This window comes from Mesoplodon densirostris, chromosome 18, assembly GCF_025265405.1.
Source record: "Mesoplodon densirostris isolate mMesDen1 chromosome 18, mMesDen1 primary haplotype, whole genome shotgun sequence".
NCBI lineage: Eukaryota > Metazoa > Chordata > Mammalia > Artiodactyla > Ziphiidae > Mesoplodon > Mesoplodon densirostris.
In genome coordinates, this window is record NC_082678.1 from 49,296,967 (window position 1) to 49,356,742 (window position 59,776).

At 37.3% G+C, this 59,776-nt stretch overlaps 1 protein-coding gene across 2 annotated transcripts; it reads right to left on the reverse strand.

The window, feature by feature from the left end:
• Positions 1–355: 355 nt before the first annotated feature.
• On the reverse strand, positions 356–51,761 carry GOSR1 (golgi SNAP receptor complex member 1). 2 transcript variants are annotated; one of them, XM_060082151.1, is made up of 9 exons: positions 51,709–51,761; positions 49,260–49,374; positions 43,027–43,114; positions 42,552–42,659; positions 38,768–38,859; positions 35,414–35,488; positions 15,065–15,094; positions 7,344–7,426; positions 356–4,469 (listed from the first exon to the last, which is right to left on the reverse strand). In XM_060082151.1, exons 1-9 carry the CDS (start codon positions 51,737–51,739, stop codon positions 4,345–4,347), a joined length of 747 nt encoding a protein of 248 aa, XP_059938134.1. In that variant the 5' UTR covers positions 51,740–51,761; the 3' UTR covers positions 356–4,344. The 2 variants fall into 2 exon arrangements, with proteins under 2 accessions (XP_059938134.1, XP_059938133.1); XM_060082150.1 differs by having other exon boundaries at positions 49,254–49,374.
• Positions 51,762–59,776: the final 8,015 nt, after the last annotated feature.

Below are 59,776 nucleotides of genomic sequence, written 5' to 3' on the forward strand. Positions count from 1 at the left end.
AGGGATTTTCAAACTCTTTTGGGGGGTGGGGGTCCTCAGATCTATACAATTAAATGTCATTATTTAGGGAGGGCACGAACTTGTTTTTATTGCTAAATTCTACAATTTTACATTTCCATCATACTTCCTGAAGTTTCATTTTGCTAAGAGATTCTCCTTCACTTCTTGGGCTAAATTATTAGTGGAATATTCCCTATGATGTTTTTGAATGATAGGTGATAGCTTTTCAGTGCCTGTACTGTTTCACCCTGGGTTTTAGGACACCATGAAAAATACTTATTAATACCAAAGATTTCATAATACTACCCCAAACTGCCTTGATGGCACTATTCCAATATAAACAACAGACATACCATTCATATTTCTAATTTATTATTAAATTACATAACAAAGCTTCTTCTATACAGTCAGAAAATGCACATTTAGATGAGAACAAAAAATTAAGTACAAATACAATAAACCTGGTTCCAAGAAGCCATTTTAAAAGCAAAAAATTAGAAAGTGCATTTGGAATAGATTTTTTAAAACTTGTATTGGCATTTTTCATGAGGAAACATCTTCCATCATGGTAAAGTGTGATTGGAATTGATTTCCCTCCCTAAGAGCTAATAGGATAGGAATAGATGCAAATACTTTGATACTAAAGTAATACTTCTGATACTTTGTACTAGGCACAAAGAAAATGAGAAAGATCCCTTAGGACATGGCTCAGCTGTCTCAGCTTCTTATTCAATAAACATCCTCAAGAGTCACTTGTTCCTCATTTTCTTTTGCCCTATAAAACTTACGGGTATGCAGATTTATAAAGGAATAACAAGATTAGTTTATAAAGATCATGATGAAAAGCTCTGTATCTTTTTGGAGACCAGGCTAAACAACTCCTACCCCAAAAAGAGAATAGAACACAATCATTTTAATTCCCGGTAGAATCCATTTACTCTTTACATTTGCCACAAAATTCAGTGTAACAATAGACATGGCCATTTATCCTCAATAGCTTAATATTGCAAGTTAGAAAATGCAGTCAATTTCCAAGAAATCATATCTGGCTAGTGATCAAACATGAGGTATTAGAAAACCAAAAAGGCTAGTCCAGTTCTTTAAAGTCCTTTTCCTCAGGTTCAGATCATTAACAATGAAATAGAAAATTAATGGTGGGAATGCAAGTCCAAGGTGCCTCAATTCCATAGAGGCCAAAAGTCATTGCATCAAAAAGCTCCATAAGTACATTTTTCTATTCAGATGCATTCAGTGTCCAACAGGAAAGAACTAAAATCAATATTAATTGGTTCCAGATACAAAAAGTGCCCTCATGATGACTCCTCTCACTACTCATCTCCACTCTCAGGATTGTACTCCCATGTCTGATCTGAGTACTAGGCAGTATGGAAAAAGGCATTCTCTATAAAAGTGAATTTTGGTAAGCAGGAGAAAGGAATAATGGAGAAGAAAAGCCCATATTTTTCTAATGAATTTTGGTAAGCAGGAGAAAGGAATAATGGAGAAGAAAAGCCCATATTTTTCTAACATTAGAAAAATATGGGTAAGCAATGCTGCAAATTACAGGGACTCCTTCAGCATCGTTATTAATAACAGTAAGAAGAATATAGAAATGGCCAGGAGAGATCAACTGAAGCACTTGAATATCTGGGCTTGAACTTGAGTAATAGATTCATTAAGCATTTTAAACTAAAGTTATCAGCACACAGTAAAACAAACTCTCAGAAGTATACCTTTTGGAATTTTCTGCCCTTTTTGTTGCCATGGTTTTTCATACTTTTAAGTGAAATGGAAAGTTTTGAGTGGTTATTAAAAAGATCCCAAAAGGAAAGATCCATCATATAAGACAATGGCTGAGAGAGAATAACTTCCTCTAAGAGATAACCTTTGGGACAAGGAATAGAAAATTCCTTGGACCCGGCTCTGACTGGCTCTAATAAGCAATTTACTGTTGGCCCCTGAGCCTAGTAACTGGTTTGTAAGGACAGCAAAAAAGTTAAGAAAACCAAGCTGCTTAAAAAAAAAAAAAAAAAAAAGCTAAATGGCATGAAACTGAAAGAGTTCAAATCAGCTATCATGGGATCCAAAATAAGCCTCTACTTGTAAATGGCACATTTCTATCCTTGCTCTAGGACCTCCTTCTGCAAAAGAAGGAACCATAAAGGATAGAGGAGCACAACCCTAGCACTCTACGTTTGGCCCTGGGTTACCTCACTATGGGCTACAGCACTGGGAGGTTAGTCAGACCTACCTGACACCAACATCTACACCACGCTTTTTCAACTTCCTCAGAAGAACTAGTTTCTTTATTTTCATAAAGAAAATAATCAACATAATTCTATTACTTCATTTAAGCACAACTCTAATGGAAAGGCTTCCCAGCCATCAAAAGTGTTTGTTTGCTCAGCCGCAGCAAAAGCTAGATTAGCTTGGGTCCTAGTTTTAGTCTCACACCACCACCCGTTAATGAACACACCAAACAGACCAGTAAAAAAGACTGGTAGTATAATTAAATAAATAACTTTATTTATGATACTTCAGATTTTCTAAATGCCGACTATATAGCAACCAAAGTCCCATAAATTCTAGCTGAGGCACAACCACCGATCAAGACCCTTTGAAAAATCAAAGATAATAAAGTGTCAGGGGAGAGAAGTTTTGTTCTCCCAACAGAGAATTTAATAAATGAACTTATTTCTCTGATCTGTTAAGGTTCACACTGGGAAAACTTAAACTTTCTTTTAAGGGCATCCCCAATCAACTGACTGATCAATCAACCCATATTTAGAAAAATAAACCCCATAGTTTAAAAAAATGTATCAAACACTCTTCTTACCCAGAACATAATGAAACTTTGACACCAGCACGAAAAACCTCTCGGTTTCTGCACCAGACCAGAGGTTAGTCTACCCATCAGCCTGTAATCAAATTCATCTGAATATCACCATCAACACTCTGTGATGTAGTTAAGAACTACATGCTAATATCCTTTTATTCCCCATGGCACGGTCTTAAGCCAGTATTATAAATACCATAGTAAATTCCAAAGGTGAAGAGTAGCCTTCTTTCTTGGTGAGGAATACAGCTGTTGGAAGTCTTCGGCCTATTTGTGGTAGTTCAGTTAGAGAAGTAATAGATTTACAGAAACTGAGAAATGGTTAAACTTGAAAAGCATTCTGGTGGGTGGTTTAAAATTTTGTCACTGTCCAGGGTGCTAATAGAAGACAGGTGCAGATAGAGATAGATTCTGTTATATGCACCTTCAATAATAAAGCCATTCTCTGGATGTTTGAAAAAGCTTAAGAAATTTGGAATGAATAGGTTTTCACAGAACACAGAATTCCTGGTACATCAGACAGTGGTTCTTAAACTTTTGCTCATAAATGTGGAACACTTACAAATGGAATTATCTGATGATGACCCCTCACTCTGTCTTTTTACATGTGGCCTGTTAAAGAGATCTCACTGAAAACCAAGCATTCCCCTCACTCAGTTGCCGGTGTTAATCCTGACATGATGAAGAATAGTTGCAATGACAGACATTGGCTTTTTGTCACGGTAGAACTGAGATTTCATTTTCTTACAGTAGTAAATATTAACCCAATGGAAGAGATTAACAAAAAACAGTGACTGACCAAAAAACAAGCCTGTCATTCTTGATGTTTTTCCAGGAATACAGTTAACCCCAGAGTGTGCACGATTAAAAAATAAAATAAAGAAAAAAGCTTTTTTGCAGTACTTGTCTTCTATTTCAGACAACCTCAACTGTGTTGAAGTTGGTCTGTGAGCATCTCAAAGATTCTGTGAAAAATGTAATTTTTCTTCAATACCGGAAGAGTTGGGGACAAAGAGTAGAAATTTATAGCATAGATTATCAAGAAATGACTTGTGATTTCTCATGAGTGTAAAAAGGACAAAAACTATTTTTTCACAACCCCATCTGGTGGCTGAAAGGAAAGCAGTCTTTGGATATAGAGAAACCTGGTTTTCTGAAGAATCCAGCTGTAAGACTGGGCTTGTCATCAGCCTTCAACACTTTCACAGAGGCACGGAAACTCTGTTTCTGATGGGTTTACTTACCTCTTCGGGAGACAAAAGCAACTGAAAACATTTATTATTATTTTTAAACTAAAAACAGAAGGAAACGTGTGTTAGAAAAGATAGCACAGAAAACCTGTGACTTCAGCTCAACCTGACCACGTCACAGAGTCCGTCACTATCAGTCTTGAATTAATCCTGCCGGTCAGGCTAATTATCAGGTCAGTCAACTTCTCCTTCCTACTTTTTCTTATTCCGATCAGGGTGTGAAAGTGGTGGCTGTCAAGAGTCCCTGGAGATGTCTCATCAATGGAAAGCATACAGCAGCAATAGGATGGTACAGACACCAATAACACCACCCAGGATGAGTGAGTCTCGCCGCTTCCTAAGGTTGATCCTCTGGATAAGGCTGTTCACAGCAGGAAAACGATCTTTGGGAAATCTTTATTAAGGTCATATTTGGAAGAAGCCTCTTTGGTGAAAACTCATAGGAATCACAAAAACAGAGATCAGTGGAGTCCAGAAACGATAAATGATGAGAAGAAATAAAGGGGAAGAAAGTCACACTGAGGGAGCTACAGCAAACACAAATGCCCTACTGCTCAAGGGCAAATTCAAGTCTCCTAGTAAACTGCAGTACACAAGAACCATGAAAAGAAAAAAATTAATAGTGAGAGAAGAAACAATGATGACTGCTACCATGTACTGAGGGATTGCTATCAGGGTGGGAGCCCGTGTGGTCGGGAGAGAGGAACTCTGCAGGGCACGGAGGTACAGGTGCAGCCAGCTAACACCACCACTATCCTGAGGTTCCTGTCTTTCCTTTTTTTCCTTCTCTCTCTCTCTCTCTTTCTTAAACCCCTTTTCTCAGGAGACTGGGAAGTTCTGCCAGAAAGGTTTTGAGGAATATGTGACCTTCTCCCCAAGGTAATAAGCCCCCTTGGATTCAGGTAATTAGTGGAAACAAACTCTTAAGTGTCTCTATAATCAAGCACTAGTTAATTATTAAAAATTTTTAATTTACTTTGCAGCAGTAGGCAGGATACCGTAAGAAAGTGGGTTAAACTGCTCTGGCTGTCTTATTTGGGGAACATAAAAAAAGGAAAGAAAATTTTCAATTTTAGGAGTTTTATAGCAGTCACAACTGCATTTTACTTAGTATTGTAAAATATCTTCATATTTTACTTGTTGGTATGTTGCAATCAAAGCACAAGCTTCTGCATCCTACATTGTTTTGCATTTCTAGCACTGGTTTCTGCTACACACCTGCAGGTGCATCCTCTTTGTTAATAGAGGTATTGTATCAAGGTCAAGAAAAGCAACAACAAAATCACCTAGGTTACTAGAGAGCTGGAATAATCCCTACTCCCGGTGAATCCTCACTGCATTTTCCTGTAAATAAATGACTCTCAGCAGGGACTGTATTGTGTATTTATATACTCTACATATTGTATGCAGAGGTTATGTTTTTTTCTAATCTTGAATTTTCCTGTGCCTACTGAAGAGAACTTTACACACTGTAGGCATTAATGTGTTTTTCAAATTAATCAACAAAAAAAGGGGGACAATTTGCAGAAACAACTTTTAAAATGCAGAACAGAAAGCATGAAGTAATGTGCAAAAACTTATACAGTGTAAGGTACAAATCTCATTTAAAGCAAATGTTTAATCTTTTCTTGCTTGGTAAAAGAAGGGTCAACAATCCCGTGAGAGAAAGTAAGAAAACTTTTTGACATTAGGAAACCCTGTCTAGAGTGGACATATTTCTATCTAGTTTATTACCTTTAGGGGAACCACCCCCCTCCTTCTATAATAATCCAGTTCAGTTCATGTAACAGGGTGAGGCTGACCTTGTCCTCTGAAATCAGGTGTACATACACACTCAGGATTGGCCAGAGAGAACATTCCCTCCCCTTGGCCAATGGCTGGGTTAGGAATAGCTTGAGGTATAACTCGAACTAGGCAACCTCAGTCCTCTTGGGACATGTGCCAGAGCTGTCAGAAAAGACACCCTTTTTCCATGAGAACTTTTGAAATGGTAGGAGGTGACTCTTGTAACCATCTCTATCAGCACGAGGAGGAATCTGCCTGAGAATGAGGCCAACACACAAGAAAACAGAAATAAGAGATGGAGTAGGGGAACAGAGCGAAAAGGCAGATTCTTGATAATAAAATCTGAGCCCCTGCATCCAGCCATACCTTAAGCCAAATTCTACCCCTGAATTTTACAGATATATGAACAAATGAATTCCCTCCTTTTCCTCCTTAAGTCAGTATGAATTAGGTTTCTATTACTATCTCTCTATGGAGTCCTGACTAACTCACACCCATTTTATTTGATTTTTTTAAACGTAATTTTGGGAATGATTCTAATTTATGGTACTGATAAAATGAGATAATGTATATAACAGTACTCTGTTAACAGTAGAGCCCTATATAAAATATAAATGATTTTGGAGGTGTGGTTTTATACTCAGGGTGACAAAGCAAAAACAAAATTCACCAAAAACTGGAAAATACCAACAGGCTTCACGATATTCCTTTCCTTAGGCAAATAAGGTATCAAACTAAAAGTGACCTTAAATTATCTAGAACCAGAAGATACTCAACTTTTGAAAATTAAAGGTCCTTTCCCCCTTAGTAATTGGGGGAGGAAACTTTTTTCTCTAAAAAGGCTTGACTTCTCAGAGTAGACAAAATGTTTTAGCTTAGCAGGTTTATCATTTTCCCTGCTGGGTTTCTCAGAAGTAGCAGTAATACTACTTTAAATTGGGAAACTGAAGAATTAAAAAGGTAGAGGTCACAATAAACAAGCAGCAAATCTACCCTAGAGTTTAGCTTGTGCAAAATGAAACTACGCCACCAGCAGTGACAACTCATTTACACGTATGGCTGTCTACTTCCCTCCCTTTCTAAGCATGTACCACTGACTTATTCTCCAAACTGAATAAAGAAAGAAGAAAAAGCACATAATTTATGATGTTTAGGTAAAAATCGTGTACACTGTGGAGTTCTAACATGGATTCAAAAGCTTTTAAAATGTAAAATAATTCTGTGAATTTGAAAATTCACAAAATTATTTTCTAGATCTACTAGTATTAACCCTTTGGTGTGCAATCTTTTAGATATGGCACTAAACAGTATGATCTTTCAGGAGTGCAGGGCACATCATAATACAGAATTACTGATGGCCTCTACTGTTACTGATGATGGCAACCTGTCCAGAAGAGGGGGAGAGTGGTGAAGCACATACACAGATTTTTTCCCCCCAAAACCCCCAGATTTCAAGCTTTCAAAAAGGATACTGGCCAAAGTGTTCATTTTGCTCTGAATTGACTTCAACATTCCTCTCTGTGAAGTCATATTTTCTTTTGTTGCCATAGCAATGCTGCAAGGGAGGAAAAGAGAAGCTCAATAAACTGATGTTTCAAGATGATCCTGCATGCATCCATCATACCCTTAAAAGTGAACAGAAAACTAAGGTGAGCACATCACCTTTGAAAAGCACTGGGCAGGAACATGGGAAAAAAAAATCACCTCCCAAGTCATCTTCCCATTGTCCTTTTTCTGAATGACCACTTCATCCCCAATGCTATCCTCTGATATTCTTTTGGACAAGGCAGTGGACTGTTTCCTGTGGGTTGCTTTTTTTCCCCCAAAGTAACAAATGAAGTAAGACAACTGACAAATCACACATTACAAAGCTTCTTAAAATGGTTTTAAAAGGGGCCAGGTACTAAAATATCCTTAATCAGGAAAAACCCTTGAGAGGGAAGTAGGGAATTACAATTATAAAAATAGAACCAAAGGTGCAACATATCACAAAATATTTATATACAACCAGCCCTTAACTTATGGAAAGATTATGTTCTAGGGGCTTCCCTGGTGGTGCAGTGGTTGAGAATCTGCCTGCCAATGCAGAGGACACGGGTTTGATCCCTGGTCCAGGAAGATCCCACATGCCGCGGAGCAACTAAGCCCATGAGCCACAACTACTGAGCCTGAGCTCTAGAGCCCATGAGCCACACTACTGAGCTTGCGTGCCGCAACTACTGAAGCCCGCGTGCTTAGAGCCCGCGATCCGCAAAAGAAGCCACCGCAATGAGAAGCCCACGCACTACAACGAAGAGCAGCCCCCGCTCACCGCAACTAGAGAAAGCCCACGCACAGCAACGAAGACCCAACTCAGCCAAAAAATAAATAAATAAAATAAATAAATTTATTAAAAAAAAGAAATTATGTTCCAAAACTCTATTTGAGAACCAACCAAGTAGATTATAGGACACACATGCAACATTAAGCTGGTTTCCAAGCCAGGTGACAAAGGTCACAGATTCATTAAGCAAATGAGAAAGAAGGGAAGTCACATTTTCACTCTTTGTAGAGTACAGTTGCTTTCATGTAACTACTTTGATGTGCTTTTTAAAGAAATCTCAGTTAATATCTTTTTGCTATCGCTGCCAGGATTATTAACTTTCAATAGTCTTATCTTCTTGGACATTAGTATCCTAAAGAGCAGGGTCAGTATACATTTTGATACACGTAACACACAGGGGAGCGTTTTAGATACTGACATTATAAAAAGCAGTAGGAAATAGGAAGTTCTTCAGTAATTCTGAAAATATGTGAAACATTAAAAAAACCGAAAAGCAACAGAAATGAAGATATTCTGGGAAGATGGTAGAGCACAAATTCCTGACCTTATCTCTGGCCCAATTTCCTCTATGGAAGAACACAAGACAAAGGCAGACATGCCGGGGAGGGTCCATCTGAGGTCCCAAGTTCTCCTGAGATCTCGAGGGAAGAAAGCCAGGGAGGGCTACACTCTCTCAAGCAAGGGAAGAACCAAAGAACTGATGGCAGGAAAGACTATATTTTTCTTCAAGCCTGGGGCAAAGATGTAGGTTTCACTGCATCTTGAGAAGCCCAGACAGTGGAAGGTAAGGGTCTGCATGCAAAGGGGCTGCAGTGATGAACTGAACTGCTCTCAGTCCTTACAGCTGGGAAAGGCCTGCTACACACAGCCAGAGAGACCTATAAGCAGAGAGCTGACATCTACAAGCTGGTGTGACAATGAGCCCCTAAGAGGGAAAACTGCTGGGCCATCTACTGCCACCTGTATGTACCTGCTTTAGGGTCTCTAACAGCCTGACCTACCAGAGGGCTAACTGAACACATTTTTGGACAGGCCAAGACCAGGTATGCTACTGGAGGAAAATGCTAGAGGGAGTACTTGGAGCAAATGACAAATGAATCAACTGAAATTTCAAGATCTGAGAAGGCAAAGAAGAATCAAAGTGTGTAGGGAGATATATAAAAGGATAAGCATTGCTTGGGATAGTGAAAGACAAATGAAAAAATACTCCCCACCACCACCCCCTCCCCGCAAAACCTGGTAACAACATTGGAATGGTTTAGTAGATTATGATATACCTGTACTATGAAATAATATTTGCTTATTAAAAGAATGAGTCAGAATTATTATTTGTTTATGATATACTGAATGACTTAAGTGAGTCGCAGAATGTGTATAGTATTAGTCCTTTTTTATTTTAAGAAACACTCAAAACATCTTTGTGTATGTTTGTATGACAGTGAGAAAGGTATCAGAAAGATACATAACTGTCAGTTGATATAAGTTACTTCAGGGGGTAGGAACGGCGGGGCACCACCAGGAGACAAACTTTTTCTTTATACATTTTAGAATTATTTAAATTGTTATAGTAAGAACATTGTACTTTTATAATACATAAACATCTAATAAAGAAAATCAAAAAGAAAATTAGAGGAATTCCACCTGAGTGATTAAGAAATGTTAATAACATTATTAGCACCAAATTCCCTACTGTTATTCACCTCAGTACCACTATGAGTCAAGTAATGATTTATAAAGGTTTTCCCAGATTCTAGAAAATCTAAAGAGTTGAAGGGATCAGGTATATCGGAAGACAGAATGAAAATTTGTGGAAATTTGTAAAAGGAGTTGTCAGACCCCTAAATTACCTGCTCCAAACCATGCAGGCAGGTGACTGCCCTCAGTTCAGCAGAAAATCTAACCAAGAACAGACCTACAGATACTGACATTTTAAAGCCCCCAATGAAACAGCCAGGCCCCTTCCTGATCACCCACGGTGAAGCCTCCCACTCAACAAATCCTACCACCCACGCACACAGAATGAGCATCCAATCACTAGATTTGGAGCCTCACCCTTAAATATGAACAAAGAGCCTCTAACATAAAAGGCAGAGATCCAAACAAACCAACCAACAAACAGAAGAGTGATTCTGAGGAAACAGAGGCAATAAAGGAGGCTCATGAAACTCTAAAATCAAATTATATTTAATGCCCTCCGAGAGATAAAATATCACATCCATGAAACATACAAACATAAACGTGTGAGTGTGTGTGTGTGTGTGTTTGTGTGTCTCTATCCCTTTAGAGAGCTCGTGTAAATTACAAAAAGGAGAGTGGAAATAAAAACATAACAGAAGCGTCAGAAGGAAAAATTGAGTAAACTTCCCAGAAAGTAGGAAAAAAAAAAAAAAGACAGAGAAAAGGTAAGAAAGGATCAAGAAAAGAGAGGGAAGTAAGAGGTAAAAACTATTAGGTATAAAATAAGCTACAAGGATATGCTGCCCAACACAGGGAATATAGCCAATATTTTATAATAACTAATAAATGGAGTAAAACCTTTAAAAATTGTGAATCACTATATTGTACATGCATATCTTATATAGTATTATATAGCAACTATACTTCAATAAAAAGTAAGTTAAAAAAAGGCGGGGGGACACTTCCCTGGCGGTCCAGTGGTTAAGACTCCGCGCTGCCACTGCAGAAGGTGCAGGTTCGGTCCCTTGTTAGGGAGCTAAGATCCCACATGCCACATGGTGCGGCCTTACAAAAATAAAAAGGAACTAGGAAAAATGCATGTTGTGGTTCCACCATTCAGGAGTTGGTTACAGTAGGGCAGCTCCCTAGACCATCATGGACTTCCACTGCCCAAGATTATCCTTGGTCAAGAATAGGAACCCCGGGCCTCCCTGGTGGCGCAAGTGGTTGAGAGTCCGCCTGCCGATGCAGGGGATGCGGGTTCGTGCCCCGGTCTGGGAGGATCCCATATGCCGCGGAGCGGCTGGGCCCGTGAGCCATGGCCGCTGAGCCTGCGCGTCCGGAGCCTGTGCTCCGCAACGGGGGAGGCCGCAGCAGTGAGAGGCCCGCATACCGCAAAAAAAAAAAAAAAAAAAAAAAAAAAAAGAATAGGAACCCCATTTCTAATGTCCATAACCAGTGTTCTACAAGCAACCACCCTTCCCTTTACAGGGATTAACACTTACCCATATGGGCCTCTCACAACTTACTGATTTAAGTCATGGACAAGTTAGGTGATGGCACATACTAACCTGCTATGGTTAATATCATTCCACTTTTTCTAAATGCCCAATTACACATGTGTCTGCCTATATCTATGAATATGTTCATATTTTTTTATTATTTTTATACAGATACAGAGAGGCATAGAGAAAAATATGGAAGAATACACACCAGATTATTAACCAATCTAGTGGTTGTATTTTAGGTGAATTCTTTTTTTTTTCCCGTTTTATTTAGGTATATTTGACAAATATAAAGTGTATATTAAAAAAGAAAAAGGATCAAGAAGAAGGAGGGAAGAAAATGATAAACATAAGAAAATTTCTCAGATCTGAAGATAAGTTTCCAGACTGTAAGAGCCCACCAAATGCCTAATTCAATGGACTAAAAAAGGTGCATGTCAAGCTCATATGGTGAGATTAAAAACAAACAAAAACATAAGAGAAAAGGGATGATCTTAAAAGCTTCCAGAGGAAAAAAAATGCTTAACAAATATAAAGGACCAGAAATTTTAATTGGCATTGGACTTAAAAAGCAGCACTGGAAACAATGCTTTCAAAAATTTCAAAATTATTTTCAACCTAGAATTCTATATCTTAGCTAAACAATGAATCAAGAATACGGGTAGAATAAAGACTTTTTTCCATGTGTAAAGTCCAAAAATTTTACCTCCTATTCTTTCTGAGGAAGCTACTAAAGAACATGGTCCAACATAATGAGGGAATAAATTAAGAAAGTTGAAGACTTTTTTTTTTAGAAATAAGTGATCCAATAGAGGAGGTCATTTTAGGATAATGGTGAAATGACATCCCAGGACCAGTACAGTGAATGCACCAGGTCTAGAGCAAAACCAGTCAAGATTAGAGCAGAAAGAGGCAGGCAATGTCAACTTTATAGCACACTGAATTTTAGATCCAAAAAGTAAAAAGATCACAAGAATAAGAGTCAAACTAACAAAATCCTTTGCACCATTAGTTCTTATTCATAATTTTTCAGGTTAAGTGTATATCTATGATAGAATATGATACATTTAAAATGTGGTTGTTTTATAATAAATTTACTTCGCCAGGTATTTTTAAATAGCTATTATGGCCTTGTAAAAAGTTACAATTCAAACCTGGGCTGAGATATCTGAGGCCAATCTCTGAATCATATATACCTCTGTTTTCTTAAACTGGGACTATCACCATCTCCTATACACTCTGACTCAGAAGTAGATAGGGAAAATTAAAAAATAATTTCCGCAAAGCACTTTGTGTTCCTTGGAGAACGGATATTATCATCATACATTATGTTATTATCTTGTTGAATATGCATGATTTCCAGTACCACACAAAGTATATCTAGACATATTTTTCCCATCTTATTCCATCATCTGGAGTCAAGCTGAGTGAATCTAGGCTGTTGTTATTTCAACGGTCAAATATGCAGAGGCAAAACATAAGCTCCAAATAATATATAATGCTTTTAAAATGATAAACTATTGATGTGTTTACTGGAACTTCAACTTTCTCACCCGTTCTGTGAACTAAACTCAGACACCTATTTTTTCAACAACAGACAATACTAGTTATACGTTTAAAGCTTAAGAATACATTTACAAATATTAAAAATATTAGTTCTTTTCAATAAACTGGTGTCAGCTTATATTCATTTGTGTACATATTCTAAAAATATAGCTCTAAAAGGAAAAGGTAAAATTTTACATGTAGAATATGTAAAAATAATTATTTGACACTTAAATTTTATATTATCCATAAGTAATCATAACTAGCTTTATATTCAATAAAATTTCACTTGTGATACCTATCATATTTTGAAACAAAGTGAAATAGTGAAATAAAAGGCCTTCTAATTACGTGGTTTTTTGCTTTTTAACTAGCAAAATAATAATATCAGTGACTTGATAGTTCTCAAATGTTCCTATCTTATGAGGTACTCCAAATTTTTATACTCATATCACCTGCCCTTAAAAAGGTCAGCTTGGAATCGAAAAGCTTAAGGCAGCCTGGTGCTAGAAGATGAGGTATAGAGGAAGAAATAAAAGGAAGAAAAAAAAGGAAAAGGGTTATAAGGAAACCTTAAGTAAAGAATCCTCTGCAAAATGTTACCCAACTTTATGTGCTGATGAAAGGGAAGGAGTCACAAGGGAGATATTTCAGTTGATAATTAGGCAATTTTGTGAAAACGCTGGTCAGATGGAAGACCCAGTGCATGCAATTCAAACAAAATTTCAAGATGTGATAACTGTATTATTATAAAAGATAATTTATTAAGATTATTAAATAATGATAGGATCCATTTAATAAAATAAGAATCCATGAGTCCATTTCAACATAAATATTTAGGATATGAACAACTGAAATATTTAGAGGTAAAGAGGCAACATGTCCGCAACTTATTTTCAAGTAGTTCAGAAAAAAAATTGCAAAAAAGCAAATGTGGCAAAATGATAACATTTGGGGCATCTAGGTAAAAGGTATAAGGAAATTCTTTGTACCACTGGAACTTTTCTGAAATCCGAAATGAAATCAAAATAAAAAGTAAAAAAAAAAGTATAAATAATAGAGCTGCCATTTTCAAATTACCTAGTATCAGCCAGCCATTGTATTAGGCATTTTACTCATATTATCTTTAATTTTCAAAACAATCTTCTAGGGTAGGTATTATCATCAATCCCATGTTTTTAAACACATAAGAAAATGAAGATTCCAAGAAACTTATCCAAGACACAGACCTAATTAAGTAGCACAGCCAGGTTTCAAACCAAGTAACACTCCAAAGCTTGTCCTCTTTCTATAAGGTAGTAAATATAGTAGTGGTTTAGATAGAGCTCTTATTCTACAGTTAGAGACTCAGATTTGAGGATGTGAATCCTCAATACTATTTGTTAGTCATGTGACCGTGGGCAAATTACTTACCTTAACTTCTTTTTTGTTTTGGAGATAGTATCTAGTGATCAGTGCCTATCTCATGAGTTATTGCGGAGATTAAATAACATACAGCATGTAAAACACTTGAACACAATACCAAAGCCTATGGTAAGAATACAAATGTTTGTTGTTTTTCCCATGTACTTCGTTCTACCTTTCCTGAAAAACAGTGCTGTAGACACTACTGAATTTTAAAGAACGGAGACTGTTCCTAGTTAACTTACTTTTTTACTGTCTTAAAATAGGTACTTAAAAATTCACCAAACCTAGAGAATTAAGCAGTTCAAACCAACATATTTCCCTTACCTTAAGCAAGGAACTAATGTTATTACAGATAATACTAATTACTACAGATTTTCTATAGCTGCTGTAACAGAAACCAAGTCTACATAAATGGTATACATAAGACATTTAACAAATCACATGTTCAAGACTGTTTTCATTAAAAAGTAAGAATAAAAAGACAGAGGCTGAAAATACTGAGTATGAATTAATCAGAAAAATTAACCAAGGTAAAACAGCTCAATTCTACTAATTCTGGAAACAAATGTTTTAGGCTTCAAATGTATTTTACAAGGGAAAGTCACAGTAAAAATATATTACCATGTAATGAAATTCTCATCTTTAAGGAGGATGAACTGATTTTAACTCTAGTTATAGAAATAACTTTATCTGTTCATTTATATGCAAACAAACAAAAACAAAACATTTTTCCTACCTTATTGTCTCTTCTATTAGACGATCTGAGCTGCAAATAAAAAGAAAATTCAAATTCTGGAATTATTAAACACACATTTAAAATTTGCACTTAATTTTTCTAAATTTTACAGATAGATTACTGTTCCAACCATTTATGTAAAAACAGCACCCAGACTTTTAAAAGCGTCTGGAGAAAATTCTGGACTCTGAAATTAATTAATCCACATATACAGTTTTCATCTTACTTTTATTTGTTGGCTTAAATCTATTTCTTCCACAGAGATACTTGATTATTAAAGTCAGAACAGTTTTAATGACAGCACAAATAAATAGAACTTCTTTAGTTTAGATAGCTCCAAGTTGTCTATTCACAACTTAAGAATTACAACCAACTTGCTGAGAGACAGGATAGGCAAATATAGTTCTAATGCCTATAAGTAGTAATTATTCATATCTTAAAGTTCCTGCCTTTTTTGAAAAACAAAATCATATCTCAGCTTGCCACACTTTAGAATTCAAGAATCTGAATAGGGACTCCCCTGTGGCACAGTGGTTAAGAATCCGCCTGCCAATGCAGGGGACACGGGTTTGATCCCTGGTCCGGGAAGATCTCACATGCCGCGGAGCAACTAATCCCTGAGCCACAACTACTGAGCCCGTGTGCCACAACTACTGAAGCCCGCGCGCCTAGAGCCTGTGCTCCGCAACAAGAGATGCCCCACAAAGAGAAGCCTGCGTACTGCAATGAAGAGTAGCCCCTGTGTGCCGCAACTAGAGAAAGCCCGTGCACAGCAACGACCCAATGCAGCCAAAAATAAATAAATAAATAAATGACCCCTCACTTATTAAAAAAAAAAAAAAGGAACCTGAATAAAGACACCAATGCACCTTTGATCTGTAAAATATTTGCCTTTATGCATCACACACTGGAAACAAAGAAACCCACCAAAAATCCATTTTAGGGAGGAATTTACAGGTAGCTAAATTTGGTAAAGCGGCAGCTTTATAGCAGAAAGTAGGAAAACAAACTCCCAGACATCTGTATCCATTTGGTACAGTGCATGGAACACAGCAGGGACTCAGATACTTGTATATTTGTTCCAACTACCTCTTTCCAAAAGGATTTCTAAGTTCATTCTATAAATTAATAAATTGAGGTTTTATTATAAAGTAGTGGACCAGGAAATCTAAGTTACTGTATGAATTAGGGAACAAAGATGAACTTTAAAAATGTCATAAAGGGCCTCCCTGGTGGCGCAGTGGTTGAGAGTCCGCCTGCCGATGCAGGGGACACGGGTTCGTGCCCCGGTCTGGGAGGATCCCGTGTGTCGCGGAGCGGCTGGGCCCGTGAGCCATGGCCGCTGGGCCTGCGCATCCGGAGCCTGTGCTCCGCAACGGGAGAGGCCACAACAGTGAGAGGCCCACATACCGCAAAAAGAAAAAAAAAAAAATGTCATAAATATCTTATATAAATGCTATGATTAAGAATTTCAAAAATTACAAAGACGGTGGAGGGATTAAGAGCCAGACTATGTGGCTTTCTGAATGGTGACTGTATCACCTATTAGCTGAATAAACTCCATTCATTAAAAGCATCCTGGGGCTTCCCTGGTGGCGCAGTGGTTGAGAGTCTGCCTGCTGATGCAGGGGACGTGGGTTCGTGCCCCAGTCCGGGAATATCCCACATGCCACGGAGCGGCTAGGTCCGTGAGCCATGGCCGCTGAACCTGTGCCTCCAGAGCCTGTGCTCCGCAACAGGAGAGGCCACAACCAGTGAGAGGCCCGAGTACTGCAAAACCAAAAACAACAACAACAAAAAAGTATCCTGGATAGTGTGGATACAATTCAGCAGCAAAGTGGCTCCATAAAGACAGCATAATCTAGTTAAAATTGAATTTAAAATTACTCTCCTTTGGGGTATATAATATATAATCAAGTGGAATTATCTTTCTTAAACAAGTACTTCATAATAGCCCAGAGGCATTCCAAAGAGCCATCTACAGTCTATATTAAGCAACAAGTTTCTGTTTCTTTCAAGACCAATTTAAACTAGCTGAAAACAATGAGCTAAATTTCATCACCAATTATTGTACCAAGGAATCACTAAAGCCACACTTAGATAATAATTCTGTTTAAAAAATAACTCATTTCCCTAAATACACAAACTGCAAATGACACAAATTTCAAGCACATATTTTAAAGTAGTTTTAACCAACAAAATGTAAGAACTTGGGAAAACCACTTAGGTAACAACTAATTAGAATCTTCTTTTAAAAGAGTAGGTGAATAAGTAAATAATAAACAAGAAAGTAAATAATAAACAAGTAAGCAAGAAAACAATCAAGTGCATAACAAATAAAAATTTTAAACTGATCCCTTTGTAAACTGCAAAAAAATCTGATGAGGTTGTCACCAACCAATGAGATAATTTACATCAAGCACTGTGGTGAAGCAGTCTTTCACTCACAGTTAACCAGAGACCTGTGTCTTATTTATTTCTATATAATATCTTCTAAGACATGTTAACAATACAGTTAAGCTGCAGTAGGATACAAAAAGCTGTTTAAGCGCTATCAAAGTGTTATTTTACAGATAATATTTGGAAAATACCGAAAAACAAAGATGAATGTAGAAATCATTTGTAACCACTCTTCCATTAACACGCATATTGTGACATATTTGTTTTTTGTCTGGGTAGACCAAGGAGTATCTCTACTTGCTTTTTTCATGGTTTATTTAGCAGAGAAATTTTGTTTTATAATCCCATGAAGTTACCTAGAGACAAAAAAGTTAAGCACCTGACAGACTCTGCCCATTTCAGTCAGGGAGAGAAAAAAGAGAAAGATAAAAGCTAAATTATTAGCAGTGAAATCAGAAAGCCACATTTTCTATTTTAAAAAAATCAGTAGACTTTTTAGAACAGTTTTAGGTTTGCAGAAATATTCAGCAAGAAGTACAGGGAGGGCATACACCCATTCTCCCCCACCTATTAACATCTTTAGTGTGGTACATGTGTTACAACTGATGAACCAATATTGATACATTATTAACTAAAGTTCATAGTTTATATTAGGGTTTACTCTTTGCAGTTGTACAGGTCTATGGGGTTTACAAATGCATAATGTCATATATCCACCATTACAGTATCATACAGAATAGTTTCACAGCCCTAAATATCCCCTATTCTCCACTTATTCTTCTTCCTCCTCCCACCCTGAACCCCTGACAACAGTTGATCTTTCTACTGTCTACAGTTTTGACCTTTCCTGAATGTCATGTAGCTGGAATTATACAGTATGAAGTCTTTCTAGACTGGCTTCTTTTATACATTTAAGGTTCCTCCATATCTTTTGGGGGCTTGATAGCTTGTTTCTTGTATCACTGAATAATATTCCATTGAATGGATGTATCTACAGGTTGCTTATCCATTCACTTATTGAAGGACATCTTGGTTGCTTCCAACTTCTGGCAATTATGAGTAAAGCTGCTATAAACATTCATGTGCAGGTTTTTATTTAGACCTATTTTCAATTCGTTTAGGTAAATACCTAGGACTGTGACTGCTAGATCATATGGTAAGACTATTTAGCTTTTTAAGAAAAACTGCCAAACTGGCTTCCAAAGTGGCTGTATCACGTTATAGTCCCACCAGCAATGAGAATTCCTGTTGCTCCACATCCTTCCTAGCATTTGGTGGTGTCAATGTTTTGGATTTTAGCCATTCTAATAGGTACATGGTGGTATCCAGTTGTTTTTGTTTTGTTTTGTTTTGTTTTTTTGCGGTACGCGGGCCTCTCACTGTTGTGGTCTCTCCCGTTGCGGAGCACAAGCTCCGGACGCACAGGCTCAGCGGCCATGGCTCACGGGCCCAGCCGCTCCACAGCATGTGGGATCTTCCCAGACTGGGGCACGAACCCGTGTCCCCTGCATCAGCAGGCGGACTCTCAACCACTGCGCCACCAGGGAAGCCCACACTGTTTTGATTACAAACAATATACAATAGGAAGTCAAGTTTAAATGAGGAGACAGTTTTTATTTCTCTTTTTCTCCCTCAAGTATTTTAATAAACATTTTTGTGCAAAAAAAATTTTTTTTAATGTCAGCAAACTTGTTTAACTATAGCAGAAACAAAAAGCCTACAAGAAAATGTGAGGAATCACAGTTTCCATTTGTTGTTCTTTAGATAAATGGTGTACAAGGATTGAAACCCTAAAAACCTACCTGAATTATAAAGAATATGAAATATTAAGGAAGCATTTTCTAATTTGTTTCTGAAACCTCTAAAAATTTCACTTGTATATCAATATGAACTAATCTGCTTATGTAAATAAAAATGGAAATATACTTTTCATCGTATGTGTATGTTTCTCTCTCACATATAACTCAGAAAACAGTTCTTTCATAAATATAATCATAGAAATTCAATAGTATAAGCAATCATGACATTCATGAAACTATAAAGAATAAAATGGCTAGTTGCTTTCTCTTACACCCTAGAACCTGAGTTTTATTAGTCAAGGCTCAAGCACTTGACTATATGAACTCAGCTCATGGAGTTGTCATAAGGCTCAAAAGCAATAGTGTAAACAAAAGTATTGTGTAAACTGTATAAGCCTACAGATACATGGCTCATGTAGATCAAGGCACTTTCATGCCTCATAGTCTCTCTCTTGTTCTGCATCCCCTTTCCTGATTTTCAACATAAATTGCTTTCATTTCAAAGTCCAGTTCAGAAGTCATATCCTTTGGGAAGCCTTTCCCATTCTATCTATACATCGGGCAGAACTAATACTTCTTTATACTATAATGTGTTTTCATAGCTCCTTGCTCTTCATCAATTCCTTCAAGATTATAACAAGCATTTAAGATATATCAGACATCATACTATGCACTGGAGGAAAAATATTTTAAATTTGTAAAGCTTACGAAGTTTTTCACATGTTATCTCATATATTTTAAAAAATATAATATTTTGGGGACTTCCCTGGCGGTCCAGTGGTTAAGACTTCACCTTCCAATGCAGGGGCTGTGGGTTCGAGCCCTGGTCAGGGAGCTAAGATCCCACAGGGCTCGTGGCCAAAAAACCAAAACATAAAACAGAAGCAATACTGTAACAAATTCAATAAAGACTTTAAAAATGGTCCACATCAAAAAAAATCTTTAAAGAAAAATAATAATATTTTTTAAAGTATATGAGACACTTTTAAAAATATAATATTTCACAGGATATCCTAATTATATGTTTATTATTTATCTAACTAGAATGAGTTCCCACAGGGTAGAGACAGAGTCTAATTTATCTTAAATTCCCTAGAGTCTAGTACAGTATCTAGCATACAGAAGACATTCATTAAATGCTTGATAAATGAATGAACAAGTAAGTAAATGAGACACTTGTTGGATCAATAAAATATCAATCAGAGTTAACACTGAAATCATCCTTATAAATTTCCACAGAGGACAAGGAGGATATAAATGTTATATTATACAAACACATTAGGGTAGAGAAAATTCCTCACTATTGCAGAGCACCTCCAACTTAAGTTTTACTGTTTAACAAAGCCACAGACCAACTGAAGGTGAATTTGATTTCACTACAGCTCCAAGTGAAAAGGAGTTCTATATAAAAGCTCCTAACAAGAACATTCTGCTTTGTTAAACTAGACATTTATCAAATGAATATAAAAATAAACAAAATGTTGCTCAGGGTACTGTTAATTTGCTTTGTCATCTATTTCAATATGGCACACAAGTGTACCACCTGAGACAATGGAGCTTTGATATGTAATTTAAAAATACCCGAGGAGGGCTTCCCTGGTGGCACAGTGTTTGAGAGTCCGCCTGCTGATGCAGGGGACACGGGTTCGTGCCCCGGTCCAGGAAGATCCCACATGCCGCGGAGCGGCTGGGCCCGTGAGCCATGGCTGCTGAGCCTGCGCGTCTGGAGCCTGTGCTCCGCAATGCGAGAAGCCACAATTGTGAGAGGCCCGCGTACCGGGAAAAAAAAAAAAGAAAGCTAATGGTAATCTTGAATGCCAAGAGTCTACTATATTGTTCCATTCACAGATGTTATAATCTGACCATTATTTAATTGACTTGTATGGTATTTATTAAATAATATATATAAACTATTTATACCAAAAACTTTTGGGAGAAAACCACTCCATCAAAAGGTCACTAAATTACGGTGATCATATATCTCATATTTTTCAAATATGATCATGGTCTGTTAATACATTAGAAATGCATTTCATCAAGACTATTCTGGCATCAAAAGTATTTCAAATTTTATTTAAGAAAGGTAAATTGACAGTGCATACAAAAGGTTTCCTCCTTCAGTATTTTCTTTTCTTACTCTTATAACCCCTGTTATGTTCTGCCTTATACAGAAATGCCTCACAGTTTACAAAGCCTTTTTACATGCATTAGCTCAGCAACTCTGTGAAGTAGATACCGTAAGAATCAACTTGGAGAGGTAGTGCAGTATAGCAGAAACAACACAATCAGAGGACGTAGGTTTAAATCTCAGCTTTTACTAGGCATGTGACCTCAGGGAAATTTAACTAAAATCATGAAACAAACAAAGAGTGAAAAAAGGCTAGTGAATTTAAAAGTTCAAAACATCAAGTCTAAGCATAGCCTAAGACATAAGAAAAGTTGTCAGCAGATAAAACTAAGTCTCCACCTGAGAATATTCTTTACTCATTCATGGACATATTTATACTGAAGTGTACAATTATAATACAAATATGTGTGCCATCTCAGAGAACTCAATCATATCTGCTAAACAGTTAATGGATTGAAAACAAAACAAATTCTCAACTAAATAATGTAACTGATCCTGTTTAAGTGTAATTTGCTTTGTACAACAGTCCCATATTTGAAGTTATATGAAACAAATTCTTTAGATTTTTAGCGTGCTTTTAATTTTGTAAAATGCCTTAAATCTTAAGTCATTCTTCCTCAAAATCATCTAACATAAGGGAACAACTACTATCCCATTTTAAAGATGGAAAAAACAGAGAAAGGCCAGGTCACTTGTTTTTCAGAGAAGTGAAAAGTCACTGGTCTTTCAATTCTCATTAGCATTACACCATGCTGGCTCCCTAATACAAGAAAAAATAAAGATTTAAAGAAGTAAATCACAGAGAAGGCAGTGTGATGTGGGACAATACGGAAATAGGTTAGGAAATGTGGGTTTAGTTAAGAGCTATACTATTAAATAGTTATGAGACCTTGTCCTCTCTGAATCTTGTTTCCTCATCTGTAAATAAGAGAGGTGCTTGCCAGACTTTTATTATATACCACATAAAAATTTGGTTTTTAAAAGGTATTTCATGGAGAATTCATTTTGCAAAGCAAAAAAAATCACATCAATAATATCCCTTTCAGTTCTCAAAATCAGATTTCATATATACATAGCATTGGAACCAATACCTTGTACATAGTATGTATTCAATAAATAGTTGAGGAATAAGTATATGAATGAAACAGATTTTCTGCATTGGGGCACACATGTATATACACATATGTATATGAAACCAAAATTAATACATCTTCTACTTATATCCATTTATTCAAACAAGTAAATATTAAGTGTTCATGATATAACAGGAACTGGGGACCCAACACACTGCCAAGAACTAGAGGAACTAGGCCCTGCCCTCATGAAGCCTAAGAAGAGTCAGATAATTTAAAAAATAAACAAAAAGAACAAATTATTACAGATTCTCATAAATGCTATGAAGGAAACAAAAAAAGTACTTTGTTAAATAATAATCAGGGAGAGTCTAATTCAGACAAGATAGTTAGAAAAGGCCTCTTTGAAGAGGTGACAAGTGAGCTTAGACCATAAAGATGTCAAGGAATAAGGTATATGAAAAGCTAAGAGAAGAGTATTTTAAGCAGATAAAACAAAATATAAAAACAAAGAAGCAAGAAAGGAAAAGCCTTGATATCTTTGGGAAAGGAATGAATAAAAACCAGTCAGGCTGGTACCTAATAAGTAGAGGCAGAGAGTGATACAGATGAAGGGATGGAAAGAGATAAAACAGGTAGTATGTTGGTCATGTAGGGCCTTATAGACCCATAAAAAGTTCCTAATTCATTGGTAGGGGATGGAGGGAGGAATGAATTATTAAAGTAAAAGTCCACTTCAATCACTATCACTAGAAAAAAGGATTTGCTTAACTATACTATTTCTACGTCTATGGCTTAGAGTGTAGAAGAGAGTGTAGTAAACCCAAACTGAAGTGACTAAGTTGGCTGATAACTTCCCTGGAGCCCTGTATGTGCCGCATTCTCTTTCTTCTGATAACAAACTTTCCAGTCCATTGGCCACAAGGATGGATGTGTGACAGGCTGGGCCAATCACAATCACCTATCACCCTCTGGCCCAGGAATAAATGAAACAGAGCCATAGTCTTACATCTACAAAAGAAACTGAATTTGTAATTTAAATATCTTGCCACAAAGAAAACTCTAGGCTAAGATGGATTCAATAGTAAATTCTATCAAATATTTAAGGAAGAAACAACACCAAGCCTGCACAAACTCTTTCAGCAAACAGAAAGAACTCATTTTAATGGTGCCAGTCTTACCCTTCCACTAATACCAGGCAAAAACACTTCAAAGAAAAGAAAACCAAAGATATTCTTCATAAGCATAATGTAAAGATCCTTAAAATAAATCCAGCAATATATAAAAGGGATAATAAATATATAATAAAGGGGGGTTATTCTAGGAATCAAGATTGGTTTAATGTTTGAAAATAATCAATGTAATTCACTATACTACAAAAAAGGAAAAAAATCTGATCAGTTCAACAGATTAAAAGATATGAAAAAATTCAACCCCATTCAAGATAAAAACTTTTAGCAAGAGAGAGCCTAGAAGGAATGACACTTTGATAGCAATAAGCATACCTAGCACCCAGATCTTAGTTTCTGAACCACTCTCCAATAAGAGGAACCAAGGCTGCTTGGAGAAGTGGTTGGTTCTAGAGCCAAGGCAGGGAAAATACAAGATGAGCCACACTGTTATGCCAGCTAGTACAGGAAGTGCTCAAAAAAAGGATGGGGCATGTCAAATGACAGAAGCTAATCTGCAGGAGCTCCCAATGGCCAAAGGTGAAACAGCTTGAAGAATAAAATAATGATAGTGCTGGATTATAACCCAGCGTATAAAGCAAGACTATGAGTCTACCTGGTAATAAACAGTACCGTACAGTAAAGTACACAAAAGCACAACCACTTGTAGAGGATGCACGCACGTGACAATGTACATCAGACATGTGAACTAACTTACGTGATTGGACATGCGAACGCAGGTTCGCGTCTTTGAAAGTTCACAACTTGAAGGTTCGTATGTAGGGGACTTACTTATTGTTTCAGCACCATTTGTTGGAAATATTCTCCTTTCCCCCATTGAATTATGTTGGCACCTTTTGTTGGGAATTAATTGACCATATGTTAGTTGGTTTATTTCTGAACCCTGTTCTGTTCCATTAACCTATATAGGTCCATCTTATGCCAGCAGCTTACTGTTTTGATTATTATAGCTTTATAGTAAGTCCTGAATTGAGATAGTGCAAGTACTCTAACTTTGTTTGTATTTTCTGAATTTTTTGGCTCTTCCAGGTCCTTTGCATTTCCATATAAATTTTACAGTCAGATTGTAAAAAAATATGCTGGGAATTTAAATAAGATTACACTGAATCTATAGAACAATTTGGGGAGAATTGCCATCTTAACAGTAGCAAATCTTCCAATCCAGAAACATGGTATGTTTTCCATTTATTTAGGTCTCCTTTAATTTCTCTAAGCATTTTATGGTTTTCAACATAAAGGTCTTGCACAAATTATATTCAGTTTACTTTAAAATATTTCTTATTTGGGGATGTGTTGTAAATGGAATTTTAAAATTTTAATTTTCTAATTGTTTTTGCTAGTATAGCAATAGAATTTATAATTATATATAACCTTTCATCCTGTGACCTTGCTAAATTTACTTACTAATTTAATAGCTTCTAGGTAAATCCTTTGGGATTTTCTATTTACATAATCTTTTTATCTGACAAAAATAGTTTTATTTCTTCCTTTCCAATCTGTATTCCTTTTGTCCCTTTCCTCCCTTATTGCACTTGCTACGACCTCCAGTACGATGCTGTAAAATGTGGTTAGTGCAAACATTCTTGCCTTGTTTTATATTTTAGAGAGAAAGCATTCATCCTTAAGTTTGATATTAACAGTTTTTGTACATGCCTTTAATCAGGTTGAGGAAGAACCTTTTCCTTCCTATTTTGCTTATCGTTGTTTTTCTGTTGGTTGGGTTTTTTTAGCTTTTTAGCTTGAAATAATTTTAGACTTACAGAAAAATTGCAAAAAATAGTACAGAGGATTCTCGTATATCCTTCACTCTGCTTTCCTAATGTTAATGTCTTACATAACCTAGTACAATTATCAAAATCAGTGAATTTAACATTAGTACAATAAGATTAACTAAACTACAGACTTTATTCACCAATTTTTCTACTAACGTCCTTTTTTTTAAAACATCTTTATTGGAGTATAATTGCTTTACAATGGTGTGTTAGTTTCTGCTTTATAACAAAGTGAATCAGCTATACATATAAATATATCCCCATATCTCTTCCCTCTTGCGTCTCCCTCCCTCCCATCCTCCTTATCCTACCCCTCTAGGTGGTCACAAAGCACCAAGCTGATCTCCTTGTGCTATTCGGCTGCTTCCCACTAGCTATCTATTTTACGTTTGGTAGTGTATATATGTCCATGCCACTCTCTCACTTTGTCCCAGCTTACCCTTCCCCCTCCCCGTATCCTCAGGTCCAATCTCTAGTAGGTCTGCATCTTTATTACTGTCTTGCCCCTAGGTTCTTCTGACCATTTTTTTTCTTTCTTTTTTTTTTTTTTTACTTTTTAGATTCCATATATATGTGTCAGCATAACGTCCCTTTTTATGATCCAATTCAAGATCCTATATTGCATTTGGTTGTCATGTCTCCTAAGTCTCCTTCAGTCTGTGACAAAATGGCCTAACCTTAATTTGTCATGAGAAATATCAGACAAACCCAAGTTGAGGGACATTCTACAAAAATAACTGACTAGTATTTTAAAGTGTTATGGTCATGACCTTATGCAGTTTTAGCAAGAATACTATACAGTGATGTCAGGCCCTTGAAGCATCATATCAGGCTGTATATCACGTCAACATGTCTTATTATTGATGTTAACCTAGACTGCTTAGTTAAGGTGGTGTCTGCCAGGTTTCTCCACTGTAAAATTACTATATTTCCTATTGTAATTAATTAACGTAGGGGAAGATGCTTTGAGAGTATGCAGGTACCCTCTTTCTCCTCAAAATTCCCACTAATTTTAGCATCCATTTAGTGAATCTTTCTTTCCCATTATTACTGTGCTGTTTACCTACTGATTTTTCTATTTCTATCAGTCCTTGTACATTTATTAATTGGAATTCTATAAGAAAGAATATTGGAGCTTTAATATTCATATTCATAGCAGCTTTATTTGTAACAGCCCCAAATTGAAAACAACCCAGATATCCATCAATGGGTTAATGGATAAACAAATTGTGGTATAGCATCATAAAATGTAAAGTACTCAGTTATAGAAAGGAACTGACTACTGATATAAAAAACATATAGATGAATCTCAGAAACACTATGACCTCTCAGTTCATCCCTCCACTGTTTTCCCTTGCTCCCTATGAGGCTGCCCTTTCAGGGGCATGAGTAAGGCCTGTAATCTGGGAGACAGTTTGTAAACAGGCAATAAATGAATGATATTTCTAATGTATCTACATTGATCATTTATCAGGAATGATACAGATTTTTTTTTAAAAAAGATATGATCACAAGTTTCAAGTTTCATCTTTTCCCAAAACCTTTTCTTATGTCTACTTTAGTGAATACCTACTCATCCTTCAAGACTCAAATCAAATGCTTTATTTCTATAAAACCCTTTCAGAAGCTTTAGAGTTAATCATTCCCTTTAATGTGATACTATAGTGGTATGCACAAACGTCTCCATACATTAAACTTAATTATGATGCACTGTAATTACCTGTTAACATTTCTCTTCTGCCCCTGACTCCCATCCTAGTGGAGCTCATTAAAAACAGGGCAGAACGTCACTAGGCTTTATCTCTTCTCTATTTCCAACACCCAGTACAATGCTTTCCACATTGTAGATGCTCAACAAATGCTTGGTAAAACAATGGAAATTGAATATATATACACTACATCTTCTTTAACCATTCATCTCTTGATGGGCACTTAGGTTGTTTCTGTATCTGAGCTACTGTAAATAATGCTGCAATAAACAGAGGGGTGCATCTATCTTTTTGAATTAGTGTTTTCATATTCTTTGGATAAATACCCAGAAATGGAATAGTAGGATCATATGGTAGTTCTACTCTTGATTTTTTTTTTTTTTTTTTTTTTTTTTCTTTTTGCTGTATGTGGGCCTCTCACTGTTGTGGCCTCTCCCGTTGCGGAGCACAGGCTCCGGATGCGCAGGCCCAGCGGCCATGGCTCACGGGCCCAGCCGCTCCGCGGCATATGGGATCCTCCCAGACCGGGGCACGAACCCGTATCCCCTGCATCGGCAGGCGGACTCTTAACCACTGCGCCACCAGGGAGGCCCTACTCTTGATTTTTTGAGGAATCTCCATTCTGTTTTCCATAGCAGCTGTACCAATTTACATTCCCACCAACAGTGTATGAGGGTTCCCTCTTCTACATACTCTTACCAACATTTGTTATTTCTTGCCTTTTTTATAATAGCAATTCTAATAGGTATGAAGTAATATCTCAATGGATAAAGAAGATGTGTTTTATATATATATATATATACATATATATATATATACACACACACACACAATGGAATACTATTCAGCCATAAAAAAGATGAAATATTGCCATTTGTGACAACATGGGTGGACTTTGAGGGTATTATGCTAAGTGAAATAAGTCAAATGGAGAAAGACAAATACCATATAATTTCACTCATATGTGGAATATAAAAAATGCAAACAACAACAAAAAACCAAAATAAATGAACAAACCAAACAAAATCAAATACATAGATACAGACAACAGAGTAGAGGTTACCGTAAGGGAAGGGAAGGGGAAGGTAAAATGGGTAAAGGGGATCAACTGTGTGGTGGCAAATGCGAACTAGATTTTTGGTGGTAAGCAAGCTATAGCGTATACAGAAGTAGAAATATAATGTTGTACACACAAAACTTCATTATATAATGTTATAGACCAATGTTATCTCAATAAACAACAAAAACTGATATAAAAAATTATATGTGCATTTAGATAAATGCAAAGAAACAGATGAAATGCAACTGGAATTTGAAAACTCCCATCTAAAAATGAAGCTTAGGAATAAATAAACCACTTATTATACTAATGAAAATCTAATGAGCAATAAATGAAGAGAATGATTTAAAAACACACTCTGAGCTTTAATAGGTAATCAGGGTTAGCTGATATTTATTCCTACATACCATTTTGGCATTGAAGGGCCTCAGAGGGCTGGAGTCTGTCACCTAGCTCTAGGTACACAATTCTAGTTACTAGTCTACTTTTCTGTTCTAATGCTGCTACGGGCAAGAATGGCTCAATGTAATTTGAGAACTGGTCTACTACATGTCAGGCACTGTACTAGGCAAAAACTTTACACATTATCTCTAATTTTAAGTGTTTTAACACTGTGCAAAGTAAGAATTCAATCTTCCCCATTTAAGACAGTAGAGAGTCAGAGGGTTTAAGGCCCTTGCCCCCATATATACAGTTCACACCAGGATTTAAACTCAGATCTGTTTGGCTTCAAAACCCATTCCCTATCTATTATACCAATTTAAGGAATAAATCCATTAAGGTATCTTAGTCAAGATAAAAGTGGCAAGTTAATAAGAGGAAAAACTAAAATGTCTATTTATATGTTCTTATGATGTGATCCAACTAAATGAAATGATAATTTAGGAACCGACATATTATGTAATATTTTAAATATTTTGACTACTTTGAAATACTGCCAAAGGTCTGGTTTAAGTGTCAAGAATTTTTAAGGTGATGTGCTTAATATAACCAGTTTGCAATTCCAGTTGTAATCATGCCATTCCCACAAATCAGAGTACTTCCATGAAAACAAACAGAGCCTCTAAGTATGGATGAAATTCCTCAGCTTACCTTCTTAGCTGGGTCTATATAATTTCAGAATTTGTTCCTCTTTCTTCAACTCTCTCATTAATTTTATTATTCTTGGCAGTATAAAAATCTCACCAGTTGGGCTTCCCTGGTGGCGCAGTGGTTGAGAGTCCGCCTGCTGATGCAGGGGACATGGATTCGTACCCCGGTCCGGGAGGATCCCACATGCTGCGGAGTGGCTGGGCCTGTGAGCCGTGGCCGCTGGGCTTGCACGTCCGGAGCCTGTGCTCCGCAGCAGAAGAGGCCACTACAGTGAGAGGCCCGTGTACCGCAAAAAAAAAAAAAAAAAAAATCTCACCAGTTGCTTTTCCTATAAATTTTTGAATGAAAATTTCAATTTCTTTCAATTTCTCTTTGCTAGGTCTTCTTTATAGCTGCCATCTCTGGGGAGGAGGAATTGTTGTTATGATGTGTGTCAAGGACAAATAACTGGGCTAATGTGAGAGGGTAGATGACAAATAAGTTTTATCTGGTGAATTAGCTCTAATTAATTTCTGCCTGGAGAACACTATGTAAAGGATTCTGAGGCTACATCAGAAGGCAGCCAGGAAGGAAACAAAGAGTAGTAAGAAAGGCTAGTGGAGAACCAGTAAACTTCAGTGTTACAGTGGCCTAGGTTTTCAAGGAGGGAAGAGATTAAGAGTATCAAGTGCGGCAGAGCAGTCAAACAATATTAGATTTGGCCTTCAGGAGCTCATTGATGTCCCCAGTGACAACATGCTCAGTAGGCTGTGAGGGAAGAAGTCAATAGGCTAAGGAGGAAATGAGTACTGACACAGAGACAGCAAGTGTATTCATAAACTAGAGAGACAGAGCCAGTATAGAAGATGACTGAAGAGTAAAATGGCTGAGGTAGCAGGTAAGGACAGAGACAGAAGCCAGATGGATGTATTAGCCTTCCCAGGAAAAAAACTAGTCCTCTAAAAACTACAGGAAAGGGGTAAAGAAGGGTATTCCTGTATGTGAATTTGTACTAAGGAGAAAGAACCTTAAAAATTCAATGAAGTAGGAGTTAAGGACCTCTCTTTTAGGTGGAGGGACCAGAAAGTCAAGAAGGGGAATGAGACGTTTTGGTAAAGTTCTTTTTTTTTTTTTTTTTTTTGGCCGCTCTGTGGCATGTGGGATCTTAGTTCTCCAACCAGGGATCGAACCCGTGCCCCCTGTATTGGAAGTGCAGAGTCCTAACCACTGGACCACCAGGGAAGTCCTGGTAAATTTCTTGAAAAGAATGAGAGAGACAACTAAACTGGGTCAAGCAAGCAAAGGGTACTGGGCAATGCTGAATACTCAGACGAGGTTGGAAATAATGAATCTAAAACAAAGTTAATCTGTATATTGGGTGCTTTCTCTTTAACCCTTAAATAGAGGAGTAGAACAGTAGACTGTGGATTGGGTTGGCATTTTACTAGGGTACAGAAAAAGACAGGAGCACAGAAAAGGCCAAATGTTGGGAATATTTCAGTTGATCAACTATGAGAGCCAAGCTAGTGAGGGTAGGAGAGGTTAAAGGTGAGAAGAAAAATATAAGAGAAGCTAGTGACGCTGCAGATAGGCTTGGAAGAATAAACTGTGTTGGTCAGAATGAAATGTTAGAGTTGAAGATTTTTGAAGTGGTACAATCACAGGTGAGAAAATGGAGGCAGCAGCCTTGGTAAAAGGTGGCTAATTTTCACGTGGAGGTGATGATCACTGGCAGTAAAGAAGTCCAGCAAGAGGCCAGGCTCCTTCTATTTGTGTAGACTTATCTCCTAATCCAAGTTTCTCACCAGTACTCTGAAATTTGTCAACTTCATTAAGGTAAATGTGGAAGACATGTTTTATTCAAATGACAAAATTCTTCTAAAGAAAAAGGTGTCAAAACAGCAATAATACAATCAGCCCCACACCCTTTAAAAATAAATATGAAGAGAGATAAGATCATACAGGCAAAAGTTCTTTAGAGGGGAAAAAAAAAGAACTTTGAAATACAAAACTAACTCAAATACTCCTTTCAAAAAGGAAAATATAAGGAAGCAACGAAAGAGAACAAACATATAAAGGAAATTAATCTAAACAGCAACCAAAGAGCTCACAGGAATGCATCCACAGTACAGCAAAAAACAAACAGCTACAAGCTTGACACTCATTCAAAGCCAGCATTTTCTTCTGACATACTGAGACTCAGGGAAAGACAAGTTAAAAAAAAAAGCTAGGGACTTCCCTGGTGGCACAGTGGATAAGAATCCGCCTGCCAGTGCAGGGGACACGGGTTCGATCCCTGGTCAGGGAAGATCCCACATGCCGCGGAGCAACTAAACCCGTGTGCCACAACTACTGAGCCTGCGCTCTAAAGCCCACAAGCCAGAACTACTGAGCCTGCGAGCCCCAACTACTGAGCCCGCATGCCCCAACTACTGAAGCCTGAGCATGTAGAGCCCGTGCTCTCCAACAAAAGAAGCCACTGCAATAAGAAGCCGGCGCACTGCAATGAAAAGTAGCCCTCACTCGCTGCCAACTAGAGAAAGCCCACGCACAGCAACGAAGACCCAACGCAGCCAAAAATAAATTAAATTAAATCTTAAAAAAAAAACAAACAATGAAAGCTAGCTTATCTACCAAATAGGAAGAGAAATTACTATCTTCTGTAAGATAAACTGCTACAAGCTAACAACATTTACTTTTAGACAAAAAGAATATTAAGAAGAGATTTAAAAGCAATTCATTACAAAGTCAGTTTTTTTAAAATAAAGGTTACCATTCATTTATAAAAATTGCTTTACTCTTTTTCAAGGCAAAAATATGGACTTTTTTTTTTTTTTTTGCATTACGCGGGCCTCTCACTGTTGTGGCCTCTCCTGTTGCAGAGCACAGGCTCCGGACGCGCAGGCTCAGCGGCCATGGCTCACAGGCCTAGCCGCTCCGCGGCATGTGGGATTTTCCCGGACCAGGGCATGAACCCGGGTCCCCTGCATTGGCAGGCAGACTCTCAACCACTGCGCCACCAGAGAAGCCCAAAAACATGGACTTTTGAAGTAAGTTGTAGAAATTTACATTAACATGAAAAAATATTTTATGAAGAATCAAATAAAAATGTAAATATGCTTTTTGCCATAAAAAGTATGACCCTACTGCACAAAATCAAATGAGTTACTTGAGTTACTGAGTAGTTTAAAAAAAACCACCTTTATTCATGAAAGATCAAACTAAAAAGTACCCTAACAGCAAATCTGGCCTCTTCATTACAAATGGTCTTGCTGCAATACATAATCTCTTGCTGTCCATTTCACTTTTAGGTTAATTTAACTATTACTTCTTCTTTTTAAAAAAATTTTTTTTTGGCCACTCCACGTGGCTTGTGGGATCTTAGTTCCTGGACCAGGGATCGAACCCGGGCCCACGGCAGTGAAAGCTCACGTCTTAACCACTGGACCACCTATGCTTCTTCTGCCTGGCTGTTTAACCTATGTTTCCTCTAATGAAAATATATTTCTTATTTAAAAAAAAAATCTATTGCCTGAGAGTTTTCGCCTATCTTCATGGCATGAGTTAGAAAAAAATCAAGTAACTGTTCCTGAGAGCACCGGTAGAATATGCTACTAATGGGACTCTAAAGTAACAAAACTTTAGAGGGAATTTTGACAATACTATATCAAAAGCTTTAAAAATGAATATATTTTTTAATCCTGCAATGCCAATTCTAGGAATTTATCATAAGGAAATAATTACGGATACATGCAAAGACTTCAGTATGTACAATAATAAAAACTAGAAATAATCCAAAAGGCCAACACTCATTAGGTTACATGAATTATGGTTTATCTGTACTATAGGATATGTACACTATTAAAAGTTAAAAGAACTATTCAAAAACAAACAAAAAATTATCAAATAACATGGGAAAAGGCTCACAATCTACTGATGAGTAAAAAATGGTATAGCATCTGTACTGATAAGTGTTTCAAACTGTCTTTTCTGTGTTGCTGAATTATTATTCATACTTTCTAAAATGAGTACTATAAAAAGTATGTATAGCTTTTATATTAAAAAGTTATTCTAAAAAAATTCTTCCTCAAAGCACTTAGCAAATGAAAGAGAGACAACATTGAAAAAGAGAAACTTATTCATATCATTATTACTTTGTATATATGTTAGTCCGTAATTTTATATTATTTTATTACTTAACAAGTATTTATAATTTACACAAAATATTGATTTTTCTAAAACATATTTGGAAGCTCTGTGTTTTAATACTGAAAGCAATGACTAAACTCTTGTTATTAAGATTAAGCCTTAGTGTTAACAATTCCCCTCATTTATCAGCTCATGTTCTACTCAACTTCATGCTGCCTCAGTTTCTCTCTGTATGGAGTGAGCACATACTAACTTCTCACAAGAATGCTGAAAGGAATATATGTAAAGTATATCATACATAAAATCACCTGAGAAACAAAATGGTAAATACCTTTTGATTGCCAATCTTCTTATCATTTTTATAACCTTAAACAAATTATTTAAGTTGTGTGCCCCTGAACTATTATATTTATTTTCCTGTAAAATGGACAATATTAAACTCCTGAAGGGTTTTCTTTGAATTACTAAAATTAATGCAAAAGTAAAATTTTTCATATAAAATTTTTAATAAACAATGTGTTCTGAAATAATGAAATGAAGAATATCAATTTATATAATAACTGGTATATTCTTTTCAGCATCTAAACATCCTTAAAGTAATTAAACTATTGCATTTCTGTTTAACTTCTTTTGGGGTTGATAAATATAAAAACATTAATGCAAGCTAATGTTTATTTTTATGCTACTTGAGTATCTTATTCCTTAAATTACTCTGTACCCCAAGAATATATTAATATAGTTTTGGATATAACGCAAAATTCTTTTTATGGTGGTCTCTATCAAATACAAAAAGGACCAAAGCTGTAAATAACTATAAACTAAACATACTCTAGGAAAGGCTGCCCCCTTGTGCCAATTAATAATATTTAACATATTAAGAAATAACAACTTTCTGACACTAGAAGCACTCAGACTTCTACTAAAAAGGTCTTGATCTTTCCATGTTCTGATTTCAACAGCTCACATTTAAAGTGGTAATCTTTAAAGAAAAACAAATTGAACAGTACATTAAGCTCATATGGACATGACTAATTTATGACATTCAGCAGCAAATATCAACATAATTCATATCATTTAACTATCATGGATATTAGCTGCTCAAGTGCTTACAGGCTGAGCTCAGAGAGAGAAGTAATTTTCTGATCCTTAAGTTCTATAACAAAATACAAAGAAAATAATTAAAGAAACCAGTGTATTTCAGAAGAAAAATAGATAAAGCAGGGATAGAGTATGGTGGCGTGTGTGTGTGTGTGTGTGTGTGTGTGTGTGTGTGTGTCTCTCATTCATCCAAGTTTTTAGGGATTTTCTTCTGAGTTCTTGGAAGATAAGATATTTTCTTTGAATTTGATGTATGGCCAATTACCCTTTGTAAAGCTTCCTGACATATATAAGTGGTATCAGGCCATTCAAACGTAAGTCAATATCAATATTATTACTATTATTATTATCAGTAATCTATAGTAGTGGACAAAGTATTAGAGCAATAGACTTGCTAAAGAAAACAAATATTGAGGCAATAAAAGACACATTACAGGTAACAAATAAGTAATGAATGCATTTTTTTTTTTTTTTTTTTTCGGTATGCGGGCCTCTCACTGTTGTGGCCTCTCCCGTTGCGGAGCACAGGCTCCGGACGCGCAGGCTCCGGACGCGCAGGCTCAGCGGCCATGGCTCACGGGCCCAGCCGCTCTGCGGCATATGGGATCCTCCCAGACCGGGGCACGAACCCGTATCCCCTGCATCGGCAGGCGGACTCTCAACCACTGCGCCACCAGGGAGGCCCATGAATGCATATTTTGTATATCTGATAGCATCATATCATTCCTAATTATGGTCAGAACAGTTGCAATTCTATTTCTACCCAATAGGATCATTAGAAAAATTAAATGAATTAGCATTGATAAAGCACTTACTATAATAAACACCATAAAATGTTTGCTATATATGTAAATAAATAAGTAGGTACTATATAGTATGCATTTTTTCAATAATACTTACTTTCGAAGGTGGTCATGTTCTTTCAAAAATAGTTCAGTTCTTCTGTTGTTTACTCCAGACCCACTTTTATATGACCTAGAACAAAAATAAAGAAAAGTTAAGAACATTTTTGGTACATGTTATAAAAAAGGATTAAATGATTGACTCAAGTAATATCCAAAGTGGACAAACTGAGCCTCTCCATAGTTTTGAATAAACAATTAAAATGTATAATCCTTTTCATTTCCTTCTAAAAATAGCATCTATCATAAATAGATAAATATGAATGGCTAACTTAGGCCTAAGAATTTATTATTTTTCACCAAAATAATCCAACATTCTTAAACAAAAATCTTACTTTTTCCTTTTTTTGATTTTATATACATTTATTAACTCTTCTAAAAGTGTTTTTGTATCAGTTGCCAAAAATTCCAACTCACTAAAAGTACATGAAAAGAGAATATACATTCGTTTATTCATTAACTCAGCAAATATTTATTCAACATTTGTGAGGTACCAGACATTATAATAGTAAAACATGCTACCTAGCTACAGGTTGGTCATAGACAGTTTAGAGAGGTACATAAATTATATAATTGTAATTCAGTGTAATAGGAACTATTATGATAATAGTTACATACAAAAGAAGAGAGTAGTCATTTCTATAGGGCAGGAGGTAGACTAGATTGTGAGAAATACAGAAACATTCTTAAAGAGAGAAAATCCTTAAAGGGTACCCTATAGAACGAGTGATAATTTAGTTATAAAAAGTGGAAGATTATTCCAGGAAGGAAGGAGAGTGTGCAGCATCATGAGGTGTGGAAGAACAGAGTGTCTTCAGAAAACTTTGCATTGTCCATCTTGAAGAGTAAGGTTTGGGAGGATACTGTAAAAGATGAGGAAAGCAGAGGCCTTTAAAGCCATTACTTTTCCTTTCTTTGTCTATTATCTCCTATATCTTTATTTTCCCCAAGTGGGAATAATACTTTGTTGGGAGTTTTTTTGGTTTTTTTTTTTTTCATTTTTGGCCGCATTGGGTCTTCGTTGCTGTGCACGGGCTTTCTCTAGCTGCAGTGAGCAGGGGCTACTCTTCGTTACGGTGCTCGGGCTCTAGATGCACGGGCTTCAGTAGTTGTGGCACGCAGGCTCAGCAGTTGTGGCTCTTGGGCTTGGCTGCTCCGCTGCATGTGGGATCTTCCCGGACCAGGGCTCGAACCCGTGTCCCCTGCATCGGCAGGCAGATTCTTAACCACTGCGCCACCAGGGAAGTCCAGGAATACTACTTTGGATTGATTACTACACAGCACATGGGGTGGGGAAGCTACTGAAATGGAATGTTTCCCTTCACAACGATACACGCAGTCCATCAACTGAAGCCTAAGGAACACAAAAAAGAAGCTAAAGATCTGCCAGTTGTGGCATACTTAAGGATTTCTATCCTGGTCTTAACTTCATTACAATTTACTAGAAAATGTTTTGTATCATTACTATCAACACTTACACATTTCAGTTCCTTACTTACAAAGTATCAAGAACAAAATAAAAAATTTAAGTAACCGCACATACACTGCAGTAAGACAAAAGAGGGTCATGCTGCTAAAACTGAACTACTGGCTGAGAGTAGGGCTGATGTGCAAAGTGCAGTGGGAAAGAAAACACCAGGAAAAGCAGCATGATATAACCAAGAACACACTGGACTTGGAAGACTGATGACTAGTCAGTTAACCTTAGATAACTCTTAATACCTAGTTTTATAAAATGGGACTAATAATTTATATCTATACCAAAAGATTACATGAAGTCAAAAAAGAGAGAATATATGAAAAAGCAGTGTGTAACTGTAGAAAAAATTCTTAAATGTCAGTTATTACTACTATATCTCATTTCACTAATCATATTCTGCCATGTATTATATTAATTTGAGTATGTGCCTTACTCCCCTCTAGCATCTAGAGGGCCATGTTGATCTTTTCATTTCTACCTTCTACTGTGACTGACATATTATCTTACTCATGGTTGGTAATCAGGAAATAGTTTAGTAAATGGATGAACATGTTTCTTTTACGATCATCTTTTAGAAAACAAGTTATTACATTGGAATGCAGTCTAGTAATTCCCACAAATTGCATGGTAGTTAAAAGCCTACACATCAAAGGCTGTCCGCTACACTGATTCTCAAAGCATTCTTTAAAATACCTATGTAAACAGACTATACAGAAATTAGACACAAGACTTATATGTGCCAAAGAACTAAAAATATTCCAAAATTCCTAATATGGCAAAAATGTTTCATTTTTTTCACTCCTATATGTTATACAAAGTACATATGACTAAATATAAGAAACATAGATAAAACAGAGACAAACAATAAAAATTAATTTTCCAAGATAATTTCTGGAGGTAGAAATACAACTTGTGACTGGATAATCCTGGTTTAGAGTTTTGGACAAAAATTTTGCATGGGATGAATATTAAATGATCTCTCCTGCAAAACTGTCTTACTGTTACAACAAAATAAAGGAACTCTAAGAAAATGTTTATCAGAGTACACATGATATATATCAGTTCATGATATGGTAGTACACATCATAGTTCATGAAACATAAGTATCATACTTATGAAACTTAAGTACCATAAGCTTATCACAAGTGAGACAATGATAGGCATCAACAGATGGTCCAAAAGTGGAAAGTCTGCAGCTTTAATTAGATGCCCAATGGATTTAACCCTGTCAGTCATGTACAGCTGCGAAAAACATTTTGAAAATGTGTAAAATGCTAGAATATATTACTAAAGGTGAGGTAAAGGAATGGAAGAAAAGAATACATTTTTAAAATTATGAGTTAAGAGCAGCATAAAAATGTTGGGAGTCTTTAAATAATTTGACTAAAGTTATGAGTCTGCATAAAATCTGGAAAAAAAAAGATTTCAGATTCCAGGGAAGTAAAGGCTACTTTGACAGCTACCTAAGTATTGATATGTAATTGTTGGGGCAAGGGAGAGGGTAGGGGGATAGACGGTAATCAGGAAGGGAAACGGACAGCTTCATTTATTGGTAACGTTATAATGCTTAAGGTGGGTGGTAGGAGGTCAGAGAAAAACTCACGAAGACATCACCTAAACTGGACTTTGAATTAAGACAGGAAAGTCAAGGTTGGCAGGAGCCAATGATAAAACTAGGGGAAACTGGAGATAAGACCAGCAAAGTAGACTAGGACTATATTGGAGCAGCAATGTTTAAAGAACAGTGAAATGGGAATTAGAAACCTTGAAATCTAAACCATGGTTCTGCTACTCAATTTGCTGTTAATCATGGATATACTCTAAATCTGATTCTGAATAAACATCCTACAAAAAATATAAAAGGTAACTTACTCAATATCCTTTCGTACTGATCCCATGAGATTCTCCCTTTCCCGTATTGCCACAAAGTTTGCTTTGGTTTTATGGAATTCATGTGTATAATCCTGCAATCAATCAACATCTAGAATCAACACCAGCTAACTAAAAATTTTCATCTTATTGAGCCAGTTATGTATTGTTATATTAGAAATTTCTGCCCAGAAAACTGCTATGTAAGAAATCAAATTGCCAAGAGGTAAAAATAACATTATAATCACTTTCCTGAAGAGTGACCAACTTCTTTCAAATGAAAACAATTTGGAGATAGGGTAACAGTGCCACTAAATCACTATCCTTTGTATCACCTAGTACCTTGTCTTATGGGGCAGCATTGTAAAGAAAAAATAATTCTCAGATAACATGACTTCAAATAGCCTAGGATAAAACTTAAGAGGCTCCTTCTACTCATCAGTGCACCCAATGGGGCTTATTTTCAAATTTCACCTTTTTGGAACTCCTGCATAAATTTAATTCCTAAACTAATCAAAGGAAGAACAGAAGAGAGTTGTAAAGAATAAAATAATTTTTAAATATTTTCCTTTCTTTTTCTACCATATTTTTAAGTTGTTAAGGAGTATTCATTACTTTTAAAAATTCCTATCAGTATATAAAAAAGATAAAAAACATAATGCCACCTCCCAGAGAGCCCTTTAAAAACAAAAGTAATACATGAACATGGGGTACCATGAACTAAAAGAGCACCAAAAAGAACAGAAGTAAAAACCATCTTGTTCCACCGTTCTTAATATTATGATCACTTTCTTTCAGTTTCTTTCAGGAAATATGTTTTTGCATATATGAGTTTATTATTTCTTTCATTTATGATAAAGAAATCATACTATATTCTGCAGCAACCTTGTTTTTTGTAGTTCATAAAGTATCAAGTAATCCTTCCATATCAGCAAATTGAAATCTACATTCTTTTTAATATTTAAATTATAATTATAGTAATTTAATAAATTCTCTACTGATAAACATTTTAGTTGCCTTTTTTTTGCTGTTAAAAAATGCTTTAATAAACATTCTTGTGTATATATTTTATTGAACTAAATGTATTTAAAGGGTAAATGCCTAGCAGAATAACTGGGTCAGAGAATCTTACATGAATTTCATAGTGTTAAAATGCCTTCTAGAAAGACTACACCAACTTACATGACCAGCAAATGGATGAGTGCCCATTTTTCTACACTCTTGCCAACAATGGGTTAAAAATGCTTCAATATTTGCTAACATGACAGGTGGAAAATCATATCTCATTTTTTTCCATATCTTGATTTATATATTTTCATTTGGGAATGTGGCTGACCATATTTTTATGATTTTGGCCACTCATTTTCTGTAAAGAAGTTCATATCCTTTGCCCATTTTTCTACTGGGTTGCTTTTTTCTTATTTCTATTATCTCTGTATATTAAGCAAACTAGTCATTTATTATAGTTTCTGGTATCAGGTCTCGCTTAGGAAAGTCCTTTACTACCCCAAAATGTACAATTTCACCCATGCTTTATTCTGAAATTTTATTGTTTCTTTTTCTACATATAAATCTTTGATCCAGTTGGAATTTACTCTGGATAGGAGGAATGAGATAGAAATTGAGGGTTTTTTCCCCTCAAATAATTAGCGAATTGTTACAGCTTTATTTATTTTATAATCCCTCTTTTCTCCATTGATTCAAAATAGCACCTTTATCAGAAAGTAAATTTTCATGCATGTTTGAGTCTATATATGAACTCTACTCTATTGGTCTACTTTTTCTCCAGAATCAAACTGTTTTAATTATTCTAGCTTCTTAACAGGTTTTAACAGGTGGCAGAATTAGGCATCCTTTACTACTTATCTTCATTTTCACATGGGTTTTTTTTTTGGTTATTCTTATATGACTATAATTCCAAATAAACTTTGGCGTCATTTTGCTGTTTTTTAAAAAACGAAACAAACAAAAACCCCTGTTATTTCCACTGGGTTAACATTCAATATATAGGCTGATTTAGAGAGAAACCTTCCCATCCAAAAGCAGAGTAAACCTTCTTTTATGTTCCTCAGTAGAGTTCTATACATTCTTATTAAATTATACATAAAATTTTTATAGTTTCTTCCACTGTACTTTCTAACAGATTATTGTTTGTGTGTAGGAAAACTACTTGCTTTTATATATTAATTTTATAAGTTATCAACTTACTGAATGTTTCCAATTTTTTTTTTAGTTAGTTTTCTTGGTTTGTATTAGCTATATAATCTTATCATTACCACAGAATACAGATTTTGTCTCCCTTTTCAGTATTTATATCTTATTCTTTTTATTGTGTAACTGAACAACCAAGAACTTCTAAACAATGTTAAACATCTATGGGTATTGTGGGTATTCCTGTCTTGCTTTTTCTTTTTTTTCAAATAAATTTATTTATTTACTTTTGGCTGCGTTAGGTCTTCGTCGCTGCACATGGGCTTTCTCCAGTTGCCGCGAGCAGGGGCTACTCTTCGTTGCAGTGTGCAGGCTTCTCATTGTGGTGGCTTCTCTTGTTGCAGAGCACAGGCTCTAGGCGCACGGGCTTCAGTAGTTGTGGCATGCAGGCTCAGCAATTGTGGCTCGCGGGCTCTAGAGCGCAGGCTCAGTAGTTGTGGCACGTGGGCTTAGTTGCTCCACAGCATGCGGGATCTTCCTGGACCAGGGATTGAACCCATGTCCCCTGCACTGGCACACGGATCCTTAACCACTGAGCCACCAGGGAAGTCCCTCCTTGTCTTGTTTTTTTTTTTTTAGTGGGAAAGCTTTTAGTGCTTTATTATTAAGCATTATGACAGATTTTCATCTGATGTACACATCTTTGCATTAGGTAAATAAAGTATCCTTCTAGTCCTATTTTTAACAAGTTTTAAAAATTAGAAATGGTTGAATTTTTTCAATATTAAAAAATTTGGGGACTTCCCTGTTGGCACAGTGGTTAAGAATCCACCTGCCAACGCAGGGGACACAGGTTTGAGCCCTGGTCCAGGAAAATCCCACATGCCGCGGAGCAACTAAGCCCGTGCGCCACAGCTACTGAGGCTGCACTGTAGAGCCCGCGAGCCACAACTACTGAGCCTATGTGCCACAACTACTGAAGCCCGTGTGCCTAGAGCCCGTGTTCCGCAACAAGAGAAGCCACTGCAATGAGAAGCCCGCACACTGCAACAAAGAGTAGCCCCTGCTTGCCGCAACTAGAGAAAGCCCGCGCGCAGTGACAAAGACCCAACGCAGCCAAAAAAAAAATAAAAACAAATTTGCCTTCCTATTTGTACCACTATATTTTTAACACCTCCCATGTAAGTCTTTAAGTTTTTTCATTTTATTGGTATACTTTTAATATTTTTCTCAAACAACACACTAAATATAGCAAATTACTTCTCTTCCATGTTCTCTTCAAAGCCTGATGAAAGTATACTCTCAACCACCATATGACTGCTTAGGCATGACCTCTGGCTATTTCACTGTCTCAGCTAGCTAGCAAGATCTTCCACAGTAGAAGTATACTTACCTACTGATGAATATTATTCAATTTTACCAGGCAAAAGCAAGAGCTACTAACCATTTTCAGAATTTTATAATATCAAGGAGAGAAAAAGTAAAACCAGACAAACTTCTATAGCATGGCATTTATCCTCTTACAAGATTTTTCCCTTTGTTCCCCTACATACACGTGAACACATTCTATTCACAGAGTAAAACAACCCCTAAAACTTCCTACAGTGACATAAAAATCTCAAGCCCAGTGTACTACCTGCAGTATGTCTCTATGTCGCTGTAATGTATGCATCAATGCCGCATTCAAGGAGGGGACACCAGCACTGTTGGTATATTCTGCCATTTTATCATTTACTCCTGTAAGCTAAAACAGAAAAAAGAAAGAAAGAAAGAAAAAGAAGACCAATAAAAACACTTTAGAAAGCACTGTAAAGAGGTAAAAGTAAATTATATGCCTATCTGCCTTTCTGGCTAACAGCAAAAAAACAAAAACAAAACCAAGAAGACAGCAGGCAAGGATTCAGTATTTCCCCAAAATAATCCATAAAAGGCTAAAATAACATCCATAGGACCTGGGAATGGCTGTCATCAAAATTCAAGTGGCCTGGGGAGGCACACATCTTGAATGAAAGGGTGATTTCAATAAATATGTCTGCATTAATATAATCTAGTACCATATCTAACAGGTACACAGTTATTAGCAAAACAGCCATTTAACAGAAGGTACTTACCCTTGCCAAAAGCTGTTCAATCTCAATCGCCATAGTTTCAAACATTCTGTCTTGGCTTGATCCATTTAAAAGGGGTGTTGTGTCAGAGCTGAAGAGAAGTTCAAATAAAGAGTATCCATGACTTAAACCTAATCCTTTAAAATATACTTAAAATAATAAGGTCATTATTCTTAAAGAGGTCAAGTGGAACCCCGGAGTCATTCTTTTTGTTTCATAAGAAGTTATAATTTTTATAGAAGTTTTTCTATAAAGATCACACATCCTAAATATTAAATTCAGTATAAAATATAATTGAATGTAAGACTGTCCCAAGCTTTAATACATCCAGTCTTAATAATGCAAAGAAATTCTAAATGCTTGTTTACTGTTTCCCAAATAAAAGTAACTTAAGCTATGGCAGTGCCCAATTAAATGCTGTATCTAAAGGAACAAGTTATGTGAAATAAAACTGCAGATCTATGTAGTACAGCATCTAAGAAGAGCCATAAAATGTATTACAAATTATGTTAGCTCTGTGAAGAATAACCTTTAAAATTTTTACCTCAATTATGGTTCCTGAGACCTTAATTTTTTTTTTTTTTTTTTTTTTTTTTTTTTTTTTTTGCGGTACGCAGGCCTCCCACCGTTGCGGCCTCTCCCGTTGCGGAGCACAGGCTCCGACGCGCAGGCTCAGCGGCCATGGCCAACAGGTCCAGCCGCTCCGCAGCACGTGGGATCCTCCCAGACCGGGGCACGAACCCACGCCCCCCGCATCAGCAGGCGGACTCCCAACCACTGCGCCACCAGGGAAGCCCCCCTGAGACCTTAATTTAAGTTCTCTCTTCCTTCTATGACTCTTTCCAAGAAGAAATAAAATTGAGATTTAAACAATCCACAGATTGGATAAATAGTTATTAAATAATCAGGAACTGGCTTTAAGTCTAATACAGATAGCCACGTTCAGCAGGGAAGTTTTAATACCAATCCTTTACATTTCCACTTATATTATATAATTGTTTCTGTTTTGCTTTGCAAAAATGTATTTAATTGTCTTCTGAAATCTTAATAGTCAATCCTAACTTTTTACAAGTGAAACTGTGTTTGACAAATTCAAATTCTAAAACCACATGTCTTGAAAGTTTCATTTGTCTCTTCTGAAAAACCATTAATCTTCATTAGGTCCCAAATGGTATATACTATCATATGAGCAGCTGCAGCTCAATACTGATCTTAGTTATACTGAACACAGATAAATACCAGGAAATGACTATGCTCTCCAACCTTACTGAAGACTTTTCCTTGCCCTGTGACAGTTGCTTGGGTGCAGTAAATGAAAAGATTAAATAACCAGTTTAATGGTAAATTTACCTCGGCTCTTTCCCTTTTCCACATACACATCTACAGCAATAGTAACAAGCAGTCAAACAGCCAACAAGGAGGATTTTTATTTTAGGATGTTTAACTAGGTCCAAATTTTTATTTCTTTAAAAATTTTAATTTATTTGCCTTAAAATATCTCATTCTTGATCATGTGTCAGAGCCAACCCAAGGTTCTCTGCTTATCTCTTAGAACATGCCTACGTGAAATGCTCTATATACTACTAATACAGATCCTCCCCTACCAGAAATAAGAAAAAGAACAATGGGCCAATAACATAAGCTCCGTCAGGAGGAAACCTGCCTATGTCTTGCTCACAGATATATGCCTATCACTGAGAATAGTGCTTGGCACACAGTAAATGCTCTTTAGATACTTGTTGAATGAATGAGGAGACAATCTCTACACTCACCATTCTCAGGGAGGTATGAGTCCAGGGAAAAGGTCAAAAACATACTCTCCACAATACTAAGATTCAGTTAAATTTAATTCATTTTATAAGTACATGGTGATTCATAGACCATAAAGTTCTCAAAATACAAAAAGTAAAAAAATTACTCCTAAAAGAAACTTCTGGTCATCACTGAGTTTATTCATTATGATGTGCTTTCAACCTGGGCAACAAACAAAACACTTTAGAATGCACATTGGATCTTGGTCCTCATGGCTCTAGGTTTCTCATTAAAAGGGACAGTGAGGCTGAAGTAATTTCACAAACTCATTTCCAATTTGTTGTAGAATTTCTGAGGGAATGTTTTTGAATAGCTTCCCCTTTAAAGGAGTCATAAAAGTACAGGCACACCTCAGAGATATTGTGGGTTTATTTCCAGACCACCACAATAAAGCAAGTATCTCGATAAAGTGAGTCACACTAATTTTCTGGTTTCCCAGTGCATATAAAAGTTATGTTTACAATTTACTGTAATCTATTAAGTCTGCAATAGTATTATTCTAAAAAACCAATGTACATATCTTAATTTAAAAATACTTTATAGCTAAAAAATGCTAACCATCATCTGAGCCTTCAGTGAGTAATCTTTTTGCTGGTGGAGGGTCCTGCCCTGATGTTGATGGCTGCTGACTGATCAGAGTCTAAAAGGCTGGGACAATTTTAAAAAACAAGACAACACTGAAGTTGCTGAATTGATGGACTCTTCCTTTCTTGAACAATTTCTCTGCGGCAGGCAATGTTGTTTGATAGCATTTTGCCCACAGTAGAACTTCTTTCAAAATTGGAGTCAATCCTCTCAAACCCTGCTGCTGCTTTATCAACTAAGTTAATGTAATATTCTAAATCCTTTGTTGTCATTTCAACGATCTTCATAGCATCTTCCCCAGAAGTAGATTCCATCTCAAGAAACCATTCACCTTTAAGAAATTTATATATCTACAGGAAACAACTCCTCATCTGTGCAAGTTTTATCATGAGACTGCAGCAATTCAGTCACATCTTCAGGTTTCACTTCTAATTCTAGTTCTCTTGCTATTTCCACCACATTTGTAGTTATTTCCTCCACTTAAGTCTTGAACCCCTCAAAGTCACCCATGAGGTTTGGAACCAACTTCTTCCAAATTCCTGTTAATGTAGTTATTTTGACCTTGTCCCATGAATCATGAATGTTCTTAATGGCATCTAGAATGGTGAATCCTTTCTAGAAGGTTTTCAACTGACTTTGCCCAGATCCATCAGAAGAATCACTATCTATGGAAGCCATAGAAATGTATTTCTTAAATAATAAGACTTGAAAGTTGAAACTACTCCTTGATCCAAGGGCTACAGAATGGACATTGTGTTAGCAGTCATGAAAATAACATTAATCTCATTGTACATCTCCATCAGTGCTCTTGGGTGCATTGTCAATGTGCAGTCATACTTTGAAAGGAATCTTTTTTCCTGAGAGTAGGTCTCATCAATGGGCTGAAGATATTTAGTAAACCATGTTGTAAACAGATGTGCTGACATCCAGGCTTTGTTGTTCCATTTATAGAACACAGGCAGAGTAGATTTAGCATAATTCTTAAGGTCCCTAGGATTTTTGGAATGGTAAATGAGCACTGGCTTCAACTTAAAGTCACCAGCTGCATTAGCCCCTAACAAGAGAGTCAGCCTGTCCTTTGAAGCTCTGAGGCATCAACTTCTAACTATGAAAGTCCTACATGGCATCTTCTTCCAATAGAAGGCTGTTCTGTCTACACTGAAAATGTGCTATTTGGTGTAGCCACCTTCATTAATCACGTTAGCTGGATCTCCTGGATTACTTGCTGCAGCTTTTGCATCAGCACTTGCTGCTTCACCTTGCTCTTTTATGTTATGGAGACGGCTTCTTTTTTTTTTTTTTTTTTTTTTTTTCCTTTTTTTGCGGTATGCGGGCCTCTCACTGTTGTGGCCTCTCCCGTTGCGGAGCACAGGCTCCGGATGCGCAGGCCCAGCGGCCATGGCTCACGGGCCCAGCCGCTCCGCGGCATATGGGATCCTCCCAGACCGGGGCACGAACCCGTATCCCCTGCATCGGCAGGCGGACTCTCAACCACTGTGCCACCAGGGAGGCCCGACGGCTTCTTTCCATAAACCTCTTGGATCAACCTCAACTAGCTTCTGTAGCTTCCTCCTCTCAGCTTTCACAGAATTGAAGAGTTAGGGCCTTGCTCAGGATTAGGGCCTGGCTTAAGGGAATGTTGTGGCTGGTTTGACCTTTTATTCAGACTCAAACTTTCTCCATATCAGCAATAAGGCTTTTCACTCTCTTATCATTCATATGTTCACTGGAGTAGCACTTTTTAATTTCTTTCAAGAACTTTTCCTTTGCATTCAGAACTCGGTTGTTTAGCGCAACAGGCCTAGCTTTCAACTTATCTCGACTTGCAATATACCTTTCTTACCAAGCTTAATCATTTCCAGCTTTTAATTTAAAGTGAGAGACATGCAACTCTTCCTTTCACTTGAACACTCAGAGGTCACTGTAGTTATTAATTGGTCTAATATCAATACTGTTGTGTCTCAGGGAATAGGGAGGCCTGAGGAGAGGGAAAGAGATGGGGGAAGGACCTGTCCACGGAGGAATCAGAACACACACAACATTTATCAATTAACTTTGTCATCTTATACGGGTGCAGTTTGTGGTGCCCCAAAACAATTACAAAGTAACATCAAAGGTCACTGATCACAGATCACCATAAGAAATATATCCTAATAATGAAAAAGTTTGAAATGTTGCAAGAATTACCAAATGTGACACAGATACACGAAGTGAGCAAATGCTGTTGGAAAAATGGCACCAACAGACTTCTAAACACAGGGCTGAAACCTTCAATTCGTAAAAAAATGCAGTATCTGTGAAGCACAATAGAGCAAAGTGCAATAAAACAAGGTGTGTCTGAATTAAGATCATGATACACAGAGAACACAGGAAAAGCATCATGTAATCATATCTCTTAACAGTTTGGAGTTTTAAAATTGTATACTCACTGGCATAGTCAAATGGGAGACATAAATTCAGGAAAAATGCTTTCTAGTGATAAAATAAGTTTACTCATAGAAAAGAACATTCCTCATTCCCTTTACCTGCTAAATAAAGGCAAGCCGAAAGCAATGCATTGCAATCAAAGCTATGTGACATGCCAATAGCTTACTTTTAGCTCCTAAAGTCAGTATGTTGGCCCTGCTATCTTTAATTCTTTAATCATGTGACCTTGTAAAAAGAAGCAACACTGCCTACAGTACTGAAATAAGACTTTTGTTGGAATGTACATAGAAAGGTTTGGAGCATGGGCTCAGGATATAGAAAGATCTGGTTTCAAATCCAAGCTCAGTTTTTATTGTTTTTATTATTACTACCTGAAAAAATATCCCACCCACCACCAATCCTCAAGAAGGTAGGTAAAATAAGTAAAAATGTTCCCAGCAGCCTTTATATAAAGCTCTTAAAAACAGTACCTGAGGCATGATGAATACTCTTGTGTTTAAAATTATTAAAATAAGCAAAAATTAGAAACAACATTCATCTACAGAATAAACTGATACAAGCATACAATGTAATACTATATGCAGCAAATGAATATACTAGAGTTAAATGTATCCATAGCTTAATCTCAAAAATAATGTTACACAAAAAAGCAAGCTGCAAAGTAACTATTATGAATTGTTCAGGAACACAAATATATATGTAGTAAAAATATATGGAGATTACCCAGAGGGAGAAAATGGGATGCCATCAGGGGCTTCAACTGAATTGGTAATGATTATTTCTTAAAGTGGGAGATAGGCACATGGGGATCCATTATATTATTCTTTATATCTTCCTAAGTGTCTTAAATATTTCCTAATATTTTTCAAAACAAAGTGGATGGACTAAAGTGAGTTTCAAAGATAAGAATACATTTAAATATGTTCAAAATAGTAGTATACCAGTTTCTCAAAAAAGAACCAAAATTTAAAAGAGCTTCGATCATTAACAGTGAGGATACACACTGCATTAGATTAACTCTAAAACACCAGAATAGCAGTAGGTATACTGTGCATTTGAGTAGTCTCTCAGATGCATTTAGCAATCAGAAAATATAAGAAATACAATGTGGGCAAAGCAACATTTCCTTATACAGGCTTATTTCTGATGCAAACTCACTCTTAAGCCTTAGCATTTTCCTCCTGACAACAACACAGTCTTTGCCTAAGGATCCCAAATAAATGTTCGTCTCAAGAATTAAGAAGAATTTTTATAAATCACTTTAAAAAAAGGCAAAAACAAAAAATAAAAAAATACCAAAAATTTACCGATAGACCAAGTTACAGTGTTATATATTTTACTTTATTTTTTTAATGCTTTAAAAACATTATATAGTTTAGGGCATAATAGAGAGAATCTGGTAGTACCTATACCTGTCGCGTCTTCCATCTCGGGCACTGCTGTGACTGTAACTTGTACATAGTTTACTGAAGGAAACTAGTTTCAGGTCAAGCTCATTTTCCAGCTGTCGAGCTTGTTTCCTGAGATCTTTAACAAAATTACAAAAGCAAATAATTAGACACAAAAAATCCATCAGTAGATATAAAAATCACAAAACTTTTCTGAAGAAAACAAACTATGAAAATGATCATGTATCTAGAGTCTCCCTTAAAAAAATATTAAAAGAAGCAAACCAAACACTTACCCAGGAAAGCAAACTGTCACTTATTTAAACTTCAGATGAGGCAAAAAGGGGAGAAACAGTGGGAAATGCAAATTTTCAGCTTTATCCCAAAAATAGCTAGACAACAAATGCTGTTCTAACATCCCTGAAATTATTTATATAGCAATAGTTAAAATTTTTAATTTTAATTCAAGGGAAAACAGAAGAGAATACAAATCACAAAGGAACTGAGTATGGTTTATGACAAGCATTATATCAATTTACCAGCTAACTTTATAAGAAAGAAACCATCACTGTTTTTGACAAGGATTTTCCTATCTCTTTATGTTCCAAAGCTTTATTAAGTTTATGAAATTCTTAACAGTACAGTGAGTAAGTGCTTGAGTGAAAAGAAAAAAATCACTGACAAAGATTTTAAAAACTGTCTTTCAATAAGCTTACTGAAAGATATTTGGAGAGGATGAGTTTGACAGTAAACAATGTGCTACTGACAAGGTCAAATATAAGTAAAACAGAAATAAGAGTAAGTTTTTTAAAGAACAGAAGCAAACAAGCATGCAGAGAAATTGGTATAACGGTTTGGCATCTAAGGTGGTTGAGTGAGAGGAAGCCCATATCTAGATGTGAATACGCTCATTCATGGTGAAGTAGAGGTCAAAATAAAAGGGCTGAAATACAGAAGGCATAGTATAAAGATCTCATCTTTCAGGAATAAGAATATGAAACATTATTTCAATTTACTTATCAGCAACCAAAAGTAGGAAGCAGCATGCAGGTAATACAGGGGAGCACATTTTGCCAGAGACCAAATCTCAGTTAGCATCTCAGCTCAGCCTAAAGTTCTGAAGTTCTGAAAACTGGCTCTGATTTATTCACAATCTACTTAACCTATGAATCTCTGCTTTTTGTTTTTTAAACCCCTACCTTCAGGGTTTTCCTATGCATTACTAATCATGTGTTTAAGGCCTGGCACAGAGTAGGCTGTCAATAATAAGCTGCTATAATTATTATAGCATGACGCTTCAAGAAAGTATAGCCTAATGACTAATGTTCAAGATACCAATAGCCACGTCTACATAATTTTAAAATATTTTCTAGCTAGCACACACATTTCAAGTAACCATTTTAATACATGTTTTAAACTATAAGCATGCTTCTCTGTAATTAGTAACTGTCTTCTGTAGTAGAAAACATCAAGTAAAAGCATTCTGAAAGTATGACAAGCAAGTATGGATGACCTTAGAATTAAGTATTTTAGACCAAGTGGCTGAGAGTGACAATACTGCTATTTGTGGTGGGTTCCAGAGGCTTCGGTGGGTAGCAAGAGGAAATAGGTTAAAAGGGAAAAGGGATTCGGAGAGTAGTTTCTATTTTGCAGTAAAGCAAAGAGACAACTGAAGGAAAAAGGTCAGGCTTCTCTGATCTATGCTTATCATCATGGTCCAGGAATGAGTTTTACATGAGCCCATTTTATCAAACCATATTTTCAGGAATTAAATAAACTTACTTGTCAAGTCACAAGATGTTTTTTTGGTAGAAGAGGTAAAGCAAATGCAATAATTACAATTCACACTGGTTCTCTCAACTTTCTCTTAACAAAACCAATTTCCAGAGCAGAGGGTAAAGTTATTTCCTCTGCCTTCAAACGCGACTCCACACCCAATCCTCGAAGTCCCAGCCTGAAGGTGCCAAGGGGACCCAACAGGAGGGAGACATTCCGCTCACACAACTTTCCTCGATGGGCCGGACTGACAAGTTTTTCCTTCCTCTTTTCCTACTCAGTTGCCCAACAGTGACCTCAACTCTAAGGCGCTGACACCTCCAGTCTCCTGGACTCGGCATATTCTCGCTCAACACTCGTTTCCTCCCGGAGTTCACACCCAACCCCCTTCGTCCGAGTTCCGCTCCCCCTTCAACCCAGCTCTCCTCCGGCGACTCAAACCCTCTTCCTCTCGGTCCCGGCTCAGTCCTCTCTGCCCAAGCCCTGCCCCAGGTCCCGCTGCCGCCTCAGGTCATTCCCCTCCTCAGACCGCAAGGTCTCTACAGCCCCCAGGCCCGGCGGCAAGCACTAGACCAGCCCTGCCCGTCAACTCGGCCGCTCCGGAAGCCAGGCTCTTCCCCCTGCTGCCTCCGCCAAGACCCGTCCTCGCTCAGCCCTCCTGCCCCTCGGCGAGACGCACACGGAAGTTTCCCCTCACCTTCCCAGTAATTGCTGGTCCCTGCCGCCATCTTTGTTGTCCAACGTCAGTCGGGATAGGAGAGTAGAGGCGATGCGAGCCAGAGAGTCATTTCCGCCTTCTTCCGCTTGGCGCCAGGGCCGATGGGATACGTGAGCTTCCACAGACACCGCCACCTGGCGGTCAATTCATCATTTTACACCTTTTGAGCAGCGAGACTGACAACTTCAGGTTCAGCACCTGACACTCCTTGAACATCTGCCTTTCTGGTGTTGGTATCCGCTCTCCGCGCCCTAAACCTACATCCTCGCCCTCAGCTGGGCTTATCCCCTCTCCAACAGGGACCTCCCAGGCTGAGAAGAAAGTTATCCTTAGACGCAACTACCTGTTTCCTTCACCTTCTCTCAAATGTGCATCTTCAGCTAGCCTCTTTCTCTTCTCCAAGCCAGAGGCTCTTTTCTTCCCAAGACCAACCTCTTCATGCTACCTCCGCCTGTGTTCCATTATCCCACATCTCTGATATATGTGCTCTTCTCCACTGGCCGCCTTTTCCTCTGTCTACGGTAGAATCCCAGCCCTCTTTCCTTCCCAGCCGCCAAATCTAAAAAGTGTGTACTAACTGCTTCCATGTGCCTCATCCTGACCCCTCAACCTGTTAAAATCAGCTGTCCAAACTCACTCTTTATAGATACATAAATTATCAGTTTGCTTGTGTCCACATTTTACCAGTTCTTGTGAAATGCAGAAATCTTACCTCTTGTAAAGGTTTTAAAATCACACCTGGGGCTTCCCTGGTGGCGCAGTGATTAAGAATTTGCCTGCCAATGCAGGGGAAACGGGTTCGAGCCCTGGCCTGGGAAGATCCCACGTGCCGCGGAGCAACTAAGCCCGTGTGCCCATGAGCCACAGCTACTGAGCCTGCTCTCTAGAGCCCGCGCACCTAGGGCCCGTGCTCCACAACAAGAGAAGCCACAGCAGTGAGAAGCCTGTGCACCGCAACGAAGAGTAGCCTCCGCTCACCGCAGCTAGAGAAAGCCCGCGCACAGCAACGAAGGCCCAACGCAGCCAAAAAAAAAAAAAAAATCACACCTGTCCCTTTACTCACTACCATATATAATTGCCTTTAATATTTCCTCTACATTCATTAAGAGCCACATCAGATAATGTTATAATCTTTGCTTCAACTGTCAAACATAACTTAGAGTTTAAAAGAAGGAAAACCTACTGTGTTTACCCATTTTTTACTCTTCCCACTTTTCTTCCTTCCTGATGTTCCAAGATTCCTTTGTTTATCATTTTCTTTCTGTTTCAAGAACTTCCTTTAGCCATTTGTTAAAAGAGGAGGGCAGCTGGAGACAAATTCTATTTGTATTTCTTCATCTGAAATATCTTGAATTTCCCCTTCGTTCCTGAAAAATATTGTTGCCATATTAGGAATCTGGGGTTAACAATTTCTTTTTTTCAGCACTTGAAAAATGTGCCAATTCCTTCCTGCTTTCCACAATTTCTGATGAGAAATTGGCTGTTATTTGAATTGTTTTTCCACTATAGCTAAGGTATTTCTCTCTCTCTGCTTTAAAGACTTTTTCATTTTCTTTAATTTTCAGAAGATTGATTATGCTGTGTCTTAGTGTAGATTTCTTTGGTTTTATCCTGTTTAAGATGTGTTCAAGTTTTTGAACCTTAGGTTTATGTCTTTTGACACATTTGGGAATTTTTCAGCCGTAAGTTCTTCTAATACTTTTTCTGCCCCATCCTCTTCTTCTGGGACTCCGATGATGTGAATGCTAAATATTTTATTATAGTCCTGCATATCCCCGAGGCACTACTCATTTTTTTCAGTCTATTTTCTGTTTTTCAGATTTCTACTATTCTGTCTTCAAGTTCACTGACAGGCAAGTCTTTCCTCTGTCCCCTCCATTCTGCTTGTTGAGCCCATTCACTGAGTTTTCTTGTTTTTTTTTTTTTTTTTTTTTTGCGGTACGCGGGCCTCTCACTGTTGTGGCCTCTCCCGCTGCGGAGCACAGGCTCCGGACGCGCAGGTTCAGCGGCCATGGCTCACGGGCCCAGCCGCTCCGCGGCATGTGGGATCTTCCCGGACCGGGGCACGAACCCGTGTCCCCTGCATCGGCAGGTGGACTCCCAACCACTGTGCCACCAGGGAAGCCCTGTTTTTTTTTTTTTTAATTATTGTATCTTTCAGATCTAAAATTTCCATTTGGTTCCTCATTATATCTTAAATTTATTTGCTGAGACTTTGTATTTCTTTGCTGAGACTCTTTATCATTTGTTCTAAGATTGTTTGTAATTGCTCATTGAAATATTTTTATTATATCCTTGTCAGATAATTTCAATGTCTGTGTCATTTTGATGTTGGCATCTTTTGTCCTTTTTCATTCAAGTTGAAAATTTCTGGGGTCTTGGTATACTGAGTGATTTTAAAAATTGTATCCTGGATATTTTAGGTATTGTAAGACTCTGGATCTTATTTAAAACCTGTTTAAGCGGAACTCTTCTGACACTGTGCTGGTGGGAAAGGTGGGGAACTGCCTTGTTACTACCAGGTGGGAGTGAAAATTCAGGCTCTTCCTTGACCCCAGGTGAGGATGGCGACTTGTTACTGCTTCTCATGTGCCCCCCACTGACACCACGGAAGGGGTCCTCATTACCACTGAGTGGTAGTGAAAGTTCTGGTTCCCCATGTGGCCCTTTTTGATACCACCCAGGCAATGGGGAAGAGTGCTTCATTACAGCCAGGTGAAAGTGGAGTCTAGGCTCCCCATTCAGCCTTTGCTGGCAGAGGGTAGAGATGGGCCTCGGTTTTTTTCTGTAGCAATTGGCTGGAGTAGTACAATTGTTATGTAAAACTATTCTGTCCTGGTAGGTTGCCCCTTTCCTGGTCCTTTGGCTAGAGAAGTCTTTTCTTTGGGCTTTTTTGTCTGCACCCTTTGGCATTTCTGGGTTGCCAGCTTCTCCAGCATCCAATATGGGATATATGAGGCAACATCTATTATGGGATATATGAGGCAAAAAGAAAACCAGGGAACTCACCACAGTGTCGTTCCTTGGATGCTGGAGGTCCCTTGGAGGTTCCTTGGAGGTTCCTAGCTGGTCTGCCTTCTTCTCTCCACCTTTCTGAGTCTTCTTTGTTTTATATATAATGCATGAGGTTTTTTGCTGTGCTTAGTGGGAGGAATAGAAGAGAAATACATCTAGTCCATTTTGTCGAGAAGTGAAAGCCTCCGTTTAATTTTTAATAGATTTTAATTATCTGCTAAAATTCTTCTTCTTGTCTTATACTTTCTTGAATTTATTCCTTGCCATTGTTTTAAAGTTTCTGATTGATAACTGAAAAATCTGTAACTCCCGTGGGACTGTTTCTATTTTTTTTCTTGATCTTTCATCATTTGAGATGTGACAATAAAAGTAACTTTTAACTAGATGCTATATGTTATAGATTAAAATTTGTAGTAATCATTTGAGGCTCTAGATGGTATCTTGCTCCAGACACAGTTTGCTACTTCTTGCAGGCAGTTCAGGTAGGGGCAGATCAGCTTACTCCAGTATGGGATGGGACTAATACCAAGTGGGATTCTACGTAAAAATTGGTCTGTTTCTGACTAGCCCTTACTTCTAATGTGTAGCCATTCAAGTGTCCTAACTTAAAGTTGACCGGTGCCCACTGCCTTAATAGGTGCTGAATTCATATTTCCTGCCACACAGTGGTACTGCCTAAAGCTTCTGCATGGTTCTCTGCCTCTTGCCTGGCCTCTCTGCTACTAGGCATCTCTAAACTCTTCGTCACCACTTATGAATCAACCAATAACTTAAGGTGAAAACTTCATTATTTTCATCCCTGAATTCCCTTCGCTAGGATCTTGACCCCTAAGTCCTTGTTACTTTAGTAGCTCTCCAATCCTTCAACAGGTTTTTTGGTTGTTGTTTTAAAATCCAAGCTTTTCTAATTATTCTTGATGGGAAGGTCTTTCTGTTTTAATCCACCCATAACTGGAAGTAAAGCTAAGTTATTATTTCTAACTTATCTGTAGATTATTTTGTATTTTTCACATGCACAATCATATCTACAAATAATGACAAATTTGTTTCTGCCTTATCAATATTCATATCTGTTACTGATATTTCCACACTTCATGGCTGAGATCTCTTCTGTCCATACGGCAAAGTTCACACGCTTTAGTAGGGTTTTTGTTGGTTTGTTTGGTGATAGGGAGGGGTCATAAGTGTTCTAATTTTGCAGTTTTCATTTATCTTGCAGGACTATAAATTTTCCTTTTTCTTATCTCTCTCATCACCTAATTGTCAAAAGGTGCATCTCCTTTTTCACTTTTTTTCTGTATTTCAGAGATTGCCGGCTTAGATTACACCAGCCCCTTTAAATTGTGCTCACTTTGAAGCCCCTTCTCTATGGTTTGTGCTCTGATCTGCTTGCACATATTTTTTAGAGCATTCAGACTTATGGTGCACTTAGTCTTTTTGGCAGTAGTTTTACACTAACTTTAGGCCCATTTGCTGGCATCCTTCTTCTCTCTTTCTTGAGGTTCATCTCCCTCTGCCTTCTCTCCACAAAGCCTTGCTCTGAGGTGGGACTGGGGCAGGCATGTGGAAGTATATGCAGAGATTTGGTGATTTTTCTCATTTTATTGTTAGTTTGAAGTTTCAAAATTGTCTGGCTTCAAGTTACACTGAGGTTTTTGTATAGATTTACTTTTTCCTTCTTGTTTTTTGCCTTATTTTACAATGAAATACTGGGAGATGGGGAGCTTAGGTTGCCACCAATGTTTTCAGCTACCTGGACGTTTACTTTCATTCTTTTTTTTTTTTTTGATTTTTTGGCTGCACCACGCGGCACGTGGGATCTTAGTTCCCTGACCAGGGATCGAACCCGTGCCCCCGGCAGTGGAAGCCTGGAGCCCTAACCACTGGACTGCTAGGGAAGGCCCTCACCTTCATTCTTGAAAGATGTGTTCAATAGAGAATTCTATGTTGGAAGCTAATGTCTTCCCTGGCACTTCCAAAGTTTAATTTCACTGTACTGGTTTCCTTTGTGGGGAGTGATTCTAATCTCAGTCTAATTGCTAATTCTTTGAAGTTAATTTCTTTTCTTTCTGACTGCTTTACATTTTTTTCTCTGTCTTTGATGCTCAGCAGTCTCACCAATGTGTTTAAGTGTGGACGTTTACTTTGTCTGTCTTGGATGGAGTTTCATCTACAGATACCGTTTATCAATTTTGGAAAATTCTCCGTCGTTGTCTCTTAGTTTCCTATGCTTCATTCTTTCTCCTCTTTCTCTCTAGAACAAACGATCAAACATGCATTAGTCATATTTTTACCCTCTCCTTCCTATTTTCTACCATTTTGTCTCAGCTGCAGAGGAATCTATAGATCTACCTTCTAGTTTCTGCTTCTCTGTGTCCAAACTGCCATTGCAACTATCCATTTAATTTTAGTTTCTGTACTTTCATTTCTAGAAGTTCTATTATTTTACCTGTGATAGTCTCAGGTTTATCTTTTATTTCTTTGAAAACAGTAAGTTTATTTGCTTTACAGTGTTTGATAATGTCATCATCTGAAGCTGGTGAACTTTTTCTGCTTTTTTTACTGGTGAACTTTTTCTGCTTTTTTTTTTTACTGGTGGTGTCTTATTTCTCTACATGCTTAGCTATCTTCATCCATGTTTGGTCATCGCTCTTGAAAAATAGTGAGATCTCCAAATCTAGGACGGAGATACCTTCCGCTAGAGAAGATCTGGGTTGAACTAGAAGTAGTCCCACTTGGCTTGACACCTGGACTACCCAGGCTCTACATACCTGACTAGGTTCTAGACATTGTGTTCCCTCCTATGCCCACTCCTTTTCTAATGTGTTGCATTCAAGTCCCGCTGAATAGCAAACTGTACAATCCTTTCTCTTCTGCCCTCCCAACACCCACACCCTCCAAATAAAAGTCCAGCAGCCAATTCTATATTATCTTCGCAACTTTTCGGGAAATCTAAATCTTCTAAATTATTTCTAAAATCTAGCAGTCATCCAATTCAGCTATTACCATAATATGCCCACTCTCCATCTACCCCATTCCCTAACTATCTTTAGGATCAATTTTTCTGGGCACCTGCCATCTTTCAAACACCAAATCAGAAGTCAGTTGATCTTGAGAAAATCTAATAGGAATCATACAAAAATAAGTGATGATAATACTTATAAATATTGCAATAACTGCAAATACTCGAAATTACTAGTTGTTCAGATCTAGCAATCTAGACCTTCCCTGTGATTCTTTCACTTTGGCTCAACCTCAGTGACAATCACAGAATATAATCCATGTTAAAACAATTTCTATTTAATCCATAATCTCTTTCTACATGTTCTATCTTAAATTTCTCCTACTAATTTTATTTTCCACCTACAGCTCTGACTATATCAAAATCTCTTCATACGGCTTCTAATTGAGTCAATAAACTGTCTTAGCTGAATTTGAGGCATCCATCTCTATATACTCCCATTTCCAATGATCACATTTTTCAATCTAATCAAGCTTCTCACCCTTCTGCTTTCAAGCTTTTTCCAGGCTGGCCTCTAAACTTGAACGACTTTCTACTCTAATTCTTGCTTGCCTCGTTGACATTTGTTTACACAGTAATAGGGAATAGGATTCCAGGCACAATGCCAAATAACATGCTTGCTTTTAACACTCTACTGATTAATGTAGGTGGGAATTGTGATACTAAAGTTAAAATTTGGCTTTATAGGCGGATTTCATTGCTTTTGAATTGGGAGTTAATGGTGTATTTATCTGAGGCTTGTAAACAGCATAGCATCAGTTGGCATTCTAACTGCAAGTGAGAGTAAGAGGGGAAGACCTACATGATAGCATTTATTCATAACTGAGTAGTGCATTAGCAATCGAGCATTCATGTTTACTTTGCTGAGAACAATCAGCTTCTAGAGATCTGAAAAACTGAACATAATTGGTAGGTTACTATTTATAACACAAACCAAAAGTTTCTTGATTGAGTTATGAGAAAACCCCAGACAAAAATTCAGGAAAATATTTCAAACGTTGGGGGAAAAAGAGCCATCTTTATGGTTCATATTTCTCGCAGCAGTTAAGTAAGGCTGTTTTCACTGAATAAGCATAATCTAATTTTATTTAAAAACAAATATGAAGCATTTGGCACAATTTAAAACTTTACTGCCATGCTATAGACAATTTATGGAACCACATAATGGAAACTTTTATTTCATTTTTAGTATTCATGTCTAGGGATTTCTTCTACATTTAAAAGGCCACCTGTAAACAGATCTTTGTTCATATATTTGATAAAATAACTTTCTTTCACAGGGATCAGAAAACAGCAAATTATGCTGGTTACCATGGTAATTCAATTCTGAGTCAAATATTATGTTGGGCCCTTTGCTAACATTATGTCGCTTAATTCCTGCTACAATCCTTTCAGGTATTATTCCTTAACCTGTAGAGAAACTAAGACTCAGAGAATGTTAAGAAGCTTATACAAAACTAAGTCACATGGGCCTCCCTGGTGGCGCAGTGGTTAAGAGTCCGCCTGCCGATGCAGGGGATACGGGTTCGTGCCCCGGTCTGGGAGGATCCCATATGCCGCGGAGCGGCTGGGCCCGTGAGCCATGGCTGCTGGGCCTGCGCATCCGGAGCCTGTGCTCCGCAACGGGAGAGGCCACAACAGTGAGAGGCCCACATACCGCAAAAAGAAAAAAAAAAAAAAAAAAAAAAAAACTAAGTCACACAGGAAGCAAGAGCAGAGCAAAGAGTCAGTCTGAGGTTGGTTCAACTCCAAAGTCCAAGCTCAGATCTCTATGCTGTACTTCCTCTATAGCAGACTTTCTTTTCAGAGGAACCAGTCACTATAGAAGTACAGCTTGGGCTTCCCTGGTGGCGCAGTGGTTGAGAGTCCGCCTGCCAATGCGGGAGACACGGGTTTGTGTCCTGGTCCGGGAAGATCCCACATACCGCAGGGCAGCTGGGCCCGTGAGCCATGGCCGCTGAGCCTGCGCGTCCGGAGCCTGTGCTCCGCAACGGGAGAGGCCACAGCAGT

What these genes read in the sequence shown, in the direction of transcription:
- GOSR1 (XM_060082150.1), bottom strand. Translation starts at nt 51,739, where the DNA reads ATGGCGGCAGGGACCAGCAATTACTGGGAAG. An exon ending in GGAAGACGCGACAGGTATAG is followed by an intron (nt 43,115 to 49,253) that starts GTACTACCAGAT and finishes ACTTCTCTTCAG; the next exon opens with CTCTGACACAACACCCCTTT. An exon ending in GACATAGAGACATACTGCAG is followed by an intron (nt 38,860 to 42,551) that starts GTAGTACACTGG and finishes GATTGATTGCAG; the next exon opens with GATTATACACATGAATTCCA.